This window comes from Drosophila yakuba, unplaced genomic scaffold (genome assembly GCF_016746365.2).
Source record: "Drosophila yakuba strain Tai18E2 unplaced genomic scaffold, Prin_Dyak_Tai18E2_2.1 Segkk57_quiver_pilon_scaf, whole genome shotgun sequence".
Classification (NCBI taxonomy): Eukaryota; Metazoa; Arthropoda; class Insecta; order Diptera; family Drosophilidae; genus Drosophila; species Drosophila yakuba.
In genome coordinates, this window is record NW_025048821.1 from 227,119 (window position 1) to 298,630 (window position 71,512).

General features: G+C 43.9%; 2 protein-coding genes and 1 long non-coding RNA gene across 11 annotated transcripts; all 3 read right to left on the reverse strand.

Moving 5' to 3' along the window:
- Nucleotides 1–19,464: 19,464 nt before the first annotated feature.
- On the reverse strand, nt 19,465–38,179 carry LOC120322322. 8 transcript variants are annotated; one of them, XR_005562101.2, is made up of 6 exons: nt 37,877–38,179; nt 31,706–31,758; nt 31,069–31,215; nt 25,598–25,650; nt 24,937–25,128; nt 19,465–19,699 (listed from the first exon to the last, which is right to left on the reverse strand). It is a non-coding gene; the product is annotated as an uncharacterized LOC120322322 (long non-coding RNA). The 8 variants fall into 8 exon arrangements; XR_005562097.2 differs by having other exon boundaries at nt 31,069–31,260; XR_005562099.2 differs by having other exon boundaries at nt 31,069–31,265.
- A 12-nt stretch (nt 38,180–38,191) lies between these two features.
- LOC120322321 lies at nt 38,192–43,644 on the reverse strand. 2 transcript variants are annotated; one of them, XM_039377363.2, is made up of 3 exons: nt 39,552–43,373; nt 39,289–39,495; nt 38,192–38,591 (listed from the first exon to the last, which is right to left on the reverse strand). In XM_039377363.2, the coding sequence occupies exons 1-3, from the start codon at nt 39,608–39,610 to the stop codon at nt 38,441–38,443; spliced, it is 417 nt and encodes a 138-aa protein (XP_039233297.1). In that variant the 5' UTR covers nt 39,611–43,373; the 3' UTR covers nt 38,192–38,440. The 2 variants fall into 2 exon arrangements, 1 of the variants encoding a protein (XP_039233297.1); XR_005562096.1 differs by lacking the exons at nt 39,289–39,495; nt 39,552–43,373 and adding an exon at nt 43,380–43,644.
- A 906-nt stretch (nt 43,645–44,550) lies between these two features.
- LOC120322325 lies at nt 44,551–47,513 on the reverse strand. The gene is made up of 2 exons (XM_039377366.1): nt 45,102–47,513; nt 44,551–45,045 (listed from the first exon to the last, which is right to left on the reverse strand). The coding sequence occupies exons 1-2, from the start codon at nt 45,158–45,160 to the stop codon at nt 44,745–44,747; spliced, it is 360 nt and encodes a 119-aa protein (XP_039233300.1). The 5' UTR covers nt 45,161–47,513; the 3' UTR covers nt 44,551–44,744.
- Nucleotides 47,514–71,512: the final 23,999 nt, after the last annotated feature.

Below are 71,512 nucleotides of genomic sequence, written 5' to 3' on the forward strand. Positions count from 1 at the left end.
CAGCTCACCAATAGTGATGGTGAAAAAGAAGACGGGTCAATGGACGTTGTGTGTGGATATCCGTAAAGGACGCGTACCCAATGGCAGTGATCAATTACATTCTGGATCAATTAAGGGAGGCGAAGTACATAAGCAGCCTGGGCCTGAAGATGGGTACTGCCAGATTCCGCTGGAAGCGGCAAGTCGGCAATTACGGTTCCGGGAAGGGGCCTGGAATGTGATGCCATTCGGACTGCACTCCGCATCGGCAACGTTCCAACGGGCGTTTGGCCAGGTGATAGGACCCGAGATGATGCCACACGCCTTCGCGTATCAGGACGATATAATAGTAATCGGACGGACAGTGCAAGAGCACATACGCAACCTGAAAGAGGTTTTCCGGAGGCTAAGGGCGGCAAACCTAAAAGTAAATGCGGAAAAGTGCAAGTTTTTTAGGAAGGAGCTACAATACTTGGGTCACCGCGTGACAGATCAAGGCATCGGAACGGATCCAGAGAAGGTAGCGGCAATAGCTCAGCTGAAGCCCGCGGGAAGCGTGAGGGAGCTGCGACAGTACCTGGGAGTGGCGCTTGAGACGCTGCACAGTGTCGCCTTTGATACTTTTGGGTTAAAAAAATCATAACTCTTGAACCAGTTCAGATATTTTCATAATTTTGTAAATGAAAGATAATTTTAATACCTTTTGATTAAGTGGTCATACAATATGGTGTGATAAATAGTAGATTTGATTTTATACTCGAAAATTAATGTTTTTGGAGGCAATTTTCTCAATTTGTATCCAACTTCGACAAATACATTTCATTTGCTTTCTCTGAAAATGCTAATATGGTAAATATTTAATGTTTTAAAAACAAAAAATACATAAATTTTAAAGAAAAAAAAAGATTTTTTTGTAATTTTTATTTTGTCAATTTTTTATCTATTTTTACCTTTTTTACACTTTTTGTTCAAAATAATCATTGAATTTTACTTAATTTAATATTTTGGAAGAATAGTGAGGCATTATACATTCATTTAAAATCATTAAAAAGTCAGGTATTGAAAAACAAGCCGCCGATACAGGAACAATTTTTTACCGAGATTTGATGACCCTTTCCATAGAGACCATAACCAAGCCAGTCGGTTACATATTTTACATATCGACCGCAAAGTCCAAATTTGCTACAAAAAATATCTGCTATTTTTGCAACCCAAAAAACTTAACTGTTACTTCTAAAATACTGAACCTATTTGAATCATTTTTTGGATTCCACCCTTTTGAACTAATACCTGTCGAATACGATACATCAAAAATTTGATTTTTTTATAGCATTTGTATCTTTTGCGCCATTGTGCACTGGTACAACCGCTGAACGCACTCCTTAAAAAAAAGGCAAGATGGGAGTGCAATGCAAGAAGCATTCGAGACTGTCAAAACCAGGCTGGTCGCCGACCCGATCCTGGCTGCCCCGATTCCGCAAAAACATTCGTTTTGCAGACGGACGCCAACGATTACGGTCTGGGCGCTATCCTCACACAGCAGTCCGAGCAAGGCGAGCGGGTAGTAGGATATACTCCAGTAGAGTGATAATCGGAGCGGAAAAGAACTACTCTGGAACAGAAAAGGAATGTTACGCAATAGTGTGCGCTGTCAGAAAATTAAGACCATACCTGAAGAGTTACTACTTCAAAGTGATAACAGGTCACATGGCTCTGAAATGGCTGAATAGCATCGAGAGCACGTTCCGAAGGATCGCGAGGTGGGCAATGAAGCTCCATAAGTACGATTTCGAAATCTTGTATAGGAAGGGCCAGCTGAACGTCGTCGCGGACGCCCTGTCGAGACAGCCGGTGCAGGAAATAAGCCGCAGGAGAAAAGTGAAGCAGAATCTCCGAAAATTTTCAGACTACCTAGAAAAGGCCGGCCAGTTGTACAGGCACATTCCGCACCGGACAGAGGATGTGGTGTCATGGAAGCTGTGTGTACCGACCAGGGAGAGGCAGCGCGTCATGACCGAGAACCACGACATGCCGACGGCATGTGACGCCTGGGAAGTCGGAAGACAATCGCAAGGGTGGCAGCCAGGAACCACTGGCCAGGAATGCACCGGGACATAAGAAGGTACGTGCGGAACTGCGCCGGGGCCAAGTGCAAGGCATCACTATCCAGTGGAACAGCCCATGGCCGGAGACGGTGAACGCGGTGCATTCACGGCTGGTGGGGGCCACTGGTATCTGCCAATATCCATTCTTCAGGTACAGCGTCGAGATGCGGGCGTACCGTAGCCGCTCCAGGATGTGCTGGATCCTGGGCAGCGGATAAGCACCAGGGAGTGAGTTCTCGTTGAGCTGCCTATAGTCGACGCTCATTCTGACGTCACTGTTCTTCTTAGCCGCAATGACAATCGGCGCGCTATGCGGGCTCTTGGACGGTTCGATCCTTCCGTCGCGGAGTAGCTTACCAATCTGGGGATCGATGACGGCTCTCATAGCAGGATTCCTCGGATGATACCTTTGCTTGAGGAGCCTATTATTCTTCATGTTGATGGAATGTGAGACACGCCGGACAGGTGCTCGAACCGCGATAGTTCCCGCTCGAGGAAAGGTCCAATTCATGGGTCCGGATAACTTACGGTGGTATCGCTTTGTCGCGGCTCCTCCTCCGAGACATATTCGGCGTCAGCGGTGACGCTGGAGGAACTGCTTATGGGTGTTTGCGATTCCGGATCCCGGAATCGGACTCTCTTCGCGGCCCTGCGAAAAGGGTTCCGCCGAACGGCGCCTGCGTCAGAGGCGGGCAATACCTTGGCCTAGCTCGAGATTGTGGGTTCGTCAACCCATGGTGTCCGTGTGGGGGTGATCCCTTGGTTGAGGCGCGGGGGTGGGTTTGCGTCCCGGCCATGATGCGGACGTGAAGGCGCCGGCGGCGGCCTAGTGGCCGAGTCTGTGCCGTGCAGTGGTTGCGCCAATGAGGCGGCTTCCAGACGGGGTTCCGTGTGCCTGTGATGCGGCTCCTTGTCCGTGGGGTTCGGGGTGCGCTTGTGCGTCAGCTTACCGACTGTTCGGTCTTCGATCCCTAGTGGGTGGATGGAGTGTGAGCTCTAGCCCACCGCACTGAAGGGTAGCTGCTCCGTAACACAGGGAATCCATGCCAAGTAGAAGGTCGTCCAACATGTCTGCCATGATGAGGGCGGAGATGCTGACCCTAGCTTCACCAAGCTGACTGTTGCTTTGGAGTGTCCGTGTTTATTCTCGGCCTGTCCCATCTGCCGGCTTAACCTGGGAGCGGATGTCTCGAATATTGTTCCCGATATTCAGTTGTTTCGCCAGGCGCTCGCTTCCGTTTGGATCTAGCCCAAGGTCAAGCAGGATGGCTTCGAGCTCGTGTTTCTTGCGATATGATATCCACATGACCACCATGTCACTGCCAAGTTGTTTTCCCTTTCACCGAGAAATGGGTCGCGGCGCTGACGGCAAAATGTTTCTTTATTCTTGGTTGTTAATCAACCGCTGTTGTCGACGATTTGTCTCGTCTGGGAGCTGATGGATCACTGTCCAGGGGGGTTGTCCGGCTGGACTTTTATTGACTTAATGTGGCCCTGCGGGGAGCTGATTGATGACTGGGTTGACCGGCTGGAGGTCTATATGCTTGGTGTTGCTTGGCTGGGAGCTGGTGAACGACTGTTCCCAATATTGATCAGCGTCGAACTTAAATGCGGGCGCGGCCGGTCCCTGGCTTCCCTCCCCAGGAGAGAAACGATGCGTGTTAGAGGGATGGGAGAATTATACTTGTTGTTGTCCTCGTGCCCCGAACTATGTCTTGCCATTGTTTCGTGTCGCGGCGACAATTCTCCCACGTGGTTCTCGTGGTGGCTATGCGAAAATTATTCGTTTGTGTCTGTGCGGCTTCAGCAGCCGCGTGTCCCTAAAGTCTTCGTCTCTAATCTATAAATTTCTGTCCATTCTTTTTTTCCTAATTGTGGGGCTTTTATCCACGATTGGTGTTAAGAGTCATCTGTAAAGATGCTAATCACGGGCCAGGATATATACCCAACCAGCCAAGGATTCTCCACAGAAATATTTATTTGTGAAACAGGCCGGATAAAAGATGGAGGATAGGAGATGGGGGTCGGCGCTGGCGCGCTGCGAAGATGCTGTCCCACCCAGGAAAAAACGGCTGCGATACCTACCAATTTATCCTAAGCCCTAATTCTACCAATTAATCCTAGCACTAATCCTACAAACTAATCCTATTGTCAATAGGGTGAGGGGTCCAAAAAGGGTCCTTACAACTATAATCTTTGATGCAGGGCTTTAGGATATTATGGGGCAGGGTGTATTGTCCGTGAGGCAAGCTAGCGCTCCTCCCCGAACCACCTTTTGCGGCCAAAGACCCCACCGTCCCTTTCTGACCACGCTAGATCCTGGTGTTTGCTTGTCCTTTGCTTGTCCTTGCTTGTGGAGATCCTCTTCGGTTGCCCGCTTTGACGCTCACTTGTACTTTCACTTGTTCCGGGTCTTGTTCTGCGTACCTCAACTGTTCACTATTCCGCTGTCGACCTCCGCGTTTTTTCACTGATCGACTGAGTTACTCTCCGGGCACTTTCTTGACTGACTGTTTGCCTGTATGGCACTCCGCGTACTCTCCTGATCGACTGTGTTATTTCTCGCGCACTTTCTTGATTGACTGTCCGCACCTTCTGAGTCTGTTCTGACTACGCGACTCGCGCCCGCACTCTGCGCTTGCTCGTATGACCTACGCGTGTTCCATTGACTGACTGCCCGAGCTGCGCCTGCGCCGCCTTTTAATATGCCGCGGGGATCCCGCTAATTCCCTTTTACGCACGGCTCTCTCGGGTACAAGGTCCAACTCGTGTCCCGTTAGTACACCGTGCGTCCTCTTTTCGCTCGTCCAAAGTCCACACCGTTACCGTACCACCTTTGCGCCCTTGGCCGGTTCGAGTCTAAGGTCCAGCGCGGTACCGTTAGGTCACGGTCTCTCCGCTTTGCCGGGGTCCAAGGTCCATTGCTTACCGTTTGACCTGACCGCCCTTGACTCCTCCAGCTGGCTTCGCTGTTGCTAGGCCGATCTCCTGCACCTAGATTTGTGGAGAGTTTTAAGACTCCTCACATCTCCCCCTTTCTGCGGAAGTTTTTAAAAAGAATGTTGTTTCCGGCGGTCCTCCGCTTTGGAGTCTTCTCGCAAAGGCAGCTTCTTCGTTTCTCCTCTCGTCGACCCCGCGGCCTTTGTTCTCAACCTGGCAGTCGCAGCCTATTAGACCCCTTCGTTCAGCGTCTTGACTTGGCATCTCGAACATCCTTGCTCCTTCCTGATCGCAGCCTTGTCGTCTCAGCCTATTTGACCCTGTCGTTCAGCATCTCGACGTGGCATCTTAATCCTCACCATCCATTGCTCCTGACTCCTCTCGTCGACCTGCGCCTCCTTCACCTGAGCCCGGCGGTCTCAGCCTATTAGACCCTGTCTTTTAGCATCGCGACTCGGCATCTCGATCCTCGCGCCCTTCTCCAGCTTCCTTCATCTTTTGCCGTCTGTTTCTCGTCACCAGCTCTGTATTCAAACTTCCCGCCTTCTCATCACCTTTCGTCTCTGGCAACTCCACCGATACCCACCACGATCGAGTTATCGATATTGGCGACCGGCGTTGCCACTTCCTGTTCTCATCGATATTGTCCCGTCGTGCCGATTGCACGATCGAGTTATGAATATGGGCGAGCGGCGTTGCCACTTCATGTTCCTATCAATATGGCCATGTCGTGCCGATTTCTGCAAATAGTGTGAAAATCAATGTAAATTTCTGTATTTATTTCATATCGATCTCAATATCGATCGACCGCTATAATCGTAGCGCCCCATCCCGATTTTCTTCATTGTTTTGATGCCAACTGATATGTTTTGTTTTCCTTTAAAGCAGCTTTATGGTGTCATCGTTGCATCCTGATGTTGGGGTCCACCGCTTTGCCTCGTTCACGATGTACTGGGACGCTCTACTGGGACTCTCAGCCTTGGCTCTCCTGGTTGAACTCCTTCTCCTGCGCGTGTGTACTTGTGGTGCTGTTTGGAGCTGCTCGTCCTGGTCTCCGCTCTGCGCTCGAGCTCCTCTTTCCAAACGTCGGTTGGGCGTTAAGATACCCTGTATAGTCTTCCCCCTTCCTCTTTTTAGAGACTGTCTTTCAGCTCTCTGCATCGAAACCCCGCGCTTCCCGTGTCTTCGACCCGAGGCTCATCCTGCTCCTTCGGCTCCCTCCATGCTGGTTCCTTGATCACGACATCCACGCCGGGGACTTTGACTTCCACGGCCGGTTTCCTTTAACGATTTCCCCATCTTCCCCTCTGTTCTTTTGGCCAGAACAATCATGGTTGGGCGCCAGATGTATCAAACCAAAGACAGAGTTTGTTTGTTCGTCACACCAAATTTATGATTTGTGCGATTGCCCGACCAAAAAGAAGACAGAGTTTTTGATTCAAACCATCTTTACTCAGTGACGCTTGACAGAGGGAATCCTGTAATCCTGGCCTTCGGATCCGCGTCGTCGCTCCTTCGTCGTCCTTCTTAGCTGGTCCCGCGTCGCTCTCGACGGCGTATCCGTGCCGGCTCGACTGGGGCTTAGGATGTTTTGGTGACAGGGTGTATTGTCCGTGAGACAAGCTAGCGCTTCTCCCCGAAGCACCTTTGCGACCAAAGACTCCACCGTCCCTTTTCTGACTACGCTAGGTCCTGGTGTTTGCTTGTCCTTGCTGACGGAGATCCTTTTCGGTTGCCCTCTTCGACGCTCACTCGTACTTTCGCTTGTTCCGGGTCTTGTTCTGGGTATTTTAACTGTTCACTATTCTGCTGTCGACCTCCGCGTACTTTCACTGATCGACTGTGTTATTCTCCGCAGAAAGACGATACCGTTAGAGCGCGAGAGCGGTACAGGGATGGTACGCAGCCGCAAAAACCGTTAACGGCTAACGCACACAGTCGCGAATTCCGTGGGAGGCAGGTACACGGCGGAGAATCCAGTTACCGGTATAGGCTCCGCGGAATAACGACACAAGGAGCAGAAGAAAACCGAGGATTCTTCGTGGAGGGGACGGCTAGACTCTGTCTTTTAAAATCGAGGGATACCGATTCCTACCTTCAGCTTCTGGCGTCACCCCTGGTGTCGCGATCCCCATACCCGGTTGATGAAGATCCGGAGGAGGTTCCGGACGTTGAGCTGTCGTAGGACGAGATGATGGCCGAGGGGCCGATCGTGAGCGTCACCCTCTTATCAGAGAGTAAGGAAGACAACGCGGGTGAGACGGTCACCCCGGAGGTGTCCTCGGACGAGGAGGTCCGGATGAAGAGGGCCAGGATGACCTATCGCAGCGTGCGATATCGACGGAGGAGCCGGGGGAACTGCGGGAGTTCGTGGACGCGCGGAATGCCACTCTGCGGCGTTTTGAGCGGATGGTGGAGGGACGGAAGGCAGTCGCCGCCCAGGCCGGAGGAACTGCGGGAGTTCGTGGACGCGCGGAATGCCACTCTGCGGCGTTTTGAGCGGATGGTGGAGGGACGGATGGCAGTCGCCGCCCAGGCCGGAGGAACTGCGGGAGTTCGTGGACGCGCGGAATGCCACTCTGCGGCGTTTCGAGCGGATGGTGGAGGGACGGAAGGCCCAGGCCGCGTGACAGGAGCGCTTGGTCCAGTGGCAGGAGAAGGAGGATGCACTGTGGGCACCGTTACCACCGTCGTTGCCGCAGCCGCCGACGCAGCCGATGACACCAACGCCGCCGTCGCAACCACCACCACAACCGACGCCAGTGCCGCAGCCACAGACGCCGTTGCCGCAGCCACAGGTGCAGACGCAGCCACCCTGCCTCCGCAGGCAGGAGTCGCTCAACGAGAAGCCATGGAGGGAGCTGAGGCGAGAGAAGTGCCCACCCCGCGTGGTCAAGGACGCCGAGGCACTAAGTTGCTGGACGGCCAGCGGTACCGCCTGGGCGGAATAAAGGTGTATACATCACAATAAACGAGAAGATATACGAGAGATCAACTTAAAATTGATTGGGACAGGGGCGGGTTTTTGGCACTGCACAGCTCATGTAAAAAAAAAAGGTGCAGCAGCCAGGAGCGAACGTGAGAGGTGACGCAGGGTCAGGCACGCGGGCCGGCAAATCGACGCGAGGCTGCCACGGGCGCGGCACCGAGAGGGGGCACTTGCTGTCGCAAGTTGGCTTCCAGGGCGCTCGGGTCCAGGACCAGCCACCCCGGAGCATGAAGGGGCGGAAATTACGAGAAAACCCGCAAACTTGCACTTCATGGAGGTAATGCAACACCAGAACCACGTGCAGGGAAAATATGGTGTGATCTGTTATTTGTTTAGACATTCCTTTCCAAAAATAATGTCTTTTGACCTTGGCCAAGGGTTTTCAATGCCTGTATGACCTCCTTGTGGATCATGATGTAGTGTAGACAAAATTGCAGCTTTTTCTTTTTCATTGCATATTAAGGTCACCGGGTTGAGTAGCGCCACTCTTAATTTTGTTAATATTTTATTGCCCTTTTGTTTAAAATAATCTATTGAAACGTGTTCAAAGATATTTTCCCACGGTGCCATTTTTATATGACTGATTTTAGATGTACCGGCCTGCATTTCAAGCCTTTGGAAAAATTGATCTAAATCAAGAACTCCATTTGTATATAAATCATCGACATCATATCTTGCATAAATCTTTTTTCCATGTTTAAAGAAACATGTCATATTTTTTACTTGCAAGGTCACTACTTTCGGTACCTCGTCATTATTGATGACTTGGTATACGTTGGGCATTGAAGCTTTTTCTGTTGATTGCGTATGTAATTCGGATTTGTTTGTTTCTCCTGAGCAGGATTTTTGTCTACTTTGTAATCTCGTAGTGACTTTCATAATATTTCCGGTTATATTTTTTAATTCTTTGATGGTTATTCTTGATAAAGCATCAGCAACATAGTTATCTTTACCTCTCAGATACACTACTGTAAAATTAAATTCCTCTAATTCAAGTCGCACACGAGTCAATTTTGAGCTAGGTTTAGTCATTGAAAATAAAGAGGTGAGTGGTCTATGATCAGTTTTGACTGTAAAATGTTCACCATAAATATAGGGTCTGATTGCCCAATGTATTGCTGCTTATTCCTGCTCAGTAGTACTTTTATTACTCTCGCCCTTAGTAAATGATCTAGATGCGTATGCAACTGGAAGTTGGTGGCCATTGTGGTTTTGAGATAAAACTGCGCCACGTGCCATTTTGCTAGCATCTGTTGTGATACAAAATTTTTTACTAAAATCGGGGTATGTTCCATCAGTTTTGTTTTTAAGTGTACAAATGATTTTTGACAGTCTTCTGTCCATTCAAAAGAAACATTCTTTTTACATAATCAGACGTAAATAGTCGGCGAAGTTTTTAATGAATCTTCTATAATAGTTACAAAATGCAACGAAACGCCTTGCGCTATCTGCATCATGAGGTACTGGGTAATTTTTGATGACATCGTACTTCTTGTCATCTGGCAGTATTCCTCTATCTGTGCATTTATGTGCCAAAAAGGTAACTTCACGCATAAAGAATGAACATTTCTCTTGATGTAATTATACCCGTTACTCGTAGAGTAAAAGGGTATACTAGATTCGTTGAAAAGTATGTAACAGGCAGAAGGAAGCGTTTCCGACCATATAAAGTATATATATTCTTGATCAGGATCAATAGCCGAGTCGATTTGACCATGTCGATTTGACAACGTCGAGATCTCAGGAACTACAAAAGCTAGCAAGTTGAGATTAGGCATACAGACTCCAGGGACATAGACGCAGCACATGTTTATCGAATCATGGTGCCACGCCCACTCTAACGCCCACAAACCGCCCAAAACTGCCACGCCCACACTTTTGAAAAATGTTTTAATATTTTTTCATTTTTGTATTGGTGTTGTAAATTTCTATCGATTTGTCAAAAAACTTTTTGCCACGCCCACTCTAACGCCCACAAACCGCCAAAAACTGGCCTTCGCACATACACTAGCTGAGTAACGGGTATCAGATAGACGGGGAACTCGACTATAGCGTTCTCTCTTGTTTTAGATTGTATTTCCTGCATTTGTTAATAACATCTGATAAGTTTTTAATCATATGCTTTTCGGAACAACCTATCACTATCAACTCATCCAAATAGATAAATGCTTGCGTTGGCTCAAGGTCAGAAAATGCAATTGTCATCATTCTTTGAAAAGAATTTGGCGCTATTTTCAATCCAAATGGTAATCGCGTAAATCGATATGAACCGTTTGTTGTTGAGAATGAAGTTATATCTCTTGAGTTCAATTTGGTGAAAACCTAACATCAAGTCATGGCATGAAAAATATTTGGCTCGGCCTAGTTGATCCAAAATGTCATTAATTCTAGGGAGTGGAAATTTATCAGACAACACTTTTTTATTGATTTGACGATAGTCAATTACTAACCGCCATTTCTTTTTATCTGAGTCTGGAAGAAATGTTTTCGGTACTAATAGTACTGTACTACAGATTTTACCCTGTTATGTTATGTTATGTTATGTTCGACCAATTATGTTATCATTCTCATGAAAGCTCTACTATGTTAATAAGCCCAGTCGTAAAACTGAAGTCGAAGCTGCTGGCTGCGCCCGCGCACTAAACATTTTGGATCGAACCTCTCGTCTTTTTCTTTCGGTGGAAATTTCCCAGCTAGGCTGCTAGCAGCCAGTCTTAATTTCGTAACAAATTTTCTTCGGGAAAACTCACCCGATTTTTCAAGGTGTTTAGGCGCAGTTTTTAACAAAGTAATTTTTCAAAGAATTTCAGTGCAAACTTAGCGCCTGGCTTTTTAAAATCATATGTGGGATATTCTGGCCAACCAGAATAGCCAACACAGAGCTGTGGCGCGTTACGAGCGAGCCCCCGATACACACCCAAATAAGGAAGAAGAAATGGATGTGGATAGGGCACGCTCTCAAACCATTCTTCATAGTTGGAAGACCTTAAGGCCTCTCAAACCATTACTCATAACTGGGAGACCTCGGGGCCTCTGAATTATTCTCACCCATAGATCGACCGAGAGAGGCCAATGCATGCTCACTTCCCAGGATGTACCGAGATATCCGATGCCTACAAGCACCAGGATCTCGTAACTGGAGAAGAGCATCTCCCAACAGATAAAATATCCCCTAGAAGAATCCAATGGGCTATAGAGTCCTTTGCGGGAATAAAAGCACCGTTACTAGATGGAATATTTCCAGCCATGCTACAGGTGACCAAAGAAGTGATCACCCCATGGCTACACGTTATATTCACAGCGTGCCTAAGCACGGGCTATATCCCTATCCAATGGAGAACATCTAGGATTGTCTTCCTGCCAAAAGCGGGGAAGTGCAGACATATGAGCCCCAAGGATTACAGGCCGATTAGTCACACCTCTTTCTTACTCAAGACGCTAAACACCCTGATGGACTTATACATCAGAATGATGCAGAACTACTACTGTCATCCAACCAGCATGCTTACACGAAGAGTAAATCAGTATATACGGCACTACACTCGTTAGTAGCCACCATTGACAAAGCCCTGCATAACCAAAAATATGCTCTCGGAGTGTTTGTGAATATATCCGAAGCGAGCCCCCGATACACACCCAAATAAGGTAAAAAGAAATGGATGTGGATAGGGCTCTCTCTCAGGAGAAACCCTAGTAGCATAGTAAGGATGGCACTGGACTGGAACCCCCAAGGAAGCAGGAGGGTAGGAAGGCCAAGAGCAACATGGAGAAGAACCGCTTTACAAGAATTTGCCCAAATAAACATCACATGGGAAAATGCTAAACAGACAGCACAAAACAGCGTTAGATTAAAGGCTCTCGTAGAAACCTTAAGTTCCCGAGAGTAATAAGAAGGAATTAAAAAATAAAACCTCCGGCCTTTATAGAAGATTCGGGGAATTGTTATTATGAGCTAGAAGACCTTTAAGGCCTTTATAGAAGATTCGGGGAATTGTTATTATGAGCTAGAAGACCTTTAAGGCCGTCTGGTAGGGAAATTCCTTGCGAAGGAAATAAAACAAAGACCCTAGTAGTTTCGAGCGCGAGTCCCACGAGTGTGTGCATGAACCGCAAGCGTGATTTAAGGAGGTCGTCTACCTTCGCGCTTAAGTTTTGGGCCTCTTATTCAAAGACTTCAACACTGACAGTTTTTGGCTGTTTGTGGGCCTGGCAAAACAGTTTTTTGGCAAATCGAGAGATATTTACAAGACTAATAAAAATTTGCAAAAATATCAAACCATTTTTCAAAAGTGGTCGTTAAATTGTGCGTGGCAAATTATTTTTGGCAAATCGAGAGATATTTACAAAAATGTGTTTGCGGGCGTTAGAGTGGGCTTAACAAAAAAAAAATGTGCAAGTCGATAGAAATTCGGATAACTAATAATAAAATGAAAAAATATCATACAATTTTTTAAATGTGGCAGTTTTGGGCTGCTTGAGATCTCGACGTTCATATGGGCAGACAGACGGACGGACAGAATAAGAAGAATTAAGAATATATATACGTATGTACCTTTCCTCTGCCTGTAACATACTTTTCAACAAATCTAGCATACCATATTACTCTACGAGTAACGAGTATATAAAAAATATCTGAAACTCAATTTGTTTCTTTTCTGTTAAGACATTATATTTTTTCTTATTCTGCTGTATTAATGCCAATGACAGAGAGCGTAATAAAGCCATTCTTTTGACAAGTCTCTCTTACGAATTGAGTGGGACAATTGGCTTTTAAAGCTCTTAAAATTTGTCTTATAGCCGAGGAAATCACCACGGCGATTCGCAAGAGAAGTAATTCTTCATCTGGGGAGGCCACATAGAAGATATAAAATATAAAAAATAGATATTTACAAGGTTCTTGTCGATAAGCTAAATGCTTATTTCCCACCAAAGCAAAACTCCATGTTTAAGAGGCATTTGTTTGGAAGTCTCGGGACACTTTTGCAAAGTTGCCATTTTGCTGTCAATTGCAGAACAAATTTAAGGCGTAAGAGACCTCAGGACCAGTTTGACGCTGTTAAACCTCAACGCAGCACGGTGCGTTGGGTTGAGGGAGAAACAGATCTAAAACCCGGAGGAAATTGCTTTATTTATTAAATTTATTAAATGTCAGGTTGGTGATTGCAAACTATCATTATTTATTGGGTTCTCGACCCAACCTAGGAGCCCTATTAATTCCAACAGCGGATAACGCGTTTTTTTGTATCACCGACACAAACAAAAAATTTAGCTTTATCGCTAAATATAATGGTTTCCCATTGCCTTTGAGTCCACGATATCCTATCCCGAGCCCATTGCAATGTTTTTTTTTCGCAAACGATAGCGAAAGAAATTGCTTCGGTCGATTTTGAGCCGTCTGTGTATATATTCTTTTGCCGATCGCATCTTTTTAAAAAAGAAAACGGGAGAGAAATTCGAAACTCGTAGTGTGGTTTTTTGTAGAACTCGCTGATGGGTATTTATGTTGGACTTTTTAGAGGACCAGTAAGGCGTCGAGGCTAAAGCCTGATGTGGTCTGAAAGACAGCTGGCAGCTGGCAGAGCGCCAAAGCGTATTTGCGTTTCTGCTTATATATGGCACAGAAATCTTCTTTCCTTGGTGTTAGCTGTGGTGAATAGTTTTGGAAGGAGCTGCATAGTGCAGCCTGCAGACCCGATTTTCTGAGAATGCAGCGTGTGGGAGAGGTAAGTAATGCGTTGATGGCTCGACGAACAGGTCCGTGATAAGGTGGTAGTTTTTGCCGGTGGTACTTTGCGCATCATCCATAAATAAAAAGACCATAGTCTATTTGCAAGAGCCGAGTAATATTTATAAGAGTATTGCTGTGTATACAGGAGTCATTGGAATTTAAAAACTTGAAGCGGGATTTAAGCTGTTTTCTGAGGTTGGTACAATGTTGTTAAAAATAAGGTTTTGAGTCGAAGGTAATACCCAGAATTTTTAAGAGGTCTACGTTTTTAATACAAATATTCTTATACATAATATCAGTAAAGGTACAACGTTGTTTACGGTAAATGTGTAGAAGCTTACATTTACTGAAGAGAGGGCAGCACATCCAATTCTTCTAGAATATTTACCAATTTTTCTCGGACAGTGACCAGGTTCCAGCGTCATCAACGTAGATAGATACCTTTATGTTTTTGTGTCTGTTCAAAATGCTACTGATTTTTCCTAACGCTATCTTAAAGAGCACTACTGACAGTGGAGAGCCTTCTGGGATGCCGTTGAAAAAAGTGTAAGTTTCGGAGGTGATGTTGTTGTCTCTAGCCCTGAAGGAGCGGTTGGTCATAAAGGCTGGGACTGTAGCCCCAGAGTTCGAGTCTACAAAGCACTTCATGTTACCCCACGCGGTCGAAGGCCTTATCGAAATCAGCCGAGGAGATCGGATGAAGACTATTCATTTTATAAGGATCCTTGTTAGGCTTGGTTATGGGAATAACAATGGAGGACCTCTATGTATGTGGGAATGAGCTAGCATCCAAAATGTTAGAAATGTTTAGAAGTTTTCGCTTGAAGGGTGTGGGCATATGTCTTAACATTGGGTAGGATATTCTATCCCATCCTGGGCTTTTTCCTTTAGCAGTAGCCAATGCCGATTCTAATTTAGTTAGTGAGAAGTTCTGGTTCAACTGTTTTGCTAAAGCAGACAGCGAAATCGGTTGATAGTTTCTAGCCTGATAAAGTTGTTTTTGTTGTATGTATTCGGCTGGAAAGTTGCTATTGAAACTGTGTGGTAAGTGAGTTTCTTGTAGACATATAACATCTGGCGAGTGGTTTCTGATCAGAAGAGTATGTTCGTTAAAATTATTGAAAATACCATTTATATTCCATTGTAAAATTTTGATGGACATAGTACATATAAATGGATATATTATAGTTTGCAACGGGATATCAATTGGAGGGAATCTGACTATGAGTCAAGATCTTCCATTGTAGCATCCGAGTCTTCGGTTTTGTTTCGTAGTGGTGAGTTGCAGTCGTAAAGGAATTAAATTTTGTTGGGTTCGATAGTGTCGTCTTGTGTAGATTGTAGAAGTTCAGCACAACAGCACAACAGTTTTAGCTTGTTGTTATTTTTGCTTTTTCATATGTTTATATTGTTTTGTATGAGGTAAATGGTCGAGGTTGTTTGTTGAATTGCTGATGTAGCAGCATAAGAGTTTGAGGAATTGATAAGAGGTGTAGGTTGTTGTGGTTTTTGTATAACGCAAGCCTTTCGCATACTGCATTTTTGTTGTTGTTTTTAGTCTAAGGAGCACCCTTTGGTTATAGTATTGTAAGCATTGAGAAGACAAACCCGGCTGATCGCCGTTACAGTTTGCGCAGAAAGTACAAATGCAGGGCTCAGGGAGGTGAGGAGCAAGATTACTTCACACGCAAGTAACGGGGACTTTAAAATGCTTTGCTGTGTGCCCTAACAGTTGGCAGGTGGTGCACCTCATAGGGTTTGTAATGTATTCCCTAACCTTGACGGTGTGCCATGAAACGTCCAGCTTGCTAAGTAAACTATAAAGATCGAAAGTGATCACTCCTATGGGTTTTAAAATTCCGTCTACAGTTCTGGAGAACTCAAACACAGAGGAAACATTTTGTGATTGGAGCTCTTCAATAATCTCTTGGTCTGGATGTTGATGAGGTACGGAGCATATATTGTGCCTTTCACAAAATTAAGCCAGTCATGGAATTTGCATTCGATAACGCATATTCGCGGCAAATGCGTGAATTTAAGAAATTTCTCAGCGACCTTTTTGGTCTTCACTATCAAAAGTAACTTGTCTTCGCAGAGAGTCGATATAAAGATTATATCATTACTTACCATCTTCAGAGCACGGTGCACTGCAGAGCAAGAAAAATCAGTGAGAGACTTTACTGAGTTTTTGGCGGCAATTATTAGGAATCTTTGGTTTCAAGGAATTGGGAATTCAAGGAATTACTCAGAGAATTTAACGTATGGACATTTTATCTTGGCTTTGAAACTCACGCTAAGGCTAGCAAAGCGGTTGTCCCCAAACTTGGGAGGCTCAGGGGCCATGACGTCTGCACTCGAAAAGGGATAGTCGATGATTGACAACAGATTAATGTTTGGCGTTAATACGGCTTCTGAAAATTACCAAAGAAGACTTAAGGAAATATTAGCTACATGCAAAAATGTGAGAAACTATATCGACGACAGTTTTATATTTGGGAAAACCAGGGCATACTGCCTCCATACTCATCCGTCCTCACCTCCGAAACAATTGCCATACTAGAAGCAACAGAACTAATTAAAACCCGAAGAGGTAAATTTATTATCTGCTCCGACTTCCTATCAGCAATAGACTCAATCAAAAACCCGAATAACAACAGCTTTTACCTAAAACGAATCAGATCCCTATTAACACAACTTGCCCCTAAAATTAAAATAATTCAGGAATAAAAGGAAATGAACTTGCCGATCAAGCTGCAAAATCAGCAAGCAATATGCCACTAATTGTCACCCCAAGCATAAACAACACAGATATAAAAAGACATCTTAAAGCGGAACTTGCGACAAAACAAAAAGAAAACATTATAAACTGCAATCAATGGTACAAATCACTTAACATGAATAACACACACATCTGCGATAACCTTAAACAATCTCACCCAAACTGGACCAGACTCGACCAAATAAAAATAATACGACTTCGACTAGGACACACAAACATACGCCACCAACACTACCTAAATCCAAATCCAATAATAGTTTGTCCTTTTTGCCAAGGAGATCTTTCAATAAACCACATAATGAACTCATGTCCATCCCTTATACAAACCAAGCAATCCATATTTAGCAACGCTAACCCCCTAGACCTTCTTAGCAAGCCCAACCCAGAAAACATACAAAAATACATTCGCTTCCTAAAAAAACAGAATTATACCACCAAATTTAAACAACAAGCACAGTAATCATTTGACCAATTAGCCATAGGCCCTGCAGCCAGTGCTATATTACTTAAGTTAGTTTAGTTTTGTAAACTGCTCTATCCATTATAATAATAATAATAATAATATTTGGGAAAACCAAAAAAAAAAACAAGAGAGAACGCTATAGTCGAGATCCCCGACTATCTGATACCCGTTACTCAGCTAGTGAATGTGCGAAGAGAAATTTTAACACTGACTGTTTTTGGGCGTTAGAGTGGGCGTGGCAAAATGATTTTTGGTAAATAGAGGTAAGTTTACAAAACGAGCAAAAATGTGAAAAAATGCATAACATTTTTCAAAAGTATGGGTGTGGCAAAGTTCTTCTGCAGATCAATAGAAATTGACAATACCTGTCTGCCTGTTACATACTTAACATAAGTAACAGGTATAAATATAACGATGCAGTACAACAAGTAAAAGAATGTAATCTTGAATTAGGAAAAATGGAAACACACAGCAACGATTCTTTCATTCAGAAACCCCAAAAACAAGGGGAACACTTTTACATACGTTAGTTAATTCATTTTCGACCTGGCCAATCGAACAGAACCCATGGAATCGTGGAATGATGCTGGTACTTCTGCGTGGGGCTTCTCGCGTCTGAGGATATCGGATTGGATATCGGAATCCGTGGGTGGAGCTTCTCGCGTCTGGATCCTCCTGCTGTAAATAGGTCTCTCGTGTTCGGTGCCTGAATGTCGTGCAATGCCTGGGAATACGTAGAAACGCTGGGGGGACCCTTAAGTCAGCGATTACGGGGGGTAGGAGAGATAGGGAGCGGACCCTTAAGTCAGCAATGGGGACGGTTGTTGTTGTTATCGGACCCGAAAGTCAGCGGGAAGAATTCTTTTTAATGTTGGACCCTGAAGTCAGCAGAGAGAATTGTTATTGTTGTTGGACCCTGAAGTCAGCAGAGAGAGTTGTTTTTGGACCCTGAAATCAGCAGAGAGAGTTGTTGTTGGATCCTTAAGTCAGCAGAGATAATTTTTGTTGGACCCTTAAGTCAGCAGCGGGAATTGTTGTTGGACCCTTAAGTCAGCAGAGAGAATTGTTGTTGGACCCTTAAGTCAGCAGAGAGAATTGTTGATGGACCCTTAAGTTAGCAGAGGCAAAAGGAATAAACACTTACTACCCTTGTTTATTATATTTACCACTGGCAGATCCCGCTGTAGAGCTGCCTGGTCGCTGTTGGTTGATGACTTCCATCCGATCGCTGCCGAACACTGACTGACTTCCCAGCGGCCAGACGCCCGCTTCATATAGGGATTGGCCGGGTCTTTCGATTTTGCTTGTGCTATCGATTTACCCAATTTAGTGTGGACGGGTTTCTGGTTTAGTGTGGCCCGTGACTCGATTGGGCGCGCGCGCGGGCCTTGTTCGAATTCGAACTAAGGCTGGTTATTATGTATGATGTATTAGGTAGTATGTACTATTTATTATTTGTTGTTTTATTATTTATTCCTTTTATTATTTTATTGTTTTTTTATTCCATTTATTATTTTATTATTTATTATTTATTCCTTGTGCGCGGCCCGCGTCACACTCACCCCTCCTTTGGATAGTAGCGCCGTATGGTGACAAAGTTCCCCCTGTTGGACACTATCCGCCACCACCTATCCTATCTCTCTCCAGCCAGGGTTTTTTATCCTTTTCTGTTTATTAATTAGGTTTGCCCGTATCCTAGCCATCGTGTCCTCTAAGATCCCGCGTCCAGCTGGTATAGACCAGCCTAGCTCCTTTGGTTCCATGTGGAGCTCCAATACGTCTCGATCAGGGGATGTACATATATTCACAGACACTTCTGGGCGTTGTCTCCGGCGGCTGTGGTTTCTCCGGTGCACGGGACTGGAGGTGTGATGCCTGCCGTTCTTAAATTGACGGGTCGGAGTTGTATCTCCGCCGCTCGTGGCTGCACCGGCATCGCACTGATGCCTTTGGTAGACTGCTGATTTGGACAACTGCATTTGGTGTTGCAAAACTTTTGGGCTACATCTGACCTATATACAACAATAGAGAACGCAATAGTCGAGTTCCCCGACTATCTGAGCTGGTGGAAGAGCAATGGAGGAATTTTCACACCGACAGTTTTTGGCGGTTTGTGGGCGTGGCCAAAAAATTTTTGGCAAATCGAGAAAAATTTACAAGGCTAATAAAACTGTGAAAAAATATAAACAGCATTTTCAAAAGTGTTAGAGTGGGCGTTGCAATACGTTATTCTGCAAATCGATAGAAACTTGCAAGACTAATGCACTTGGACTTGGCAGTTTTGCCTATGTCTCTCTGTATGCTTAATCTTAACTTTCTAGATTATGTAGTTCATGAGATCTCGACGTTCATACGGACAGATCGCATTGTTTTAGCAGTTGGTTTTGAGTGAGCTGATAGCAAATATTCCAATTTTGGACTTCCAGAATAACTCTGTTGGGAGTAACACGTAAAGATCAATAAATATACATATCCATATTATGCGCTGTTGACATTATCATAGTGATTTTGAAAACATTTTAAATGATTTATTCAGAAATAGTTGTACCGAAACCATACATTTGCATTTATCTATTTTTTTTTAAATTACTAGCTGATGAAATAGAAGGTTTAAATGATTTTAAATAAATTCTGTTTTCGTGGTTATATGATTTATTTATTTTATGTCCTTTGCAGCTTCAGAGTATTCCCGAATAAGTGTAGTGATTTGATAAGCCTGCAATAAAAAAAGTTAGAAAGTTAATTTCATGATTTTGAAATAAAATATATTGAATACTATAAAAAAAGCAAACTTTTTTTTTGAATTTGATAGGCTAAGCTTATTGTTTGCATTTCCAGTTACTTACGAGTATGATTTATTATTATATTGATTTTTTAACAGCAGCATATTCTTTCTAGCGAATAATAAAGCACGCGAAGACGAAAATTTGTATTTGTATCGTTGTTACAGATTGGTATTATTATTACCATATATGTCAATTTGGACTCGTCAGCCGAAATATTTGGGAAATATCAGTCCAATGGCTCACAGTTGAAAGGTAATTTAAGTACCTTCCGATTAAGTGGGCATATGACAAAAAGTAAATTTTATACTCGAAAAATAATTTTTTTTGAGGCAGTTTTCTCAATTTTTATCCAGTTTCGACAAATTCATTTGTTTTCTCTGAAAATGCTAATATGGTACATATTTAATATTTTAAAAACACAAAATAAAAAAATTAAAAAAAAAACTTTTTTTATTTGGTCAATTTTTTTTACAAATAATGCATCTTATTCTACAATATTTAATAAAACAGAACAATCTGGACCATAACTATAATTTACATATTTAGTATTATATCTAGTGCCTCTTAACGAAGCCAGAAAAGGATTAGAAGATGCCGCCAACATACAAAATAGATCCGCACTTGGTTTCGTCCTTGAAATTTTAATAGGTTGGAGTACCTGAATTTCTTGTATTCCTTGTTCTTGGCTTCTTGGGCTTCCTCGGATAATTCACCAATTGGCAAACTTTGGTACTCAATTAGATCCTTTACGTGGCCAAGCATTTTGTGAACCGTGGGCGTCATCTTCTTATCGGGATAGGTAGCCTCCAGCAGGTGTGATGTCCCCTCAGCATATTTTCCGAATTCTTCAGCATTCACGCTTTCTCTGCAATTTACTGCGTTCGAGATCACACCCAATCTTTCAATTATGGGTTGGCATACTTCAGTAATTTCAGCAACTTCCTTGTGATGGTGATAAAATGCTCTGGAGGTATTCCCATCGTTGGTATTTCCGTAAAGTTTTGGGCAGTCTACCTTTAGTCCTCGCTGTTCTTTAATTTCGTCCTGTATCTTTTTGCTTCCTGATCGCTTCTTTTTCCTTTGATATGATGCCCTCATTAAAATGTTCATTATTTCTTGGAAGTTAGTAAGCCAGTTTCAAAATGAACTCCAAAGTCCTTAGCCTGCAATGCAAGGGCGAAATACCGTGCTGCAAGTTATGCTGATCCTTGATCAAGTCGTCCACGCTTTTGAAATCCTTTTTCTTTTTATGGCAGATGGCACACTTCCATGTTGACTTTGTGTCCGTCAGTACTTTGAGAACTTTTCCATCAACCATTGTAAGGGCAAATTCATATTGTACCTTGATGGCCCTTCATTTCCTAGTCCTATATTCAATGGGGTTTATTTCAGAAATTTGGCCCTCAGTGTCAGTCACAGTATCCTTAATCAATGTTCGGGTTTGTTTAGCATACTTGAAAAAGATGGAGCGCCACTAATGCACCGAAGAAGGCCGCGGATTTTTCCAGTAGTCAGAACCGTCACTTCTGAGTCGAAGGGGGACAACGGACGCCATGAACATATTTCCGTCCGAAATAGTTTTGTCGTCCAGCTCCAGGAAAAAATGTATGCCCGCCACAGCACAATTTGCTCTAAGCCGCGCGTTTTTTACGCTGAGTTGAAAGTATCTTTTGCCTTGGAAATTTGGGGTGGGACGTCGGGGGACCCGATCTCTTTTGAATATGATAAAGAACATATTCAAGAACAACACCTCATACGCCAAACCCATAAGTCGGTGTAAGATCGCTTTCTTTTTTCCATCAAAGTTAAAAAATATGTGAAAATTAGTACTTCGGTAAAACAGGTATGCCTGCACGTGCAAAGAATATTATACATTTATTCTACCTTGCTTTTTGAAAATTTTTGGATTCAACCCTTTTGAACTTTTACCTGTCGAATGCAGCGATCCGTTGTCATCAAAAATTTGATTTTTGATCTTTTGCGCCACTGTGCGGCTTCAGCTCATAGCAGCTAAGTCAAGTTACAGCCATACAAATTAGCTTATTCCCCCAGCCCGGATGTTTTCTGCAACTCCAGACGCTGGGAATGTCTTCTTCCTGAGTCCTCGGTGTGTCCGGCTGCTAGGCCAGAGAATGATGACTTCTTACGTTGATTATGATGGAGGGCGTGACCTTGCCCCCTGGTCGATCGCTGGCCTTTTGGCTCAGCGAGAATGTTCAATATAAACAAATGGTATTTTACGGCCAAGTGCCGGAGTAGCTGTTCTTTATTGTTAAAGTGCTAGTTTAAAACTGAATACAAAGAATCGAATCACGCCATAAACCCATGGTCGGCAAGCAGACTCAGCATTTATGCAGCGCAATTCGGTACCCCGGTTACTGGGTGTCCGATTGCCGCTGCTGACCGTTCTTAGCGCGGAGGGCTGAACTCAGTTGGGGCGTATTAGCATTGTTTGTATGAAGGTACTTAGTTGCTAGGACATTATGAACGTAAACTATATTGCTGCTGATTCAAATATATTAAGCGCTCCATTAGTTGTTAACTTACACTGGTAGGCACAATTATTTTGACGAAATGTTCCTTCGTGTTCCTCAGTACTCTTTCATCAGCAGCGTTCAAAGAGTACGCAAAAGTTCATAAATAGCATATTAATAATAGCATATAAAAAAAAGTAGCAAGCATTTTAGTTCAAGCTGATCAAAGAGGACGCCCAGAACTGTGACGCCCACCCTTTCAAATCATTTTTTAAATGTTTTTGCTTTGAAACGTCGCCGATGCTGTGGTCAGTCCGAATGGCATCACCGTCCATTGGAAGAGTCCTCGCCCTGGTACCGTAAACGCCGTATATTGTCTACTCTTCTGCTCCACTAGGAATTGCCAGTAGCCCAATTTTAAGTCGATGGTGCGATGGCTGGTCGAGGATGAAGTTCATGCGTGGTACCGGGTATTCATCCTTCTCTGTCCGCTCGTTCAATAGCCTGTAGTCGATGCACATTCTCCATTCGTTATTCGTTTTCTTTACCAGCGCCACTGATGCACTGTATGGATCAGACCCAGGTTGAGAATTTCGTCTACTTGTTCGTTAATTATAGCCTGTTTTTTTGGGTTTCGCGGATAATACCTCTTTTTAATGGGTTTGTCGTCTTTGAGGTATATTTTGTGCGTTGCTGCGGTACTGACTCCTTCCATTGTCTCTAATATCCGCTTGTTCTCCTCGGACGGTTCCCCTGGCTTTGTCGTCTCTCTTGTGTTTCCTTTCTCATTTATCCTTTCGTCTCCGGTCCTTCTTTTATCCAGTCCGCCACACCTCAGCACGCTTTCTGCCCCTGCCAGAAAATCAATTCTTGGAGGATTCCTCCTTCTACGTTGGGAATGATCATGAATGTTGTATCAAACACTTGCCCTCCAAACTCGACTTTCGCCGAGAACCCTCCAATCGCATTTTGTCGTGATCCGTCCGCCAGCATATTTCTGCCCTCACACTGCTCCATCTTCCTTGGTTCTTTAAATCTCGGAACATGTTTCTACTCATCGCGCTTCTTGATGGTCCGGTGTCTACCATGCCTTTGGCGCTCCTATTCGCGATTCCGAAGCGTGCTATTATCTGGTAGCCATCGCAGATTAGGTGTTCGCATGCCGCTGGACCTATCCTCCTTGCCTGAGTGGCCAGCTTTATTCGCTCAGGCCTCCTCCGTTTCCTGACCCAGTTCGGCAGCACTCTGCCGTTTGCTCGATTTCGTCTACTTCCTCGGCTAGCTTAAGGAATTCTGTTAGCGTTGTTAATCCGTTTCTCCTTGTGTACAGTTTAAGTTAGCTCCTACAGTTTTTGTACACCCAGTCGAGTTTTTCCGTCTCTGTGAGCTTTGTGAACCTCATGAGCTTCCTCAGGTTCATCGCGTACTCCCTTACTGGTTCGTTCTCTCGTTGCCTCAACTGGCCTAACTGGGTTTCCAACTGTTCTCCATACCTCGGTGCAGGAAGTACTCCAGTAGCTCCGTTCGCAGTTGTACCCATGAGGTGATCCTTGTTGGTGTCGTGTTCCACCAGTCTATAGCGATTCCTTCCAGTATGAATGACATTGTTTGGACCAGCTGATCATGCCGGGGTCCGTATCCGGTGGCCCATTGTTCCATCTTCTCGAGGAATTCCAGCGGGTTTGTCGTACCTTGGTATCTAATTCCCCAATTCCACACTCTATCGATTGTTCCTGTTTCCATCTTTCCCTTCATTTTTGTCTCCTTTTCGTCGCCCATCCTCGAGCTTATCTCTGTTACTATGATTTCTGGTATCCGGGTGGGGCTTTTGTCTTTCTTGTATTTGTCCGCTAGCAGTGTCAGCTTCCTTCTTATCGTTTCTGAGTGGACCGTGCTCTTTGAAAGAGCCGCCAATGTTCTTCGTAACTCCTCGTTTTTTCCCGACCAATCCATTCCGAATTCACTTGCGTATTCTGCTAGTTCGGGTTTTGTTGCCATATATACCCAACTAGACATCACTCTCTCGGCGTCGGTTTCCCTGTAATCACCACTATAAGCCTGTTCGGGCGCCACCTCTGACGTTCTGTCGTGCCTCTGGTAGTCAGGGACGGCCAGGGTCGTCCAGGAAATTTATTTGTTTCAGGACACTGGTGCTATTGAAGGATCCCCTGTTGTTGGACCTTTAAGTCAGCAGAGGCAATAGGAATGAACACTTACTATCTTGGTTTATTATATTTGCCACTGGGAGATCCTGCTGTAGAGCTGACTGATCGCTTTTGGTTGATGACTTCCATCCGATCGCTGCCGAACACTGACTGACTTCCCAGAGGCCAGCCGCCCGCTTTATATAGGGATTTGTTGGCTCATCGATTTTGCTTGTGCTATCGATTTACCCGATTCTGTGTGGCTGGGTTTCTGGTTTAGTCCGTGGCTCGTTTGGGCGCGAATTCGAACTAGGGCTGGTTATTATGTATGATGTATTAAGTATTAGGTATTATGTACTATTTATTATTTGTTATTTCATTATTTATTCCATTTATTATTTTATTGTTTATTATTTATTCCTTTTATAATTTTATTGTCACACGTTATTGTATTTCATAGCCAGGACCCGTTTGTATTCTTTGCGGGTCTTGTATAAACCAACTAAAGCTTTTTAAATATTTTCTAAGAGAGCTGGGCAGAATACATACCATGTATTTTTGCATCCGTCGCAAGCCCGCTGTGCAGATGACGTGGGACCGCTGACTCAACGCCTCAGCAGCTTTGGTTTCATTCCTTTAGACTGCTGATTTGGATAACTGCATTTGGTGTTGCAAAACTTTTGGGCTACAACTGACCTATATACAACAATAGAGATCGCAATAGTCGAATTCCCCGACTATCTGAGCTGGTGGAAGAGCAAAGGAGAAATTTTCACACTGACAGTTTTTGGCGGTTTGTGGGCGTTAGAGTGGGCGTGGCCAAAAAATTTTTGGCAAATCGAGAAAAATTTACAAGGCTAATAAAACTGTGAAAAAATATAAACAGCATTTTCAAAAGTGTTACAGTGGGCGTTGCAATACGTTATTCTGCAAATCGATAGAAACTTGCAAGACTAATGCAAAATTTAAAAAATATCAAAACATTTTTCAAAAGTTTGGACTTGGCAGTTTTGTCTATGTCTCTCTGTATGCTTAATCTTAACTTTCTAGCTTTTGTAGTTCATGAGATCTCGACGTTCATACGGACAGACGGACATGGTCATCGCATTGTTTTAGCAGTTGGTTTTGAGTGAGCTGATAGCAAATATTCCAATTTTGGACTCCCATAATAACTCTCTTGGGCGTAACACGTAAAGATCAAGAAAAATACATATCCTTTGCAGCTTCAGAGTATTCTCGAATAAGTGTAGTGATTTGATAAGCCTGCAATAAAAAAAATAGTAATTAAGAAAGTTAATTTCATGAATTTTGAAATAAAATATATTGAATACTATAAAAAAAGTAAACTTTGAAAGGTAATTTTAGTACCTTCCGATTAAGTGGGCATATAGTAATATGGTGTGATAAAAAGTAAATTTTATACTCGAAAATTAATGTTTTTTGAGGCAGTTTTCTCAATTTTTATCCAGTTTCGACAAATTCATTTGTTTTCTCTGAAAAGGCTACATATTTAATATTTTAAAAACACAAAATAAAAAAATTTAATTTCAATTTTTGATCTATTTTTACCTTTTTTTTTTTTTTAAATAATGCATCTTATTCTACAATATTTAATAATACAGAACAATCTGGACCATAACTATAATTTACATATTTAGTATTATATCTAGTGCCTCTTAACGAAGCCAGAAAAGGATTAGAAGATGCCGCCAACATACAAAATAGATCCGCACTTGGTTTCGTCCTTGAAATTTTAATAGGTTGGAGTACCTGAATTTCTTGTATTCCTTGTTCTTGGCTTCTTGGGCTTCCTCGGATAATTCACCAATTGGCAAACTTTGGTACTCAATTAGATCCTTTACGTGGCCAAGCATTTTGTGAACCGTGGGCGTCATCTTCTTATCGGGATAGGTAGCCTCCAGCAGGTGTGATGTCCCCTCAGCATATTTTCCGAATTCTTCAGCATTCACGCTTTCTCTGCAATTTACTGCGTTCGAGATCACACCCAATCTTTCAATTATGGGTTGGCATACTTCAGTAATTTCAGCAACTTCCTTGTGATGGTGATAAAATGCTCTGGAGGTATTCCCATCGTTGGTATTTCCGTAAAGTTTTGGGCAGTCTACCTTTAGTCCTCGCTGTTCTTTAATTTCGTCCTGTATCTTTTTGCTTCCTGATCGCTTCTTTTTCCTTTGATATGATGCCCTCATTAAAATGTTCATTATTTCTTGGAAGTTAGTAAGCCAGTTTCAAAATGAACTCCAAAGTCCTTAGCCTGCAATGCAAGGGCGAAATACCGTGCTGCAAGTTATGCTGATCCTTGATCAAGTCGTCCACGCTTTTGAAATCCTTTTTCTTTTTATGGCAGATGGCACACTTCCATGTTGACTTAGTGTCCGTCAGTACTTTGAGAACTTTTCCATCAACCATTGTAAGGGCAAATTCATATTGTACCTTGATGGCCCTTCATTTCCTAGTCCTATATTCAATGGGGTTTATTTCAGAAATTTGGCCCTCAGTGTCAGTCACAGTATCCTTAATCAATGTTCGGGTTTGTTTAGCATACTTGAAAAAGATGGAGCGCCACTAATGCACCGAAGAAGGCCGCGGATTTTTCCAGTAGTCAGAACCGTCACTTCTGAGTCGAAGGGGGACAACGGACGCCATGAACATATTTCCGTCCGAAATAGTTTTGTCGTCCAGCTCCAGGAAAAAATGTATGCCCGCCACAGCACAATTTGCTCTAAGCCGCGCGTTTTTTACGCTGAGTTGAAAGTATCTTTTGCCTTGGAAATTTGGGGTGGGACGTCGGGGGACCCGATCTCTTTTGAATATGATAAAGAACATATTCAAGAACAACACCTCATACGCCAAACCCATAAGTCGGTGTAAGATCGCTTTCTTTTTTCCATCAAAGTTGAAAACAAGAGAGAACGCTATAGTCGCTGATACCCGTTACTCAGCTGGTGGAAGTACGAAGGAGAGTCTTAAACACTGAAATTTGTGGGCGTTAGGGTGGGCGTGGCAAAAAGTTTTTTTGCAAATCGATAGAAATTTACAAGACTAATACAAAAATGAAAAAATATCAAAACATTTTTCAAAAGTGTGGGCGTGGCAGCTTTGGGCGGTTTGTGGGCGTTAGAGTGGGCGTGGCAAAAAGTTTTTTGGCAAATCGATAGAAATTTAGAAGACCAATACAAAAATTAAAAAATATTAAAACATTTTTCAAAAGTGTTGCCGTGGCAGTTTTGGGCGGTTTGTGGGCGTTAGAGTGGGCGTGGCAACATGAATAGGCAAAATTGCGCTGCTTCTATGTCTTGGGAGTCTGTATGCCTAATCTCAACTTTCTAGCTTTTGTAGTTTCTGAGATCTCGACGTTCATACGGACAGACAGACGGACAGACGGACGGACGGACAGACGGACAGACGGACGGACGGACGGACAGACGGACATGGCCAGATCGACTTGGCTATAGATCCTGATCAAGAATATATATACTTTATATGGTCGGAAACGCTTCCTTCTGCCTGTTACATACTTTTCAACGAATCTAGTATACCCGTTTACTCTACGAGTAACGGGTATAAATATGTGAAAATTAGTACTTTGGTAAAACAGGTATGCCTGCACGTGCAAAGAATATTATACATTTATTCTACCTTGCTTTTTGAACATTTTTGGATTCAACCCTTTTGAACTTTTACCTGTCGAATGCAGCGATCCGTTGTCATTAACAGCCTTTTGGCTCAGCGAGAATGTTCAATATAAACAAATGGTATTTTACGGCCAAGTGCCGGAGTAGCTGTTCTTTATTGTTAAAGTGCTAGCTTAAAACTGAATACAAAGAATCGAATCACGCCATAAACCCATGGTCGGCAAGCAGACTCAGCATTTATGCAGCGCAATTCGGTACCCCGGTTACTGGGTGTCCGATTGCCGCTGCTGACCGTTCTTAGCGCGGAGGGCTGAACTCAGTTGGGGCGTATTAGCATTGTTTGTATGAAGGTACTTAGTTGCTAGGGCATTATGAACGTAAACTATATTGCTGCTGACTCAAATATATTGAGCGCTCCATTAGTTGTTAACTTACACTGGTAGCCACAATTATTTTGACGAAATGTTCCTCAGTACTCTTTCATCAGCAGCGTTCAAAGAGTGCGCAAAAGTTCATAAATAGCATATTAATAATAGCATATAAAAAAAAGTAGCAAGCATTTTAGTTCAAGCTGATCAAAGAGGACGCCCAGAACTGTGACGCCCACCCTTTCAAATCATTTTTTAAATGTTTTTGCTTCGAAACGTCGCCGATGCTGTGGTCAGTCCGAATGGCATCACCCTCCATTGGAAGAGTCCTCGCCCTGGTACCGTAAACGCCGTATATTGGCTACTCTTCTGATCCACTAGGAATTGCCAGTAGCCCAATTTTAAGTCGATGGTGCTTATAAATTTGGCTTCAATTAGCTGGTCGAGGATGATGTTCATGCGTGGTACCGGGTATGCATCCTTCTCTGTCCGGTCGTTCAATAGCCTGTAGTCGATGCACATTCTCCATTCGTTATTCTTTTTCCTTACCAGCACCACTGATGCACTGTATGGATCAGACCCAGGCTGAGTAATTCGACTACTTGTTCGTTAATTATAGCCTGTTGTTTTGGGTTTCGCGGATAATACCTATGTTTAATGGGTTTGTCGTCTTTGAGGTATATTTTGTGCGTCGCTGCGGTACTGACTCCTTCCATTGTCTCTAATATATCCGCTTGTTCTCCTCCAGGAATGTATTGATCTTCTCCTAAGACGGTTCCCCTGGCTTTGTCGTCTCTCTTGTGTTTCCTTTCTCATTTATCCTTTCGTCTCCGGTCCTTCTTTTATCCAGCTCTAGTCCGCCACACCTCAGCACGCTTTCTGCCCCGGCCAGAAAATCCATTCTTGGAGGATTCCTCCTTCTACGTTGGGAATGATGTATGTTGTATTAAACACTTGCCCTCCAAACTCGACTTTCGACGAGAACCCTCCAATCGCATTTTGTCGTGATCCGTTCGCCAGCGATATTTCTGCCCTCACACTGCTTCCTTGGTTCTTTAAATCTCGGAACATATTTCTACTCATCGCGCTTTTTGATGCTCCGGTGTCTACCATGCCTTTGGCGCTATTCGCTCAGGCCTCCTCCGTTTCCCGACCCAGTTCGGCAGCACTCTGCCGTTTGCTCGATTTCCTCTACTTCCTCGGCTAGCTTAAGGAATTCTGTTAGCGTTATTAATCCGTTTCTCCTTGTGTACAGTTTCAGTTAGCTCCTACAGTTTTTGTACACCCAGTCGAGTTTTTCCGTCTCTGTGAGCTTTGTGAACCTCATGAGCTTCCTCAGGTTCGTCGCGTACTCCCTTACTGGTTCGTTCTCTCGTTGCCTCAACTGGCCTAACTGGGTTTCCAACTGTTCTCCATACCTCGGTGAAGGAAGTACTCCAGTAGTTCCGTTCGTAGTTGTACCCATGAGGTGATCCTTGTTGGTGTCGTGTTCCACCAGTCTATAGCGATTCCCTCCAGTATGAATGACATTGTTTGGACCAGCTGATCATGCCGGGGTCCGTATCCGGTGGCCCATTGTTCCATCTTCTCGAGGAATTCCAGCGGGTTTGTCGTACCTTTGTATCTAATTCCCCAATTCCGCACTCTATCGATTGTTCCTGTTTCCATCTTTCCCTCCATTTTTGTCTCCTATTCGTCGCCCATCCTCGAGCTTATCTCTGTTACTATGATTTCTGGTATCCGGGTGGGGCTTTTGTCTTTCTTGTATTTGTCCGCTAGCAGTGTCAGCTTCCTTCTTATCGTTTCTGAGTGGTCCCTGCGCATTGAAAGAGCCGCCAATGTTCTTCGTAAGTCCTCGTTTTTTCCCGACCAATCCAATCCGAATTCTCTTGCGTATTCTGCTAGTTCCGGTTTTGTTGCCATATATACCCAACTAGACATCACTCTCTCGGCGTCGGTTTCCCTGTAATCACCACTATAAGCCTGTTCGGGCGCCACCTCTGACGTTCTGTCGTGCCTCTGGTAGTCAGGGTCGTCCAGGAAATTTATTTGTTTCAGGACAGTGGTGCTATTGAAGGATCCCCTGTTGTTGGACCCTTAAGTCAGCAGAGGCAATAGGAATGAACACTTACTATCCTGGTTTATTATATTTGCCACTGGGAGATCCTGCTGTAGAGCTGGCTGGTCGCTTTTGGTTGATGACTTCCATCCGATCGGTGCCGAACACTGACTGACTTCCCAGAGGCCAGCCGCCCGCTTTATATAGGGATTGGTTGGCTCTATCGAATTTGCTTGTGCTATCGATTTACCCTATTTAGTGTGGCTGGGTTTCTGGTTTAGTGTGGTCCGTGGCTCGTTTGGGTAGTTCGAGTTCGAACTACGGCTGCTTATTATGTATGATGTATTAAGTATTAGGTATTATGTACTATATATTATTTGGTATTTCATTATTTATTCCTTTTATTATTTTATTGTTTATTATTTATTCCTTTTATTCCTTTTATTATTTTATTGTTTATTATTTATTCCTTTTATTATTTTATTGTCACACGTTATTGTGTTTCATAGTCAGGACCCGTTTGTATTCTTTGCGGGTCTTGTATAAACCAACTAAAGCTTTTTAAATATTTTCTAAGAGAGCTGGGCAGAATACATACCATGTACTTTTGCATCCGTCGCAAGCCCGCTGTGCAGATGACGTGGGACCGCTGACTCAACGCCTCAGCAGCTTTGGTTTCATTCCTTTAGACTGCTGATTTGGACAAGTGCATTTGGTGTTGCAAAACTTTTGGGCTACAACTGACCTATATACAACAATAGAGATCGCAATAGTCGAATTCCCCGACTATCTGAGCTGGTGGAAGAGCAAAGGAGAAATTTTCACACTGACAGTTTTTGGCGGTTTGTGGGCGTTAGAGTGGGCGTGGCCAAAAAATTTTTGGCAAATCGAGAAAAATTTACAAGACTAACAAAAATGTGAAAAAATATAAACAACATTTTCAAAAGTGTTACAGTGGGCGTTGCAATACGTTATTCTGCAAATCGATAAAAACTTGCAAGACTAATGCAAAATTTAAAAAATATCAAAACATTTTTCAAAAGTTTGGACTTGGCAGTTTTGTCTATGTCTCTCTGTATGCTTAATCTTAACTTTCTAGCTTTTGTACGGACAGACGGACATGGCCATCGCATTGTTTTAGCAGTTGGTTTTGAGTAAGCTGATAGAAAATATTCTAATTTTGGACTCCCATAATAACTCTCTTGGGCGTAACACGTAAAGATCAAGAAACATACATATCCTTTGCAGCTTCAGAGTATTCTCGAATAAGTGTAGTGATTTGATAAGCCTGCAATAAAAAAATAGTAGTTAAGAAAGTTAATTTCATGAATTTTGAAATAAAATATATTCAAAATAAAATATATAAAAAAGGCAAACTTTTTTTTTGAATTTGATAGGCTAAGCTTATTTGCACTTCCAGTTACTTAGGAGTATGATTTATTATTATATTGATTTTTTAACAGCAGCATATTCTTTTTAGCGAATAATAAAGCACGCGAAGAAGAAAATTTGTATTTGTATCGTAGTTACAGATTGGTATTATTATTATATGTCAGTTTGGACTTGTCAGCCGAAATATTTGGGAAATATCAGTCCAATGGCACACAGTTGAAAGGTAATTTTAGTACCTTCCGATTAAGTGGGCATATAGTAATATGGTGTGATAAAAAGTAAATTTTATACTCGAAAATTAATGTTTTTTGAGGCAGTTTTCTCAATTTTTATCCAGTTTCGACAAATTCATTTGTTTTCTCTGAATGCTACATATTTAATATTTTAAAAACACAAAATAAAAAAATTTAAACTTTTTTTATTTTGTCAATTTTTTATCTACCTTTTTTTTGCAAATAATGCATCTTATTCTACAATATTTAATAAAACAGAACAATCTGGACCATAACTATAATTTACATATTTAGTATTATATCTAGTGCCTCTTTACGAAGCCAGAAAAGGATTAGAAGATGCCGCCAACATACAAAATAGATCCGCACTTGGTTTCGTCCTTGAAATTTTAATAGGTTGGAGTACCTGAATTTCTTGTATTCCTTGTTCTTGGCTTCTTGGGCTTCCTCGGATAATTCACCAATTGGCAAACTTTGGTACTCAATTAGATCCTTTCCGTGGCCAAGCATTTTGTGAACCGTGGGCGTCATCTTCTTATCGGGATAGGTAGCCTCCAGCAGGTGTGATGTCCCCTCAGCATATTTTCCGAATTCTTCAGCATTCACGCTTTCTCTGCAATTTACTGCGTTCGAGATCACACCCAATCTTTCAATTATGGGTTGGCATACTTCAGTAATTTCAGCAACTTCCTTGTGATGGTGATAAAATGCTCTGGAGGTATTCCCATCGTTGGTATTCCCGTAAAGTTTTGGGCAGTCTACCTTTAGTCCTCGCTGTTCTTTAATTTCGTCCTGTATCTTTTTGCTTCCTGATCGCTTCTTTTTCCTTTGATATGATGCCCTTATTAAAATGTTCATTACCTCTTGGAAGTTAGTAAGCCAGTTTCAAAATGAACTCCAAAGTCCTTAGCCTGCAATGCAAGGGCGAAATACCGTGCTGCAAGTTATGCTGATCCTTGATCAAGTCGTCCACGCTATTGAAATCCTTTTTCTTTTTATGGCAGATGGCACACTTCCATGTTGACTTAGTGTCCGTCAGTACTTTAAGAACTTTTCCATCAACTATTGTAAGGGCAAATTAATATTGTACCTTGATGGTCCTTCATTTCTAGTCCTATATTCCATGGGGTTTATTTCAGAAATTTGGCCCTCAATATCAGTCACAGTATCCTTAATCAATGTTCGGGTTTGTTTTGCATACTTGAAAAAGATGGAGCGCCAGTAATGCACCGAAGAAGGCCGAGGATTTTTCCAGTAGTCAGAACCGTCACTTCTGAGTCGAAGGAGGACAACGGACGCCATGAACATATTTCCGTCCGAAATAGTTTTGTCGTCCAGCTCCAGGAAAAAATGTATGCCCGCCACAGCACAATTTGCTCTAAGCCGCGCGTTTTTTACGCTGAGTTGAAAGTATCTTTTGCCTTGGAAATTTGGGGTGGGACGTCGGGGGACCCGATCTCTTTTGAATATGATAAAGAACATATTCAAGAACAACACCTCATACGCCAAACCCATAAGTCGGTGTAAGATCGCTTTCTTTTTTCCATCAAAGTTGAAAAATATGTGAAAATTAGTACTTCGGTAAAACAGGTATGCCTGCACGTGCAAAGAATATTATACATTTATTCTACCTTGCTTTTTGAAAATTTTTGGATTCAACCCTTTTGAACTTTTACCTGTCGAATGCAGCGATCCGTTGTCATCAAAAATTTGATTTTTGTATAGTATCTGTATCTTTTGAGCCACTGTGCGGCTTCAGCTCATAGCAGCTAAGTCAAGTTACAGCCATACAAATTAGCTTATTCCCCCAGCCCGGATGTTTTCTGCAACTCCAGACGCTGGGAATGTCTTCTTCCTGAGTCCTCGGTGTGTCCGGCTGCTAGGCCAGAGAGTGATGACTTCTTACGTTGATTATGATGAAGGGCGTGACCTTGCCCCCTTGGTCGATCGCTGGCCTTTTGGCTTAGCGAGAATGTTCAATATAAACAAATGGTATTTTACGGCCAAGTGCCGGAGTAGCTGTTCTTTATTGTTAAAGTGCTAGCTTAAAACTGAATACAAAAAATCGAGAAAATATAAATATAGTCTAGCTCCAATACATCACGCCATAAACCCATGGTCGGCAAGCAGACTCAGCATTTATGCAGCGCAATTCGGTACCCCGGTTACTGGGTGTCCGATTGCCGCTGCTGACCGTTCTTAGCGCGGAGGGCTGAACTCAGTTGGGGCGTATTAGCATTGTTTGTATGAAGGTACTTAGTTACTAGGGCATTATGAACGTAAACTATATTGCTGCTGACTCAAATATATTGAGCGCTCCCTTAGTTGTTAACTTACACTGGTAGCCACAATTATTTTGACGAAATGTTCCTTCGTGTTCCTCAGTACTCTTTCATCGGCAGCGTTCAAAGAGTGCGCAAAAGTTCATAAATAGCATATTAATAATAGCATATAAAAAAAAGTAGCAAGAATTTTAGTTCGAGCTGATCAAAGAGGACGCCCAGAACTGTGACGCCCACCCTTTCAAATCAATATACCCGTTACTCGTAGAGTAAAAGGGTATACTAGATTCGTTGAAAAGTATGTAACAGGCAGAAGGACGCGTTTCCGATCATATAAAGTATATATATTCCTGATCAGGATCAATAGCCGAGTCGATTTGGCCATGTCCGTCTGTCCGCCCGTCTGTCCGACCGTCTGTCCGTCTGTCTGTCCGTATGAACGTCGAGATCTCAGGAACTACACAAGCTAGAAAGTTGAGATTAAGCATACAGACTCCAGAGACATAGACGCAGCGCAAATTCATGTTGTCGATTCAACATGTCGATTCATGTTGCCACGCCCACTCTAACGCCCACGAACCGCCCAAAACTGCGACGCCCACACTTTTGAAAAATGTTTTAATATTTTTTCATTTTTGTATTGGTCTTGTAATTTTCTATCGATTTGCAAAAAAACTTTTTGCCACGCCCACGCTAACGCCCACAAACCGCCCAAAACTGCCACGCCCACACTTTTGTAAAATAATTTAATATTTTTTCATTTTTGTATTGGTCTTGAAAATTTCTATCGATTTGCAAAAACACTTTTTGCCACGCCCACTCTAACGCCCACAAATCGCCCAAAGCTGCCACGCCCACACTTTTGAAAAATGTTTTGATATTTTTTCATTTTTGTATTAGTCTTGCAAATTTCTATCTATTCGCCAAAAAACTTTTGGCCACGCCCACTCTAACGCCCACAAACCGCCAAAAACTGTCCTTCGCACTTACACTAGCTGAGTAACGGGTATCAGATAGTCGGGGAACTCGACTATAGCGTTCTCTCTTGTTTTTTAAATGTTTTTCATCCAATGCGTCAGTCCGAATGGCATCACCGTCCATTCGAACAGTCCTCGCCCTGGTACCGTAAACGCCGTATATTGTCTACTCTTCTGCTCCACTAGGAATTGCCAGTAGCCCAATTTTAAGTCGATGGTGCTTATAAATTTGGCTTCCCTTAGCTGGTCGAGGATAAAGTTCATGCGTGGTACCGGGTATGCATCCTTCTCTGTCCGGTCGTTTAATAGCCTGTAGTCGATGCACATTCTCCATTCGTTATTCTTTTTCCTTACCAGCACTACTGATGCACTGTATGGATCAGACCCAGGCTGAGTAATTCGACTACTTGTTCGTTAATTATAGCCTGTTGTTTTGGGTTTCGCGGATAATACCTATGTTTAATGGGTTTGTCGTCTTTGAGGTATATTTTGTGCGTTGCTGCGGTACTGACTCCTTCCATTGTCTCAAATATCCGCTTGTTCTCCTCCAGGAATGTATTGATCTTCTCCTCCGACGGTTCCCCTGGCTTTGTAGTCTCTTTTGTGTTTCCTTTCTCATTTATCCTTTCGTCTCCGGTCCTTCTTTTATCCAGCTCTAGTCCGCCACACCTCAGCACGCTTTCTGCCCCTGCCAGAAAATCCATTCTTGGAGGATTCCTCCTTCTACGTTGGGAATGATCATGAATGTTGTATTAAACACTTGCCCTCCAAACTCGACTTTCGACGAGAACCCTCCAATCGCATATTGTCGTGATCCGTCCGCCAGCGATATTTCTGCCCTCACACTGCTTCCTTGGTTCTTTAAATCTCGGAACATGTTTCTACTCATCGCGCTTCTTGATGGTCCGGTGTCTACCATGCCTTTGGCGCTCCTATTCGCGATTCCGAAGCGTGCTATTATCTGGTAGCCATCGGAGATTAGGTGTTCGCCTGCCGCTGGACCTATTCTCCTTGCCTGAGTTGCCAGCTTTATTCGCTCAGGCCTCCTCCATTTCCCGACCCAGTTCCTCTACTTCCTCGGCTAGCTTAAGGAATTCTGTTAGCGTTATTAATCCGTTTCTCCTTGTGTACAGTTTCAGTTAGCTCCTACAGTTTTTGTACACCCAGTCGAGTTTTTCCGTCTCTGTGAGCTTTGTGAACCTCATGAGCTTCCTCAGGTTCATCGCGTACTCCCTTACTGGTTCGGTCTCTCGTTGCCTCAACTGGCCTAACTGGGTTTCCAACTGTTCTCCATACCTCGGTGCAGGAAGTACTCCAGTAGCTCCGTTCGCAGTTGTACCCATGAGGTGATCCTTGTTGGTGTCGTGTTCCACCAGTCTATAGCGATTCCTTCCAGTATGAATGACATTGTTTGGACCAGCTGATCATGCCGGGGTCCGTATCCGGTGGCCCATTGTTCCATCTTCTCGAGAAATTCCAGCGGGTTTGTCGTACCTTGGTATCTAATTCCCCAATTCCGCACTCTATCGATTGTTCCTGTTTCCATCTTTCCCTCCATTTTTGTCTTCTTTTCGTCGCCCATCTGTTACTATGATTTCTGGTATCCGGGTGGGGCTTTTATCTTTCTTGTATTTGTCCGCTAGCAGTGTCAGTTTCCTTCTTATCGTTTCTGAGTGGTCCGTGCTCTTTGAAAGAGCCGCCAGTGTTCTTCGTAAGTCCTCGTTTTTTCCCGACCAATCCAATCCGAATTCACTTGCGTATTCTGCTAGTTCCGGTTTTGTTGCCATATATACCCAACTAGACATCACTCTCTCGGCGTCGGTTTCCCTGTAATCACCACTATAAGCCTGTTCGGGCGCCATCTCTGACGTTTTGTCGTGCCTCTGGTAGTCAGGGACGGCCAGGATCGTCCAGGAAATTTATTTGTTTCAGGACAGTGGTGCTATTGAAGGATCCCCTGTTGTTGGACCCTTAAGTCAGCAGAGGCAATAGGAATGAACACTTACTATCCTGGTTTATTATATTTGCCACTGGGAGATCCTGCTGTAGAGCTGGCTGGTCGCTTTTGGTTGATGACTTCCATCCGATCGGTGCCGAACACTGACTGACTTCCCAGAGGCCAGCCGCCCGCTTTATATAGGGATTGGTTGGCTCTATCGATTTTGCTTGTGCTATCGATTTACCCTATTTAGTGTGGCTGGGTTTCTGGTTTAGTGTGGTCCGTGGCTCGTTTGGGTAGTTCGAATTCGAACTACGGCTGCTTATTATGTATGATGTATTAAGTATTAGGTATTATGTACTATTTATTATTTGGTATTTCATTATTTATTCCTTTTATTATTTTATTGTTTATTATTTATTCCTTTTATTATTTTATTGTTTATTATTTATTCCTTTTATTATTTTATTGTCACACGTTATTGTGTTTCATAGCCAGGACCCGTTTGTATTCTTTGCGGGTCTTGTATAAACCAACTAAAGCTTTTTAAATATTTTCTAAGAGAGCTGGGCAGAATACATACCATGTACTTTTGCATCCGTCGCAAGCCCGCTGTGCAGATGACGTGGGACCGCTGACTCAACGCCTCAGCAGCTTTGGTTTCATTCCTTTAGACTGCTGATTTGGACAACTGCATTTGGTGTTGCAAAACTTTTGGGCTACAACTGACCTATATACAACAATAGAGATCGCAATAGTCGAATTCCCCGACTATCTGAGCTGGTGGAAGAGCAAAGGAGAAATTTTCACACTGACAGTTTTTGGCGGTTTGTGGGCGTTAGAGTGGGCGTGGCCAAAAAATTTTTGGCAAATCGAGAAAAATTTACAAGACTAACAAAAATGTGAAAATTTATAAACAACATTTTCAAAAGTGTTAGAGTGGGCGTTGCAATACGTTATTCTGCAAATCGATAGAAACTTGCAAGACTAATGCAAAATTTAAAAAATATTAAAACATTTTTGCAAAAGTTTGGACTTGTCAGTTTTGTCTATGTCTCTCTGTATGCTTAATCTTAACTTTCTAGCTTTTATAGTTCATGAGATCTCGACGTTCATACGGACAGACGGACATGGCCATCGCATTGTTTTAGCAGTTGGTTTTTAGTGAGCTGATAGCAAATATTCCAATTTTGGACTCCCAGAATAACTCTCTTGGGCGTAACACGTAAAGATCAAGAAACATACATATCCTTTGCAGCTTCAGAGTATTCTCGAATAAGTGTAGTGATTTGATAAGCCTGCAATAAAAGAATAGTAGTTAAGAAAGTTAATTTCATGAATTTTGAAAGAAAATATATTGAATACTATAAAAAAAGCAAAATTTTTTTTGCATTTGATAGGCTAAGCTTATTTGCACTTCCAATTACTCAGGAGTATGATTTATTATTATATTGATTTTTTAACAGCAGCATATTCTTTTTAGCGAATAATAAAGCACGCGAAGAAGAAAATTTGTATTTGTATCGTTGTTACAGATTGGTATTATCTTTATATGTCAATTTGGACTTGTCAGCCGAAATATTTGGAAAATGTCAGCCAATGGCTCACAGTTGAAAGGTAATTTTAGTACCTTCCGATTAAGTGGGCATATAGTAATATGGTGTGATAAAAAGTAAATTTTATACTCGACAAATTCATTTGTTTTCTCTGAAAATGCTAATATGGTACATATTTAATATTTTAAAAGCACAAAATAAAAAAATTTAAACTTTTTTTATTTTGTCAATTTTTTATCTACCTTTTTTTTGCAAATAATGCATCTTATTCTACAATATTTAATAAAACAGAACAATCTGGACCATAACTATAATTTACATATTTAGTATTATATCTAGTGCCTCTTTACGAAGCCAGAAAAGGATTAGAAGATGCCGCCAACATACAAAATAGATCCGCACTTGGTTTCGTCCTTGAAATTTTAATGGGTTGAAGTACCTGAATTTCTTGTATTCCTTGTTCTTGGCTTCTTGGGCTTCCTCGGATAATTCACCAATTGGCAAACTTTGGTACTCGATTAGATCTTTTCCGTGGCCAAGCATTTTGTGAACCGTGGGCGTCATCTTCTTATCGGGATAGGTAGCCTCCAGCAGGTGTGATGTCCCCTCAGCATATTTTCCGAATTCTTCAGCATTCACGCTTTCTCTGCAATTTACTGCGTTCAAGATCACACCCAATCTTTCAATTATGGGTTGGCATACTTCAGTAATTTCAGCAACTTCCTTGTGATGGTGATAAAATGCTCTGGAGGTATTCCCATCGTTGGTATTCCCGTAAAGTTTTGGGCAGGACCTTTAGTCCTCGCTGTTCTTTAATTTCAACCTGTATCTTTTTGCTTCCTGATCGCTTCTTTTTCCTTTGATATGATGCCCTCATTAAATTGTTCATTACTTCTTGGAAGTTAGTAAGCCACTCCAAAGTCCTTAGCCTGCAATGCAAGGGCGAAATACCGTGCTGCAAGTTATGCTCATCCTTGATCAAGTTGTCCACGCTTTTGAAATCCTTTTTCTTTTTATGGCAGATGGCACACTTCCATGTTGACTTAGTGTCCGTCAGTACTTTGAGAACTTTTCCATCAACCATTGTAAGGGCAAATTCATATTGTACCTTGATGGCCCTTCATTTCCTAGTCCTATATTCAATGGGGTTTATTTCAGAAATTTGGCCCTCAGTGTCAGTCACAGTATCCTTAATCAATGTTCGGGTTTGTTTAGCATACTTGAAAAAGATGGAGCGCCACTAATGCACCGAAGAAGGCCGAGGATTTTTCCAGTAGTCAGAACCGTCACTTCTGAGTCGAAGGGGGACAACGGACGCCATGAACATATTTCCGTCCGAAATAGTTTTGTCGTCCAGCTCCAGGAAAAAATGTATGCCCGCCACAGCACAATTTGCTCTAAGCCGTGCGTTTTTTACGCTGAGTTGAAAGTATCTTTTGCCTTGGAAATTTGGGGTGGGACGTCGGGGGACCCGATCTCTTTTGAATATGATAAAGAACATATTCACGAACACCACCTCATACGACAAACCCATAGGTCGGTGTAAGATCGCTTTGATCGATTTGAATTTTGTATAGTATCTGTATCTTTTGAGCCACTGTGCGGCTTCAGCTCATAGCAGCTAAGTCAAGTTACAGCCATACAAATTAGCTTATTCCCCCAGCCCGGATGTTTTCTGCAACTCCAGACGCTGGGAATGTCTTCTTCCTGAGTCCTCGGTGTGTCCGGCTGCTAGGCCAGAGAATGATGACTTCTTACGGAGATTATGATGGAGGGCGTGACCTTGCCGATCGCTGGCCTTTTGGCTCAGCGATATTGTTCAATATAAACAAATGGTATTTTACGGCCAAGTGCCGGAGTAGCTGTTCTTTATTGTTAAAGTGCTAGCTTAAAACTGAATACAAAGAATCGAGAAAATATAAATTTACCCTAGCTCCAATACATCACGCCATAAACTCATGGTCGGCAAGCAGACTCAGCATTTATGCAGAGCATTTCGGTACCCCGGTTACTGGGTGTCCGATTGCCGCTGCTGACCGTTCTTAGCGCGGAGCGCTGAACTCAGTTGGGGCGTATTAGCATTGTTTGTATGAAGCTAGTTAGTTGCTAGGGCATTATGAACGTAAACTATATTGCTGCTGACTCAAATATAGGCACAATTATTTTGACGAAATGTTCCTTCGTGTTCCTCTGTACTCTTTCATCAGCAGCGTTCCAAGAGTACGCAAAAGTTCATAAATAGCATATTAATAATAGCATATAAATAAAGTAGCAAGAATTTTAGTTCGAGCTGATCAAAGAGGACGCCCAGAACTGTGACGCCCACCCTTTCAAATCATTTTTTAAATGTTTTTCATTCAATGCGTCAGTCCGAATGGCATCACCGTCCATTGGAACAGTCCTCGCCTCTGTTTAATGGGTTTGTCGTCTTTGAGGTATATTTTGTGCGTTGCTGCGGTACTGAATCCTTCCATTGTCTCGAATATCCGCCTATTCTCCTCCAGGAATGTATTGATCTTCTCCTCGGACGGTTCCCCTGGCTTTGTCATCTCTATTGTGTTTCCTTTCTCATTTATCCTTTCGTCTCCGGTCCTTCTTTTATACAGATCTAGTCCGCCACACCTCAGCACGCTTTCTGCCCCTGCCAGAAAATCCATTCCCAGGAGGATTCCTCCTTCTACGTTGGGAATGATCATGAATGTTGTATCAAACACTTGCCCTCCAAACTCGACTTTCGCCGAGAACCCTCCAATCGCATTTTGTCGTGATCCGTCCGCCAGCGATATTTCTGCCCTCACACTGCTCCATCATCCTTGGTTCTTTAAATCTCGGAACTTGTTTCTACTCATCGCGTTTCTCGATGCTCCGGTGTCTACCATGCCTTTGGCGCTCCTATTCGCGATTCCGAAGCGTGCTATTATCTGGTAGCCATCGCAGATTAGGTGTTCGCATGCCGCTGGACCTATCCTCCTTGCCTGAGTTGCCAGCTTTATTCGCTCAGGCCTCCTCCGTTTCCTGACCCAGTTCGGCAGCACTCTGCCGTTTGCTCGATTTCGTCTACTTCCTCGGCTAGCTTAAGGAATTCTGTTAGCGTTGTTAATCCGTTTCTCCTTGTGTACAGTTTAAGTTAGCTCCTACAGTTTTTGTACACCCAGTCGAGTTTTTCCGTCTCTGTGAGCTTTGTGAACCTCATGAGCTTCCTCAGGTTCATCGCGTACTCCCTTACTGGTTCGTTCTCTCGTTGCCTCAACTGGCCTAACTGGGTTTCCAACTGTTCTCCATACCTCGGTGCAGGAAGTACTCCAGTAGCTCCGTTCGCAGTTGTACCCATGAGGTGATCCTTGTTGGTGTCGTGTTCCACCAGTCTATAGCGATTCCTTCCAGTATGAATGACATTGTTTGGACCAGCTGATCATGCCGGGGTCCGTATCCGGTGGCCCATTGTTCCATCTTCTCGAGAAATTCCAGAGGGTTTGTCGTACCTTGGTATCTAATTCCCCAATTCTGCACTCTATCGATTGTTCCTGTTTCCATCTTTCCCTCCATTTTTGTCTCCTATTCGTCGCCCATCCTCGAGCTTATCTCTGTTACTATGATTTCTGGTATCCGGGTGGGGCTTTTATCTTTCTTGTATTTGTCCGCTAGCAGTGTCAGCTTCCTTCTTATCGCTTTTGAGTGGTCCGTGCTCTTTGAATGAGCCGCCAATGTTCTTCGTAAGTCCTCGTTTTTTCCCGACCAATCCAATCCGAATTCACTTGCGTATTCTGCTAGTTCGGGTTTTGTTGCCATATATACCCAACTAGACATCACTCTCTCGGCGTCGGTTTCCCTGTAATCACCACTATAAGCCTGTTCGGGCGCCACCTCTGACGTTCTGTCGTGCCTCTGGTAGTCAGGGACGGCCAGGGTCGTCCAGGAAATTTATTTGTTTCAGGACAGTGGTGCTATTGAAGGATCCCCTGTTGTTGGACCTTTAAGTCAGCAGAGGCAATAGGAATGAACACTTACAATCTTGGTTTATTATATTTGCCACTGGGAGATCCTGCTGTAGAGCTGACTGATCGCTTTTGGTTGATGACTTCCATCCGATCGCTGCCGAACACTGACTGACTTCCCAGAGGCCAGCCGCCCGCTTTATATAGGGATTTGTTGGCTCATCGATTTTGCTTGTGCTATCGATTTACCCGATTTTGTGTGGCTGGGTTTCTGGTTTAGTCCGTGGCTCGTTTGGGCGCGAATTCGAACTAGGGCTGGTTATTATGTATGATGTATTAAGTATTAGGTATTATGTACTATTTATTATTTGTTATTTCATTATTTATTCCTTTTATTATTTTATTGTTTATTATTTATTCCTTTTATTATTTTATTGTTTATTATTTTTCCTTTTATTATTTATTCCTTTTATTATTTTATTGTCACACGTTATTGTGTTTCATAGCCAGGACCCGTTTGTATTCTTTGCGGGTCTTGTATAAACCAACTAAAGCTTTTTAAATATTTTCTAAGAGAGCTGGGCAGAATACATACTATGTACTTTTGCATCCGTCGCAAGCCCGCTGTGCAGCTGACGTGGGACCGCTGACTCAACGCCTCAGCAGCTTTAGTTTCATTCCTTTAGACTGCTGATTTGGACAACTGCATTTGGTGTTGCAAAACTTTTGGACTACAACTGACCTATATACAACAATAGAGATCGCAATAGTCAAATTCCCCGACTATCTGAGCTGGTGGAAGAGCAAAGGAGAAATTTTCACACTGACAGTTTTTGGCGGTTTGTGGGCGTTAGAGTGGGCGTGGTCAAAAAATTTTTGGCATATCGAGAAAAATGTACAAGACTAACAAAAATGTGAAAAAATATAAACAACATTTTCAAAAGTGTTACAGTGGGCGTTGCAATACGTTATTCTGCAAATCGATAGTAACTTGCAAGACTAATGCAAAATTTAAAAAATATTAAAACATTTTTCAAAAGTTTGGACTTGTCAGTTTTGTCTATGTCTCTCTGTATGCTTAATCTTCACTTTCTAGCTTTTGTAGTTCATGAGATCTCGACGTTCGTACGGACAGACGGACATGGCCATCGCATTGTTTTAGCAGTTGGTTTTGAGTGAGCTGATAGCAAATATTCCAATTTTGGACTCCCAGAATAACTCTCTTGGGCGTAACACGTAAAGATCAAGAAACATACATATCCTTTGAAGCTTCAGAGTATTCTCGAATAAGTGTAGTGATTTGATAAGCCTGCAATAAAAATATAGTAGTTTAGAAAGTTAATTTCATGAATTTTGAAATAAAATATATTGAATACTATAAAAAAAGCAAACTTTTGTTAGCATTTGATAGGCTAAGCTTTTTGTTTGCACTTGCAGTTACTTAGGAGTATGATTTATTATTATATTTTTTAACAGCAGCATATTCTTTTTAGCGAATAATAAAGCACACGAAGAAGAAAATTTGTATTTGTATCGTTGTTACAGATTGGTATTATTATTATATGTCAATTTTGACTTATCAGCCAAAATATTTGGGAAATATCAGTCCAATGGCTCACAGTTGAAAGGTAATTTTAGTACCTTCCGATTAAGTGGGCATATAGTAATATGGTGTGATAAAAAGTAAATTTTATACTCGAAAATTAATGTTTTTTGAGGCAGTTTTCTCAATTTTTATACAGTTTCGACAAATTTATTTGTTTTCTCTGAAAATGCTAATATGGTACATATTTAATATTTAAAAAACACAAAATAAAAAAATTAAAAAAAAGTTTTTTTTATCTATTTTTACCTTTTTTTGTACAAATAATGCATCTTATTCTACAATATTTAATAAAACAGAACAATCTGGACCATAACTATACATATATTACATATTTAGTATTATATCTAGTGCCTCTTAACGAAGCCAGAAAAGGATTAGAAGATGCCGCCAACATACAAAATAGATCCGCACTTGGTTTCGTCCTTGAAATTTTAATGGGTTGGAGTACCTGAATTTCTTGTATTCCTTGTTCTTGGCTTCTTGGGCTTCCTCGGATAATTCACCAATTGGCAAACTTTGGTACTCGATTAGATCCTTTCCGTGGCCAAGCATTTTGTGAACCGTGGGCGTCATCTTCTTATCGGGATAGGTAGCCTCCAGCAGGTGTGATGTCCCCTCAGCATATTTTCCGAATTCTTCAGCATTCACGCTTTCTCTGCAATTTACTGCGTTCAAGATCACACCCAATCTTTCAATTATGGGTTGGCATACTTCAGTAATTTCAGCAACTTCCTTGTGATGGTGATAAAATGCTCTAGAGGTATTCCCATCGTTGGTATTCCCGTAAAGTTTTGGGCGTCTACCTTTAGTCCTCGCTGTTCTTTAATTTCGTCCTGTATCTTTTTGCTTCCTGATCGCTTCTTTTTCCTTTGATATGATGCCCTCTCATTAAAATGTTCATTACTTCTTGGAAGTTAGTAAGCCAGTTTTAAAATGAACTCCAAAGTCCTTAGCCTGCAATGCAAGGGCGAAATACCGTGCTGCAAGTTATGATCATCCTTGATCAAGTCGTCCACGCTTTTGAAATCATTTTTCTTTTTATGGCAGATGGCACACTTCCATGTTGACTTAGTGTCCGTCAGTACTTTGAGAACTTTTCCATCAACAATTGTAAGGGCAAATTCATATTGTTCCTTGATGGGCCTTCATTTCCTAGTCCTATATTCCATGGGGCTTATTTCAGAAATTTGGCCCTCAATGTCAGTCACAGTATCCTTAATCAATGTTCGGGTTTGTTTTGCATACTTGAAAAAGTAATGCACCGAAGAAGGCCGTGGATTTTTCCAATAGTCAGAACCGTCACTTCTGAGTCTAAGGTGGATCACGGACGCCATGAACATATTTCCGTCCGAAATAGTTTTGTCGTCCAGCTCCAGGAAAAAATGTATGCCCGCCACAGCACAATTTGCTCTAAGCCGCGCGTTTTTTACGCTGAGTTGAAAGTATCTTTTGCCTTGGAAATTTGGGGTGGGACGTCGGGGGACCCGATCTCTTTTGAATATGATAAAGAACATATTCAAGAACAACACCTCATACGCCAAACCCATAAGTCGGTGTAAGATCGCTTTCTTTTTTCCATCAAAGTTGAAAAATATGTGAAAATTAGTACTTCGGTAAAACAGGTATGCCTGCACGTGCAAAGAATATTATACATTTATTCTACCTTGCATTTTGAAAATTTTTGGATTCAACCCTTTTGAACTTTTACCTGTCGAATGCAGCGATCCGTTGTCATCAAAAATTTGATTTTTCCTGAGTCCTCGGTGTGTCCGGCTGCTAGGCCAGAGAATGATGACTTCTTACGTTGATTATGATGGAGGGCGTGACCTTGCCCCCTTGGTCGAACGCTGGCCTTTTGGCTTAGCGAGAATGTTCAATATAAACAAATGGTACTTTACGACTAAGTGCCGGAGTAGCTGTCCTTTATTGTTAAAGTGCTAGCTTAAAACTGAATACAAAGAATCGAGAAAATATAAATTTACCCTAGCTCCAATACATCACGCCATAAACCCATGGTCGGCAAGCAGACTCAGCATTTATGCAGCGCAATTCGGTACCCCGGTTACTGGGTGTCCGATTGCCGCTGCTGACCGTTCTTAGCGCGGAGCGCTGAACTCAGTTGGGACGTATTAGCATTGTTTGTATGAAGGTACTTAGTTGCTAGGGCATTATGAATGTAAACTATATTGCTGCTGACTCAAATATATTGAGCGCTCCATTAGTTGTTAACTTACACTGGTAGGCACAATTATTTTAACGAAATTTTCCTTTGTGTTCCTCAGTACTCTTTCACCAGCAGCGTTCAAAGAATGCGAAAAAGTTCATAAATAGCATATTAATAATAGCATATAAAAAAAGTAGCAAGAATTTTAGTTCAAGCTGATCAAAGAGGACGCCCAGAACTGTGACGCCCACCATTTCAAATCATTTTTTAAATGTTTTTCATCCAATGCGTCAGTCCGAATGGCATCACCGTCCATTGAAACAGTCCTCGCCCTGGTACCGTAAACGCCGTATATTGTCTACTCTTCTTCTCCACTAGGACTAGCCAGTAGCCCAATTTTTAGTCGATGGTGCTTATAAATTTGGCTTCCCTTAGCTGGTCGAGGAGGAAGTTCATGCGTGGTACCGGGTATGCATCCTTCTCTGTCCGGTCGTTTAATAGCCTGTAGTCGATGCACATTCTCCATTCGTTATTCTTTTTCCTTACCAGCACCACTGATGCACTGTATGGATCAGACCCAGGCTGAGTAATTCGACTACTTGTTCGTTAATTATAGCCTGTTGTTTTGGGTTTCGCGGATAGTACCTCTGTTTAATGGGTTTGTCGTCTCTGAGGTATATTTTGTGCGTTGCTGCGGTACTGACTCCTTACATTGTCTCGAATATCCGCTTGTTCTCCTCCAGGAATGTATTGATCTTCTCCTCGGACGGTTCCCCTGGCTTTGTCGTCTCTCTTGTGTTTCATTTCTCATTTATCCTTTTGTCTCCTGTCCTTCTTTTATCCAGCTATTAGGAGTCTTAAAACTCCCCACAAATCCGGGTGCAGGAGGAGTCAAGGGCGGTCAGGTCAAACGGGAAAGATTGGACCTTGGACCCCGGCAAAGCGGAGAGACCGTGAAATAACGGTACCGCGCTGGACCTTGGACTCAAACCCGCCAAGGGCGTAGAGGTCATACGGTAACGGTGCGGACTTTGGACAGGCACAAAGAGGACGCACCGTGAACTAACGGGACATGTTTGGACCTTGTACCCGAGCGAGCCGTGTGCAAAAGGGGAAATAACGGGATTCCCGCAGCCGATATAAGGGACGGCGCCGGCGCAGCTCGGGACAGTCAAGAAGAAGTACGCGAAGGGCCATACAGCCACACAGTCGGTCGGTAAAGTTACGCGAAGTACACGGAAGTCAGCGAAAGTACGCCACACGGGCGGTCAGTCAGCAGCGGAAACACAAGTGCGTCAAGCGAGCATCCCAAGTGGATCTCCGCAAGTAAAGATCAGCAAAGGACGAGCGAACACCAGGACCTAGCGTGGTCAGAAAAGGGACGGTGGAGTCAGTGGTCGCAACGGTGGTTCGGAGAGGAGCGCTAGCTTAACGGACGATACACCCTGCCCCATAACATCCTAAGCCCAGGTCGCGCCCGCAGTTATCCGTCGGCAAGGGCGACAAGTGCCTGGCATACGCAGGAAGGGACCGTGGAGTCAGTGGTCTCTCGGACGATACACCCTGTCGCCATAACATCCTAAGCCCCAGGCGAGCCGGTGCGGATTTCCCACCGGAAGCGACGCAGGCATACGAAGGAAGGACGACGAAGGAGCAACGACGCGCATCCGACGGCGCGGGTCACCGAATTCTGCTCAGCAAGTTAAGCTAAATAAAGTTGGTGAATCTGAGACTCTGTCTTCTTCTTGGTCGGGCAATCACACAAATCATAAATTTGGTGGGACGAACAAACAAACTCTCTGAGCTAGCCGTTGCAATTCTTAGCGAGCAGAAACAAGAAAATCAGTTCGTTACATCTGGCGCCCAACCGTGATTGCTCTGACCAAAAGAACAGAGGAGAAGATGGGAAAATCGTGGCTATACAGCCTGAAGAGGGATGACTTTCCCGAAATAGCGAGCGCCCTAGGCATTAAGCTCGAAGGGTTGGTCGAGCATATGAGGAAGACGCTGAAACTGCTGAAGGGCAGGGTCCTAAAGTGGTTCATCGCCAACAACAGATTCTGGGAGACATGGGTAGAGTTTATCCACAGCATCCAAGAATTTTTCCTGCCCAGAGGCTTCATGACGAAGATGGCAGACCAGGCCAGGCAGAGGAAGCAGCGGCATGGCGAGTGCTTCAAAGATTATATGGTGGTCATGCAGACCCTAATGCGGCCTTTGGGGATGTCCCAGAAAGAGATCTTGGAGAGGATAAGGGAGAAAAGCACTCCAGCTCTACGAATGTTTGTCCGCCCGTACGAGTGCCGACACCTGGATGCTCTGATGGCCCTGGCCGACGAATTCGAGGAACTGGACTCCCAAAGGGAGCGTTTCGAGTCAGAGCGGACCCACAGAGCCCGCCACCAGCGGGATTTCCCAAGAGGGGAACAGCACGCGGTGTGCAGAAGGTGCCAAGAGGAGCCCACAGGACCATCGAACGAACGGGCGAAGGCCAGACCCGGTGCGGCGGGGGTTTGTATTAAACCCAGCACAAGCCTGGCATAGGTGCGGAAGCCAGGGTCACTGGATGCGGGAATGTCGGAACCGACCGATCACCTTTTGCTGGACGTGCGGGAAAATCGGCCCGAAGACCGCAGAGTGCTGTCCAAGATCGGAAAACGCCACGCGACCCCAGCCTCAGAGGGGCAACCAGGGCTCGCAAGGTGCTGCCCCTCAAAATTAATGGGCAAGCTAAAGGCGGAAGAAAGGCAACGGTCCGCCATAGTGCTCATAGACGGAATGGAAGTTAAGGCCACGATGGACACTGGAGCCACAGCAAGCTTTATTAGCGAAGAGTTGGCGGACAGGTTGCGGGCAGTGGGAGAGGTCGTATCCACAAGAAGATAAGTGCGGATGGCTGATGGACGGTTTGGTAGGTCACATCGCTGCTCGAAGTGGATATAGGACTGGGAGAGAGGACAGTAGGAATGCAACTGCTAATCCTCCACAACATCATCGACGCTCTAGTACTGGGATGGGATTTCCTAACGAAAGTCGGAGCCAGGATAGCATGCGCGGGTCTAAGCGCAACGATACCAACGAGACAGGTGGTTCGAAGCGGTGCACGCGAGCTGTCAGTGGCAATTGTGGAGAGGGCAACAAACTTCGCGGAGGATGATATTAATGGCTTCCTAAAGTCAGAGTTAGCTGAGTTGAGAAGAGTGCAAGGGACGCGTACCCGATGCCTATGATCAATTACATTCTGGATCAATTAAGGGAGGCGAAATACATAAGCAGTCTGGACGGGTACTGGCAGATTCCGTTGGAAACGGCAAGTCGGCAATATACGGCATTTACGGTGCCGGGAAAGGGCCTATGCCAGTGGAAAGTAATGCCATTCGGACTGCACTCCGCATCGGCAACGTTTGCGTACCAGGACGACATAATTGTGATCGGACGGACACTACAAAAACACAAGCGCAACCTGAAAGAGGTTTTCCGGAGGCTAAGGGCGGCAAACCTGAAAGTTAACGCAGATAAGTGCAAGTTCTTTCGGAAGGAGCTACAATACCTGGGCCACCGAGTGACGGATCAGGGCATCGGAACGGATCCGGAGAAAGTGGCGGCAATAGCTCAGCTAAAGCCCCCGGGAAACGTGAAGGAGCTGCGACAGTACCTAGGAGTGGCGTCGTGGTACAGACGTTTTGTACCAGATTTTGCGACGTTGGTACAACCGCTGAACGCACTCCTAAAGAAACAGGCAAAATGGGAATGGACAGACGCCCACCAAGAAGCATTCGAGGCCGTCAAAACCAGGTTGGTCGCCTGGCATGCCCCGATTTCACAAGGACGTTCGTGCTACAGACGGACGCCAGCGACTACGGGCTGGGCGCTTTCCTCACACAGCACTCCGAGCAAGGCGAGCGGGTCATATCCTACTCCAGCAGAGCTCTGAACGGAGCGGAAAAGAATTATTCTGCAACAGAGAAGGAGTTCTTATCGATAGTGTGGGCTGTCCGGAAATTAAGACCGTACCTGGAAGGCTACCACTTCAAAGTGATAACGGATCACATGGCCCTGAAGTGGCTGAAAAGCATCGAGAGTCCGTCCGGAAGGATCGCGAGGTGGGCATTGGAGCTCCAACAATTCGACTTCGAAATTGCATACAGAAAAGGCCAGCTGAACATCGTCGCGGACGCCCTGTTGAGATAGCCGCTGCAGGAAACTAGCCGTAGGATAACGGAGAAGGAAGAAGGGCAACCGGACGAGCAGCAGGAATGCAGGTGGGTAGATGAGATGCGGAGGAAAATGAAGCAGGACACCTGGGAAGTCGGAAGACAATGGCGAGGGTGGCAGCCAGGTACCACTGGACAGGAATACACCGAGACGTCAGAAGGTACGTGCGGAACTGCGAGAGCTGCATGAAATATAAGCCCAACCAGCTGCAAGCAGCCGGAAAAATGCTGACATGCGAGAGCAAATAGTGGCCAGGTACGGAGTGCCAAAAATCATGATCACGGACAACGGAGTCCAATTCACGAGCAGGGCTTTCAAGAGGTTTTTGGAGGAGCTGGGTGTAAAACACCAGCTCACGGCTCCATATACTCCGCAAGAAAACCCGACGGAAAGGGCCAACAGGACCGTGAAAACAATGATCGCGCAGTTCACAGGGGCCGATCAGAGGACATGGGACGAGAACTGGCCAGAGCTGCAACTGGCTATAAACACGAGCGTGGCGAAAACCACCGGATACTCACCGGCATTTATAACGCAGGGAAGAGAACCGAGGCTGCCAAATGCGTTGTTCGACGAACATACGGCCGGAACGGGCAGATGTCTACAGACGCCGGTAGAAAACGCGGAAAAACTCAAGGAGATCTTCGAACTGGTGCGGAGAAATATGGAAAAAGCAGCGCAGGATCAGGCACGCCACTATAATCTCCGAAGGATGCCGTGGAAACCCAAGGTGGGAGAAACTGTGTGGGCCAAAGAGCACCACCTGTCAAAAGCAGCTAAGGGCTTCGCGGCAAAGCTGCCACCAAGGTTCGACGGGCCTTTCAAAATAAAGAAATATTGGAACACGCAACAACGAGGAAAACAAAAACGGCTCATATTAGCGATTTGAAGCCGGGAAGCGTGAGCGCCGGCGGCCCAGAGAACAACGAGACCGACAATCCCTTTCGTGAAGAAGGGGGAAGACGATACAGGGTATCGAAAAGTCGAGAGTCGCAGATAAACACACACACACACAAAAGGCCCGTTGGAGCGCGAGAGCGGGACATGGAGGGTACACAGCCGGAAAACCGTTAACGGCTAACGCACACAGTTGCGAATTCCGTGGGAGGCGGATTCGTCTAGGAGACGCGATGCCGTTGGGAGATCTGCGGGAGATGCGCGAGTTCGCGGACGCGCGGAACGCCACGTTGCGACGATTCGAACGGATGGTGGTGGAGCGGAAGACAGCCGCTGCCAAGGCCGCGTGGCAGGAACGCCTGTTGGAGTGGCAGAAGGAGGAGGAGGCGCTGTGGGTACCACAATCACCGTCGTTGCCACAGCAGCCACCGTTGCCACCGACTCCACCGCCGCCGTCGCAGCCGCCACCACCACCGACGCAGCAGCGACAGCCGCAGCCGCCGAGGCCGGAGCCGCAACAGCGAGAGCTGCCGCAGCCACCGACACCGCAGCCGCCGTTGCCACCGACACCGCCACCGGCGAAGCCGCAGCCACCACCACCACCACCACGCACGCCGACACCGCCGCCAGCACCACCGACGCCGCCACCCCAGCATGGGGAGAGGCCCCGGTGCGAGCGGCAACAGTCCTGGGAAGAAGACCAGGCGCACGTCGCGCAGACGCTGCGCACAATCGGAATGGGCGGCCGCCGGTGGCACCAACAGACGGTGACGTAGACGTGGCCCACACCAGCGGAGGACACGCCGGAGGCCCGCGTGTGGGAGGAGGTGGGCGCGGTCGCGAGGAGGCCGGTCGAGCAGCGGGCGCGCGACCCGCGAGTTCGTGTCCGGACGGAGGACGACGGCCCGGAGGGGAACCCGGAGAAGGGTCCGTGGGTGTGGCCCGCACCACCACCACCGAAACTCGCGCGGCAGAAATCATGCCCCAAGGCGAGACAGCCGCCGCAGCGACCCTGCCTCCGCAGGCAGGGGTCGCTATGTGAGAAGCTGGGGCGAGAGATCGAGCGCGCGGAGTGGCCACCTAAGGTGGTCGAGGAGGCCGAGGCCCGGGCGGGTAGACGGCGTAAGCACCGCTGGGCCAAACTGTTCATGCTGGACGGCCAGCGGTTCCGCCTGAAAGTGCGACGCGGCGGCGAGATCAGGGTTTACGTAACCCAATAAAGGTGTTGAACAAAGAATCAGCGATTTGTGTGGGTCAGGTGAGGGCGAGGGGCACATAGCTCACTTGAAAAAAAAGGTGCGAAGACATCCGCAGCAGCCAAGGCCAGGCACGCGGGCCGGCAGACGGACGCGAGGCCAGGCACGCGGGCCAGCAAACGGACGCGGGGCCAGGCACGCGGGCCGGCAAGTCGACGCGGGGCTGCGGCAGGCGCGGAAACGAAGACGGCAAGCTGGCCTCCAAGGCGCTTGGGTCCAGGGGCAACCGCCCGGAGCATGCAGGGGGCGTTCATCATGGATCCCTGCAGAAGGGCCTCCAGGGTGCCTGTGTCCAGGGCCAGCAACCCTGGAGCATCAAGGGGCATCATATCGTATTTGAGGAGCTAAAACAAAGAGAGGATAAGTAAAGATGGCGGATTTTACGCAAAAATCCGTAATTTACCTCCATTGAGCTGCCACTCCGAAATCCACGTGTTTGGAGAAAATCGGGATGGGGGCGCTACAATAACAGCGGTCGATCGATAGTGAGATCGATAGGGACCAAAAAATACTGGATTTTATATTGATTTTCAACACGCTGTCACACTATTGACAGCAATCGGCACGACATCGGAACATCGGAATATCGGAACATGAATATCGATAGCTGGATCGTGCAATCAGCGATGAGACAACATCGATAGGAATCGGAAGTGGCAACACCGGTCGCTAACATCGATAACTCGATCATGGTGAGTATCGGTAGAGTTGCCAGAGATGAAAAGCGATGAGAAGGCGGGAAATTTAAATGCGGCGCTGGTGACCAGAAGCAGACGGCAAAAGATACAGGAGGCTGGAGAAGGGCGAGTCGAGATGTCGAACGACAGGGTTTTCTAGGCTGAGGCTGCCGGGCTGAGATCAAGGAGGCGCAGGTCGACGTGAGGAGTAAAGAACGATGAGGATCAAGATGCCACGTCGAGATGCTCAAATAGGCTGAGACGTAAAGGCTGCGATCAGGAAGGCGCAAGGATGTTCAAGATGCCAAGTCAAGACGATGAACGACGGGGTCTACTAAGCTGCGACTGCCAGGCTGAGAACGAAGGGCGCAGGGTCGACGAGAGGAGATCGAGGAAGTTGCCTATGCAAGGAGGAACCAAAGCAAAGGACCGCCGGAACCAACATTCTTTTCAAATACTTCCGAAGAAAGGGGGAGATGTGAGGAGTCTTAAAACTCCCCACTAATCCGGGTGCAGGAGATCGGCGTAGCAACAGAGAAGACGGCTGGAATGCGAGAGGAGTCAAGGGCGGTCAGGTCAAACGGGAAATATTGGACCTTGGACCCCGGCAAAGCGGAGAGACCGTGAAATAACGGTACCGCGCTGGACCTTGGACTCAAACCCGCCAAGGGCGTAGAGGTCATACGGTAACGGTGCGGACTTGGGACAGGCACAAAGAGGACGCACCGTGAACTAACGGGACATGTTTGGACCTTGTACCCGAGCGAGCCGTGTGCGAAAGGGGTAATAACGGGATTCCCGCAGCCGATATAAGGGACGGCGCCGGCGCAGCTCGGGACAGTCAAGAAGAAGTACGCGAAGGGCCATACAGCCACACAGTCGGTCGGAAAAGTTACGCGAAGTACACAGGAGTCAGCGAAAGTACGCCACACGGGCGGTCAGTCAATACCGAGTGACAGTGAAGCAGCGGAAACACAAGTGCGTCAAGCGAGCATCCCAAGTGGATCTCCGCAAGTGAAGATCAGCAAAGGACGAGCGAACACCAGGACCTAGCGTGGTCAGAAAAGGGACGGTGGAGTCAGTGGTCGCAACGGTGGTTCGGAGAGGAGCGCTAGCTTAACTCACGGACGATACACCCTGTCGCCATAACATCCTAAGCCCCAGGCGAGCCGGTGCGGATTCCCCACCGGAAGCGACGCAGGCATACGAAGGAAGGACGACGAAGGAGCAACGACGCGCATCCGACGGCGCGGGTCTCCGAATTCTGTTCAGCAAGTGACGCTAAATAAAGTTGGTAAATCTGAGACTCTGTCTTCTTCTTGGCGAACAAACAAAATCTCTGAGTAAGCCGTTGCAATTCGTAGCGAGCAGAAACAAGAAAATCAGTTCTTTACACAGCTCTAGTCCGCCACACCTCAGCACGCTCTCTGCCCCTGCCAGAAAATCCATTCCCAGGAGGATTCCTCCTTCTACGTTCATACCCAACGTAGAATGTTGTATCAAACACTTGCCCTCCAAACTCGACTTTCGCCGAGAACCCTCCAATCGCATTTTGTCGTGATCCGACACACTGCTCCATCTTTCTTGGTTCTTTAAATCGCGGAACATGTTTCTATTCATCGCGCTTTTTGATGCTCCTATTCGCGATTCCGAAGCGTGCTATTATCTGGTAGCCATCGCAGATTAGGTGTTCGCCTGCCGCTGGACCTATCCTCCTTGCCTAAGTTGCCAGCTTTATTCGCTCAGGCCTCCTCCGTTTCCCGACCCAGTTCGGCAGCACTCTGCCGTTTGCTCGATTTCCTCTACTTCCTCGGCTAGCTTAAGGAATTCTGTTAGCGTTATTAATCCGTTTCTCCTTGTGTACAGTTTCAGTTAGCTCCTACAGTTTTTGTACACCCAGTCGAGTTTTTCCGTCTCTGTGAGCTTCCTCAGGTTCATCGCGTACTCCCTTACTGGTTCGTTCTCTCGTTGCCTCAACTGGCCTAACTGGGTTTCCAACTGTTCTCCATACCTCGGTGCAGGAAGTACTCCAGTAGTTCCGTTCGTAGTTGTACCCATGAGGTGATCCTTGTTGGTGTCGTATTCCACCAGTCTATAGCGATTCCCTCCAGTATGAATGACATTGTTTGGACCAGCTGATCATGCCGGGGTCCGTATCCGGTGGCCCATTGTTCCATCTTCTCGAGGAATTCCAGCGGGTTTGTCGTACCTTTGTATCTAATTCCCCAATTCCGCACTCTATCGATTGTTCCTGTTTCCATCTTTCCCTCCATTTTTGTCTCCTTTTCGTCGCCCATCCTCGAGCTTATCTCTGTTACTATGATTTCTGGTATCCGGGTGGGGCTTTTATCTTTCTTGTATTTGTCCGCTAGCAGTGTCAGATTCCTTCCTATCGTTTCTGAGTGGTCCGTGCTCTTTGAAAGAGCCGTCAATGTTCTTCGTAAGTCCTCGTTTTTTCCCGACCAATCCAATCCGAATTCACTTGCGTATTCTGCTAGTTCCGGTTTTGTTGCCATATATACCCAACTAGACATCACTCTCTCGGCGTCGGTTTCCCTATAATCACCACTATAAGCCTGTTCGGGCGCCACCTCTGACGTTTTGTCGTGCCTCTGGTAGTGAGGGACGGCCAGGATCGTCCAGGAAATTTATTTGTTTCAGGACAGTGGTGCTATTGAAGGATCCCCTGTTGTTGGACCCTTAAGTCAGCAGAGGCAATAGGAATGAACACTTACTATCCTGGTTTATTATATTTGCCACTGGGAGATCCTGCTGTAGAGCTGGCTGGTCGCTTTTGGTTGATGACTTCCATCCGATCGGTGCCGAACACTGACTGACTTCCCAGAGGCCAGCCGCCCGCTTTATATAGGGATTGGTTGGCTCTATCGATTTTGCTTGTGCTATCGATTTACCCTATTTAGTGTGGCTGGGTTTCTGGTTTAGTGTGGTCCGTGGCTCGTTTGGGTAGTTCGAATTCGAACTACGGCTGCTTATTATGTATGATGTATTAAGTATTAGGTATTATGTACTATTTATTATTTGGTATTTCATTATTTATTCCTTTTATTATTTTATTGTTTATTATTTATTCCTTTTATTATTTTATTGTTTATTATTTATTCCTTTTATTATTTTATTGTCACACGTTATTGTGTTTCATAGCCAGGACCCGTTTGTATTCTTTGCGGGTCTTGTATAAACCAACTAAAGCTTTTTAAATATTTTCTAAGAGAGCTGGGCAGAATACATACCATGTACTTTTGCATCCGTCGCAAGCCCGCTGTGCAGATGACGTGGGACCGCTGACTCAACGCCTCAGCAGCTTTGGTTTCATTCCTTTAGACTGCTGATTTGGACAACTGCATTTGGTGTTGCAAAACTTTTGGGCTACAACTGACCTATATACAACAATAGAGATCGCAATAGTCGAATTCCCCGACTATCTGAGCTGGTGGAAGAGCAAAGGAGAAATTTTCACACTGACAGTTTTTGGAGGTTTGTGGGCGTTAGAGTGGGCGTGGCCAAAAAATTTTTGGCAAATCGAGAAAAATTTACAAGACTAACAAAAATGTGAAAAAATATAAGCAACATTTTCAAAAGTGTTAGAGTGGGCGTTGCAATACGTTATTCTGCAAATCGATAGAAACTTGCCAGACTAATGCAAAATGTAAAAAATATTATAACATTTTTCAAAAGTTTGGACTTGGCAGTTTTGTCTATGTCTCTCTGTATGCTTAATCTTAACTTTCTAGCTTTTGTAGTTCATGAGATCTCGACGTTCATACGGACAGACGGACATGGCCATCGCATTGTTTTAGCAGTTGGTTTTGAGTGAGCTGATAGCAAATATTCCAATTTTGGACTCCCAGAATAACTCTCTTGGGCGTAACAAGTAAAGATCAAGAAATATACATATCCGTATTTTGCGCTGTTGACATTATCATAGTGATTTTGAAAACATTTTAAATGATTTATTCAGAAATAGTTGCACCGAAACCATACATATGCATTTATTTTTATTTTTTTTGTTTTAATAATTACTAGCTGATGAAATAGAAGATTTAAATGATTTTAAATAAATTCTGTTTTCGTGGTTATATGATTTATTTATTTTATGTCCTTTGCAGCTTCAGAGTATTCTCGAATAAGTGTAGTGATTTGATAAGCCTGCAATAAAAAAATAGTAGTTTAGAAAGTTAATTTCATGAATTTTGAAATATAATATATTGAATACTATAAAAAAAGCAAACTTTTTTTTGCATTTGATAGGCTAAGCTTATTGTTTGCACTTCCAGTTACTTAGGAGTATGATTTATTATTATATTGATTTTTTAAAAGCAGCATATTCTTTTTAGCGAATAAAAAAGCACGCGAAGAAGAAAATTTGTATTTGTATCGTTGTTACAGATTAATATTATTATTATATGTCAATTTGGACTTGTCAGCCAAAATATTTAGGAAATATCAGTCCAATGGCTCACAGTTGAAAGGTAATTTTAGTACCTTCCGATTAAGTGGGCATATAGTAATATGGTGTGATAAAAAGTAAATTTTATACTTGAAAATTTATGTTTTTTGAGGCAGTTTTCTCAATTTTTATACAGTTTCGACAAATTCATTTGTTTTCTCTGAAAATGCTAATATGGTACATATTTAATATTTAAAAAACACAAAATAAAAAAATTAAAAAAAAAAATTTTTTATCTATTTTTACCTTTTTTTGTACAAATAATGCATTTTATTCTACAATATTTAATAAAACAGAACAATCTGGACCATAACTATAATTTACATATTTAGTATTATATCTAGTGCCTCTTAACGAGGCCAGAAAAGGATTAGAAGATGCCGCCAACATACAAAATAGATCCGCACTTGGTTTCGTCCTTGAAATTTTAATGGGTTGGAGTACCTGAATTTCTTGTATTCCTTGTTCTTGGCTTCTTGGGCTTCCTCGGATAATTCACCAATTTGCAAACTTTGGTACTCGATTAGATCCTTTCCGTGGCCAAGCATTTTGTGAACCGTGGGCGTCATCTTCTTATCGGGATAGGTAGCCTCCAGCAGGTGTGATGTCCCCTCAGCATATTTTCCGAATTCTTCAGCATTCACGCTTTCTCTGCAATTTACTGCGTTCAAGATCACACCCAATCTTTCAATTATGGGTTGGCATACTTCAGTAATTTCAGCAACTTCCTTGTGATGGTGATAAAATGCTCTGGAGGTATTCCCATCGTTAATATTCCCGTAAAGTTTTGGGCAGTCTACCTTTAGTCCTAGCTGTTCTTTAAATTCGTCCTGTATCTTTTTGCTTCCTGATCGCTTTTTTTTCCTTTGATATGATGTCCTCATTAAAATGTTCATTAGTTTTTGGAAGTTAGTACGCCAGTTTCAAAATGAACTCCAAAGTCCTTAACCTGCAATGCAAGGGCGAAATACCGTTCTGCAAGTTATGCTCATCCTTGATCGAGTCGTCCACGCTTTTGAAATCCTTTTCTTTTTATGGCAGATGGCACACTTCCATGTTGACTTAGTGTCCATCAGTACATTGAGAACTTTTCCATCAACCATTGTAAGGGCAAATTCATATTGTACCTTGATGGTCCTTACTTTCCTAGTCCTATATTCTGCGCGTTTCTTACGCTGACTTGAAAGTATCTTTTGCCTTGGAAATTTGGGGTGGGAAGTCGGGGGACCCGATCTCTTTTGAATATGATAAAGAACATATTCAAGAACAACACCTCATACGCCAAACCCATAAGTCGGTGTAAGATCGCTTTCTTTTTTCCACCAAAGTTGAAAAATATGTGAAAATTCGTACTTCGGTAAAACAGGTATGCCTGCACGTGCAAAGAATATTATACATTTATTCTACCTAGCTTTTTGAACATTTTTGGATTCAACCCTTTTGAACTTTTACCTGTCGAATGCAGCGATCCGTTGTCATCAAAAATTTGATTTTTGTATAGTATCTGTATCTTTTGCGCCACTGTGCGGCTTCAGCTCATATCAGCTAAGTCAAGTTGCAGCCATACAAATTAGCTTATTCCCCCAGCCCGGATGTTCTCTGCAACTCCAGACGCTGGGAATGTCTTCTTCCTGAGTCCTCGGTGTGTCCGGCTGCTAGGCCAGAGAGTGATGACTTCTTACGTTGATTATGATGGAGGGCGTGACCTTGCCCCCTTGGTCGATCGCTGGCCCTTTGGCTCAGCGAGAATGTTCAATATAAACATATGGTATTTTACGGCCAAGTGCCGGAGTAGCTGTTCTTTATTGTTAAAGTGCTAGCTTAAAACTGAATACAAAGAATCGAGAAACGATAAATTTACCCTAGCTCCAATACATCACGCCATAAACCCATGGTCGGCAAGCAGACTCAGCATTTATGCAGCGCAATTCGGTAACCCCATTACTGGGTGTCCGATTGCCGCTGCTGACCGTTCTTAGCGCGGAGCACTGAACTCAGTTGGGGCGTATTAGCACTGTTTGTATGAAGCTAGTTAGTTGCTAGGGCATTATGAACGTAAACTATATTGCTGCTGACTCAAATATATTGAGCGCTCCATTAGTTATTAACTTACACTGGTAGGCACAATTATTTTGACGAAATGTTTCTTCGTGTTCCTCAGTACTCTTTTATCAGCACCGTTCAAAGAGTGCGCAAAAGTTCATAAATAGCATATTAATAATAGCATATAAAAAAGTAGCAACAATTTCAGTTCAAGCTGATCAAAGAAAACGCCCAGAACTGTGACGCCCACCCTTTTAAATCATTTTTTAAATGTTTTTCATCCAATGCGTCGCCGGTGCTGTGGTCAGTCCGTATGGCACACTGTCCATTGGAAAAGTCCTCGCCCTGGTACCGTAAACGCCGTATATTGTCTACTCTTCTTCTCCACTGGGATTTGCCAGTAGCCCAATTTTAAGTCGATGGTGCTTATGAATTTGGCTTCCCTTAGCTGGTCGAGGATGAAGTTCATGCGTGGTACCGGGTATGCATCCTTCCTCTGTCCGGTCGTTTAATAGCCTGTAGTCGATGCACATTCTCCATTCGTTATTCTTTTTCCTTACCAGCACCACTGATGCACTGGATCAGACCCAGGCTGAGTAATTCGACTACTTGTTCGTTAATTATAGCCTGTTGTTTTGGGTTTCGCGGATAATACCTCTGTTTAATGGGTTTGTCGTCTTTGAGGTATATTTTGTGCCTTGCTGCGGTACAGACTCCTTCCATTGTCTCGAATATCCGCTTGTTCTATACCAGGAATGTATTGATTTTCTCCTCCGACGGTTCCCCTGGCTTTGTCGTCTCCCTTGTGTTTCCTTTCTCATTTATCCTTTCGTCTCCGGTCCTTCTTTTATCCAGCTCTAGTCCGCCACACCTCAGCACGCTCTCTGCCCCTGCCAGAAAATCCATTCCCAGGAGGATTCCTCCTTCTACGTTCATACCCAACGTAGAATGTTGTATCAAACACTTGCCCTCCAAACTCGACTTTCGCCGAGAACCCTCCAATCGCATTTTGTCGTGATCCGACACACTGCTCCATCTTTCTTGGTTCTTTAAATCGCGGAACATGTTTCTATTCATCGCGCTTTTTGATGCTCCTATTCGCGATTCCGAAGCGTGCTATTATCTGGTAGCCATCGCAGATTAGGTGTTCGCCTGCCGCTGGACCTATCCTCCTTGCCTGAGTTGCCAGCTTTATTCGCTCAGGCCTCCTCCGTTTCCCGACCCAGTTCGGCAGCACTCTGCCGTTTGCTCGATTTCCTCTACTTCCTCGGCTAGCTTAAGGAATTCTGTTAGCGTTATTAATCCGTTTCTCCTTGTGTACAGTTTCAGTTAGCTCCTACAGTTTTTGTACACCCAGTCGAGTTTTTCCGTCTCTGTGAGCTTCCTCAGGTTCATCGCGTACTCCCTTACTGGTTCGTTCTCTCGTTGCCTCAACTGGCCTAACTGGGTTTCCAACTGTTCTCCATACCTCGGTGCAGAAAGTACTCCAGTAGTTCCGTTCGCAGTTGTACCCATGAGGTGATACTTGGTGTTGTGTTCCACCAGTCTATAGCGATTCCCTCCAGTATAAATGACATTGTTTGGACCAGCTGATCATGCCGGGGTCCGAATCCGGTGGCCCATTGTTCAATCTTCTCGAAGAATTCCAGCGGGTTTGTCGTACCTTGGTATCTAATTCCCCAATTCCGCACTCTATCGATTGTTCCTGTTTCCATCTTTCCCTCCATTTTTGTCTCCTTTTCGTCGCCCATCCTCGAGCTTATCTCTGTTACTATGATTTCTGGTATCCGGGTGGGGCTTTTGTCTTTCTTGTATTTGTCCGCTAGCAGTGTCAGATTCCTTCTTATCGTTTCTGAGTGGTCCCTGCGCATTGAAAGAGCCGCCAATGTTCTTCGTAAGTCCTCGTTTTTTCCCGACCAATCCAATCCGAATTCACTTGCGTATTCTGCTAGTTCGGGTTTTGTTGCCATATATACCCAACTAGACATCACTCTCTCGGCGTCGGTTTCCTGTAATCACCACTATAAGCCTGTTCGGGCGCCACCTCTGACGTTCTGTCGTGCCTCTGGTAGTCAGGGACGGCCAGGGTCGTCCAGGAAATTTATTTGTTTCAGGACAGTGGTGCTATTGAAGGATCCCCTGTTGTTGGACCCTTAAGTCAGCAGAGGCAATAGGAATGAACACTTACTATCCGGGTTTATTATATTTGCCACTGGGAGATCCTGCTGTAGAGCTGACTGGTCGGTTTTGGTTGATGACTTCCATCCGTTCGCTGCCGAACACTGACTGACTTCCCAGAGGCCAGCCGCCCGCTTTATATAGGGATTTGTTGGCTCTATCGATTTTGCTTGTGCTACCGATTTACCCGATTTAGTGTGGCTGGCTTTCTGGTTTAGTGTGGTCCGTGGCTCGTTTGGGGGCGCGCGTGCGCCTTGTTCGAATTCGAACTAGGGCTGGTTATTATGTATGATGTATTAAGTATTAGGTATTATGTACTATTTATTATTTGTTATTTCATTATTTATTCCTTTTATTATTTTATTGTCACACTTTATTGTGTTTCATAGCCAGGACCCGTTTGAATTCTTTGCGGGTCTTGTATAAACCAACTAAAGCTTTTTAAATATTTTCTAAGATAGCTGGGCAGAATACATACTATGTACTTTTGCATCCGTCGCAAGCCCGCTGTGCAGCTGACGTGGGACCGCTGACTCAACGCCTCAGCAGCTTTGGTTTCATTCCTTTAGACTGCTGATTTGGACAACTGCATTTGGTGTTGCAAAACTTTTGGGCTACAACTGACCTATATACAACAATAGAGATCGCAATAGTCGAATTCCACGACTATCTGCGCTGGTGGAAGAGCAAAGGTGAAATTTTCACACTGACAGTTTTTGGAGGTTTGTGGGCGTTAGAGTGGGCGTGGCCAAAAAATGTTTGGCAAATCGATAAAAAATTTACAAGACTAACAAAAATGTGAAAAAATATAAACAGCATTTTCAAAAGTGTTAGAGTAAGCGTTGCAATACGTTATTCTGAATATCGATAGAAACTTGCAAGACTAATGCAAAATTTAAAAAATATTAAAACATTTTTCAAAAGTTTGGACTTGGCAGTTTTGTCTATGTCTCTCTGTATGCTTAATCTTAACTTTCTAGCTTTTGTAGTTCATGAGATCTCGACGTGTTTTAGCAGTTGGTTTTGAGTGAGCTGATAGCAAATATTCCAATTTTGGACTCCCAGAATAACTCTCTTGGGCGTAACACGTAAAGATCAAGAAGCATACATATCCTTTGAAGCTTCAGAGTATTCTCGAATAAGTGTAGTGATTTGATAAGCCTGCAATAAAAATATAGTAGTTTAGAAAGTTAATTTCATGAATTTTGAAATAAAATATATTGAATACTATAAAAAAAGCAACCTTTTTTTGCATTTGATAGGCTAAGCTTATTGTTTAGACTTCCAGTTACTTAGGAGTATGATTTATTATTATATTGATTTTTTAACAGCAGCATACTCATATGAGTATTTGAGTATGCCTTTTGGACTGAAAAATGGCCCGGCAGTGTTTCAACGATTTATTTCAGAAACGTTTTCAGATTTTATAAGAAAGAAGAGCCTAGTAATTTATATGGACGATATTGTTATTGCGACTAAGACAGTAGATGAGCACCTAGAGATTTTGGGAAAACTTTTGAATCGTATTAGCGAATATAATTTGGAGATAAACAAGAAGAAATGCGTATTTTTGAAGAAGGAATGCGAATTCCTGGGATACAGTGCCGCAGAATGTTCATAGTCTTCACTCCTGTTTAGGATTCTTTTCGTATTTTAGACGTTTCGTCCTGTCATTTGCGCGTATAGCTAATCCCTTGACAGAGTTGTTGAAGAAAGGGGGTCCTTTTCCACTGAATGATGAGCAATTAAAAGCGTTTAAAGATTTAAAGAACGCTTTAGCTAATCCCCCAGTTTTAGACATTTTCAGTCCTGGTCGAGAAACCGAGCTCCATACGGATGCCAGTGCCCATGGATTTGGAGCTATACTATTGCAGCGACAAGATGATGGAAAAATGCATCCTATTTCGTTTTATTCCGGTAAAACCACTGCGGCAGAATCCCGGTACAATAGTTATACCCGTTACTCGTAGAGTAAAAGGGTATACTAGATTCGTTGAAAAGTATGTAACAGGCAGAAGGAAGCGTTTCCGACCATATAAAGTATATATATTCTTGATCAGGATCAATAGCCGAGTCGATTTGCCCATGTCCGTCTGTCCGTCCGTCTGTCCGTCTGTCCGTCCGTCCGTCCGTCTGTCCGTCTGTCTGTCCGTATGAACGTCGAGATCTCAGGAACTAGAAAAGCTAGAAAGTTGAGATTGAGTATACAGACTCCAGGGACATAGACGCAGCGCAAGTTTGTCGAATCATGCTGCCACGGCAACTCTAACGCCCACAAACCGCCTAAAACTGCGACGCCCACACTTTTGAAAAATGTTTTAATATTTTTTCATTTTTGTATTGGTCTTGTAAATTTCTATCGATTTGCAGAAAAACTTTTTGCCACGCCCACTCTAACGCCCACAAACCGCCCAAAGCTGCCACGCCCACACTTTTGAAAAATATTTTAATATTTTTTCATTTTTGTATTGGTCTTGAAAATTTCTATCGATTTACAAAAAAACTTTTTGCCACGCCCACTCTAACGCCCACAAACCGCCCAAAGCTGCCACGCCCACACTTTTGAAAAATGTTTTAATATTTTTTCATTTTTGTATTGGTCTTGAAAATTTCTATCGATTTACAAAAAAACTTTTTGCCACGCCCACTCTAACGCCCACAAACCGCCCAAAGCTGCCACGCCCACACTTTTGAAAAATGTTTTGATATTTTTTCATTTTTGTATTAGTCTTGTAAATTTCTATCTATTCTAAAAAAACTTTTGGCCACGCCCACTTTAACGCCCACAAACCGCCAAACCTGTCCTTCGCACTTACACTAGCTGAGTAACGGGTATCAGATAGTCGGGGAACTCGACTATAGCGTTCTCTCTTGTTTTGAGCTGGAAACACTAGCGATAATAAATGCGTTGCGTCGGTTTAGAGTATACCTTGAGCATAGACCGTTTAAGATAATTACGGAATGCAATTCGTTAGTGCAAACTCTTAGTAGAAAAGCTATTAATCCTAGGATTGCCAGATGGTCCCTTGAGTTAGAGAATTACGATTATTCGATTATGCATAGACCGGGTGTAAATATGGCCCATGTGGACGCTTTAGCAGACAGATAGAAGTTGTCAAGTTGTTAAAAGATAGTGAGTTTGGCGATAATGAAGACTTGTTAGAAAACCTTGAGGAAACCCGTAGAGACAGCCGTAGAGACCAACTTGTTGAGACCGTAGAGACATCCGTAGAGACCAACCTTAGAGACAACAGTAGAGATAGCATAATTCAAAGCCTTTTAGAAATCCGTAGAGACAACCTTGTTGACAGGGTGCCACTTGATGACCTTTGTGAAGATCGCTTAGAGAGACTTCGTGTTATTTAGGAAAAAAACCTTCGTGAAGAAGAAGAGGAAAAGAATGGTGGAATAAATTGTAAGAAAGCGGCCAGTAACTACATGAACGGTAGTAAAAAGGCCTGGGGAGATGATAAATTGGAGTTTCGTGAGGAGGCTTTTCTAAAATCAATACCGTTAGTTGGAGTTGTAGGGGCAACACCTGATGACGTAGACCTAATTCTACAAACGGAGCAAATGAGGGATAAAAATATAGTTCATTTGAGAGAGAAACTAGAGAGAGGAAACGTGCGTAACTTTGAGTTAAGGGATGGACTAGTATGTCGAAAGAACGTGGACGATTCTTATTGTTTGTATGCACCGGCTTGTATGGAAGAACAGCTAATTAGAAAATCTCACGAAAAACTAGGTCACTTGGCAGCAGATAAGTGTGTTAAGGATTTAAGAAGGACCTATTGGTTTCCAGAAATGAGAACTAAAGTTGAGCATTTTATTAGAAATTGCCTTTCGTGCATTTTGCATTCGGTGCTGAGATCTATTCATAACAGAACCTTGCATGGTATCCCTAAACCTTGTATTCCGTTTCATACACTCTATATAGACCATTTAGGTCCCTTACCGAGTATCATTTCAAAGAGAAAGCATCTCCTGGTTGTTATTGATGCTTTTACCAAGTTTGTCAAACTTTTTCCCGTTAATACGACTAGTACAAGAGAAGCGAGAGATGCGTTGAGTAAATACTTTGATTTTTATAGTCGACCCCATAGGATTATATCGGATCGCGGTACTTGTTTTACGTCACTTGAGTTCACCACCTTTTGCCAAGAGCGAGACATTGAGCACATAAAAGTGGCCACAGGAGCGCCTCAGGCTAATGGCCAGGTGGAGCGTGTAAACCGGGTGTTAACGCCAATGCTAGGGAAATTAGCAGAACATCTTAGTCAGTCCGATTGGTACAAATTACTTAATAAAGTGGAATATGCCATCAATAACGCAGTACATAGTAGCACTCAAGTAGCGCCTAGTGTTTTATTGTTTGGAGTAGTACAAAAGGGACCTGTAGTTGATGAGCTTTCGGAGTATTTAGAGAATAAATTCAATGATGAACCTAGAGATCTTGTAAGCATCCGTGAGAACGCATCTGTTAATACCCAGAATTCACAGATAAGAAATGAAGAGTAATACAGTAGAAAACATAAAGCTCCTCGTGAATATCAAGTAGGTGATTATGTGGCCATCAGAAATGTTGATACTACTGCAGGAATTAATAAGAAGTTTGCCCCGTGGGCCTTATAGGATAAGTCGTGTGTTTGATAATGATCGATACGATGTAGTTGATATTGATGATTGCCAGTTAACTCAACTGCCATTTAGAGGCGTGTTAGAACCTGCTAGACTTAAGCCTTAACGAACTTGTTGCCCTTTGTTTATAAAGATCGTGGTCGATCTGTAGTCAGGCCGGCCGAATGTAAATAATGTAAATATTATAAGTTAAAAATAAGGTAACACTGTAACTATCGATAAGAAGGGCACTCGATATATTATAATCGACGGTACACGATCGAAGGAGTACGGGCACTCTCTCGAGAAGGCGCCAGACGAACAGAAGTGTGAAGATCAGAAAATAAAGATTTTAAACTCGAAAATTAATGTTTTCTGAGGCAGTTTTCTCAATTTTTATCCAGTTTCGACAAGTTCATTTGTTTTCTCTGAAAATGCTAATATGGTACATATTTAATATTTTAAAAACACAAAATAAAAAAATTAAAAAAAAAACTTTTTTATTTTGTCAATTTTTTTCTATTTTTTCCCTTTTTTTTCTTCTTATCTTATTCTACAATATTTAATAAAACAGAACAATCTGGACCATAACTATAATTTACATATTTAGTATTATATCTAGTGCCTCTTAACGAAGCCAGAAAAGGATTAGAAGATGCCGCCAACATACAAAATAGATCCGCACTTGGTTTCGTCCTTGAAATTTTAATGGTGTTGGAGTACCTGAATTTCTTATATTTCCTCGGATAATTCAACAATTGGCAAACTTTGGTACTCGATTAGATCCTTTCCGTGGGCAAGCATATTGTGAACCGTGGGCGTCATCTTCTTATCGGGATAGGTAGCCTCCAGCAGGTGTGATGTCCCCTCAGCATATTTTCCGAATTCTTCAGCATTCACGCTTTCTCTGCAATTTACTGCATTCAAGATCACACCCAATCTTTCAATTATGGGTTGGCATTCTTCAGAAGTTTTAGAAACTTCCATGTGATGGTGATAAAATGCTCTGGAGGTATTCCCATCGTTAATATTCCCGTAAAGTTTTGGGCAGTCTACCTTTAGTCCTAGCTGTTCTTTAAATTCGTCCTGTATCTTTTTGCTTCCTGATCGCTTCTTTTTCCTTTGATATGGTGCCCTCATTAAAATGTTTATTAGTTCTTGGAAGTTAGTTCGCCAGTTTCAAAATGAACTCCAAAGTCCGTAGCCTGCAATGCAAGGGCGAAATACCGTGCTGCAAGTTATAATCATCCTTGATCGAGTCGTCCACGCTTTTGAAATCATTTTTCTTTTCATGGCAGATGGCACACTTCCATGTTGACTTAGTGTCCGTCAGTACATTGAGAACTTTTCCATCAACCATTGTAAGGGCAAATTCATATTGTACCTTGATGGTCCTTCCTTTCCTAGTCCTATATTCCATCGGGTTTATTTCAGAAATTTTTCCCTCAATGTCAGTCACAGTATCCTTAATCAATGTTCGGGTTTGTTTTGCATACTTTCCAGTAGTCAGAACCGTCACTTCTGAATGGAAGGGGGACAACGGACGCCATGAACATATTTCCGTCCGAAATAGTTTTGTCGTCCAGCTCCAGGAAAAAATATATTCCCGCCACAGCACAACATACTCTAAGCCGCGCGTTTTTTACGCTGAGTTGAAAGTATCTTTTGCCTTGGAAATTTGGGGTGGGACGTCGGGGGACCCGATCTCTTTTGAATATGATAAAGAACATATTCAAGAACACCTCATACGCCAAACCCATAAGTCGGTGTAAGATCGCTTTCTTTTTTCCATCAAAGCTGAAAGATATGTGAAAATTAGTACTTCGGTAAAACAGGTATGGATTCAACCCTTTTGAACTTTTACCTGTCGAATGCAGCGATCCGTTGTCATCAAAAAGAAAAAAAATTTGATTTTTGTATAGTATCTGTATCTTTTGCGCCACTGTGCGGCTTCAGCTCATAGCAGCTAAGTCAAGTTACAGGCATACAAATTAGCTTATTCCCCCAGCCCGGATGTCTTCTGCAACTCCAGACGCTGGGAATTTCTTCTTCCTGAGTCCTCGGTGTGTCCGGCTGCTAAGCCAGAGAGTGATGACTTCTTACGGAGATTATGATGGAGGGCGTGACCTTGCCCCCTTGGTCGATCGCTGGCCTTTTGGCTCAGCGAGAATGTTCAATATAAACAAATGGTAGTTTACGGCCGCGTGGCTGTAAAAATACCATCGTTTTGGACCGAGAACCCCGAATTGTGGTTGTCTCAAATCGAAGCCCAATTTATTTTGGCGGGAATAAATTCTGACGACACAAGGTTCAACACAGTTCTGCCATCAATCGAAGCACCAGTTTTGGCGCGAATTTCCGACGCAGTCGTCAACCAGCCAAGCGTAGGCAAATACGAAAATTTAAAATATTGCATTCTGGAATGCTTCTGTGAAAGCGAACAGAAGAAAATCCAGAAGTTAAGTTCGGAGACAGACCTTGGCGATAAGCGTCCTTCACAATTGCTTAATGAGTTAAGCTCGCCCGCCGCAAATAAAGTTAACGAAAGCTTCTTAAAAGCACTTTGGATGCAGCGCTTACCAACACAAGTGCAAACTATCTTGCAGGTATCGGACGCCAGCTTATCAGACTTGCCTAAGTTGGCAGATAAAGTAGTAGATGTTGGCGATTTTCACAATGTACGCACGGTTGACTACAGTTCTAAGTCTTTGCCACACCGCAACACTGATGTTGACGACCGTTTAGAACGCATCGAGCAACAGGTAAACGCCCTACTCAAAAACAGTTCTCGCAAGAACAGTCGGTTCCCATCAACAAGGCGCAGCGCCACAACCCATGACGCTGGTCAAACCTCAAGCATGTGTTGGTACCACAGAAAATTCGGTAGCGACGCCCAGAAATGCCGCCAACCATGCTCTTTTTCGTCACAAACAAAAAACTAACGCAGTCTTCGTATTCGGGAGGCAAATTTGAAGAGGGCCACTGCACAATTCCCCGCCTCAGCATCAGCGGCAGCTTTTCCAAAATAAACTTTCTTATCGACACCAGCACCGACATTTCAGTGTTGCCACCCTGTAAAAATGCGAAACCAATACCCACTCCAAAGCTTCTTTTGGCAGCCAGTGGCTCAAAAATACAAACCTATCGAGAAAAGCGCATAACATTATCAATCGGACTAAGGCGAAATTTTGTTTGGACTTTCGTAGTAGCTAACGTCAATTGCGCTATCATTGGATCCGATTTTCTTCAATACTTCGACTTGCTCGTTGACATTAGGCGACGTAAACTTATCGATCGAGCAACGCTATCTGAATCGACCTGTGGCACGCTCCGCATAAAATAGCTCGGATTTTTATCCTATGATGCGTGCAATAAATACGCCAAACTACTTCACGAATATCGAGATCTCGCCGACGACTGGCACCAGACAAACTCAAAGCAGCGCAGAGCGAGTTTTCCTATCTTTTGGATAATGGAATATATGACGTCCCTCAAAGAGCAACTGGTCAAGCCCTTTACACATGGTAAAGAAAGCGAACGGAAACTACCGAGCTCTAAACAACGTAACAGTGCCTGATCGATATCCGATTCCGTACATACTGGATGTAACGAGCATTCTATACGGTAAGAATATATTTTCTAAAATCGACCTGCAAAAAGCATAACCCCAGATCCCTGTCGATCCGCAAGATATTCCCAAAATAGCCATTATCACGCCTTTTGGGTTATTCGAATTCATGACGTTCGGCTTGCGAAATGCAGCGCAGGCTCTAACCAGCTTTCCGTGCTTTTGATCACCTTTAGTTCCACTGGCGGGGCTCTTGATAGTGTGTCTGCTACTAAATTCAGTTTACCTTTTCGGTATTGCACTTTGAATTAGTATGGCTGAAGTCCCAGTGCTATCCGTCCTGCCGGGCTTTTGATTGAGTTTAACCACCTAAGCGCCATATGATCTGTGACCACTATGACTTTATAACTCTCCAGGTACATTTTAAACTTTCAGATACCCCAATGGATTGCCAGACATTCCTTTTCCGTCGCGCTATAATTTTGCTCTGCCTTCAATGACCAGCTTCCGATTGATATCACATGTTCCCCGTCCTCCGTTTCATGGGTCAGTACGGATCCGATGCTCACGTCGCTGGCGTCTGTCTGCAACTTGAATTGCTTGTTGAAGTCCGGGCATACCTATACTGGTGCTTTTGTCAAACTTTTCTTCAAGCCGTCGAAGGATTCCTGGTGCCGGTCGTTCCACTAGAATTTTTTGTCCTTCCGGATTATTTTCTGTAGCGCCCATGCTTGTTCCGTGAACTTTGGTATGAACCTCCTATACCGCGATGCCATTCCGAGAAAGCTGTGTACCTCCTTTGTGTTCTTTGGGGCTGGCAAATCTCTGATAGCTGCAACCTTCTCGGGATCCGTTCGGATGCCCTGGTCGCTCACCACGTGTCCCTAGTATTTTTGGAAAAAATTGCATTTATCCGGGTTGATCCGTAGGTTCGCCTGTTGCAATCTTTTTTGGTTCTTCCGATCACTATGATATCGTTCAAATAAGCAAAGGCGAATGGCTCCATCTCGGTTTGGCTCCCGATAATGTTTTCCAATGG

What these genes read in the sequence shown, in the direction of transcription:
- LOC120322325 (XM_039377366.1), bottom strand. Translation starts at nt 45,160, where the DNA reads ATGGGAATACCTCTAGAGCATTTTATCACCATCACAAGGAAGTTGCTG. An exon ending in AAGTTGCTGAAATTACTGAA is followed by an intron (nt 45,046 to 45,101) that starts GTATGCCAACCC and finishes AGTAAATTGCAG; the next exon opens with AGAAAGCGTGAATGCTGAAG.
- LOC120322321 (XM_039377363.2), bottom strand. Translation starts at nt 39,610, where the DNA reads ATGGGAATACCTCCAGAGCATTTTATCACCATCACAAGGAAGTTGCTG. An exon ending in AAGTTGCTGAAATTACTGAA is followed by an intron (nt 39,496 to 39,551) that starts GTATGCCAACCC and finishes AGTAAATTGCAG; the next exon opens with AGAAAGCGTGAATGCTGAAG. An exon ending in AAGGAATACAAGAAATTCAG is followed by an intron (nt 38,592 to 39,288) that starts GTACTTCAACCC and finishes CTTTTATTGCAG; the next exon opens with GCTTATCAAATCACTACACT.